At 42.1% G+C, this 72,089-nt stretch overlaps 1 protein-coding gene and 1 long non-coding RNA gene across 8 annotated transcripts; one reads left to right on the plus strand and one right to left on the minus strand.

Annotated features, from left to right (window-relative positions):
* Nucleotides 1-5,974: 5,974 nt before the first annotated feature.
* On the plus strand, nt 5,975-23,012 carry LOC123367331. 2 transcript variants are annotated; one of them, XR_006578413.1, is made up of 3 exons: nt 5,975-6,055; nt 9,899-10,024; nt 21,289-23,012. It is a non-coding gene; the product is annotated as an uncharacterized LOC123367331 (long non-coding RNA). The 2 variants fall into 2 exon arrangements; XR_006578412.1 differs by lacking the exon at nt 21,289-23,012 and adding an exon at nt 14,363-15,571.
* Nucleotides 14,026-41,198, minus strand: ASRGL1 (asparaginase and isoaspartyl peptidase 1). 6 transcript variants are annotated; one of them, XM_045011508.1, is made up of 7 exons: nt 41,150-41,198; nt 36,859-37,056; nt 31,437-31,579; nt 25,044-25,198; nt 22,506-22,624; nt 17,705-17,815; nt 14,026-14,389 (listed from the first exon to the last, which is right to left on the minus strand). In XM_045011508.1, exons 2-7 carry the CDS (start codon nt 37,043-37,045, stop codon nt 14,166-14,168), a joined length of 939 nt encoding a protein of 312 aa, XP_044867443.1. In that variant the 5' UTR covers nt 37,046-37,056; nt 41,150-41,198; the 3' UTR covers nt 14,026-14,165. The 6 variants fall into 6 exon arrangements, with proteins under 6 accessions (XP_044867443.1, XP_044867441.1, XP_044867446.1 ...); XM_045011506.1 differs by lacking the exon at nt 41,150-41,198 and adding an exon at nt 40,298-40,459; XM_045011511.1 differs by lacking the exon at nt 41,150-41,198 and adding an exon at nt 40,117-40,219.
* Nucleotides 41,199-72,089: the final 30,891 nt, after the last annotated feature.

The raw sequence follows: 72,089 nt of genomic DNA on the forward strand, positions 1-72,089 counted from the left end.
GGTCAATTAAGTGCCAAACTGGTACTTAATTGGGTCAAATTGGGTCAATGATATGATATTCTTAACCTCTTTCAGAGGGTATGGCTGGAGAGTCTTGCCCGCATGCTCGGGGTTCAGCTGACCGCCATATTTGGGGTCGGGAAGGAATTTTCCTCCAGGGCAGATTGGCAGTGTCCCTGGAGGTTTTTCGCCTTCCTCCGAAGCATGGGGCAGGGGTCGCTTGCTAAAAGAGTGGGTAGATCGGCTAATGTGGCCTGCATCTTGCAGGAGGTCAGACTAGATGATCATAATGGTCCCTTCTGATCTTGAATTCTATGATTCTATGATAAGGCAGGACATCAGGAAGGAAGGAAACAGTGCATTGCTAGTTTGCTCCCATCCATCCAATCCCATCTCCTCCATCCATATGTGCAATGTTTCCTGGCTGTACCCAAGATTGTGCGGCACCTTTCAACCACCTGCCCTTAGCAGGAGGAAGCGTTGTCTGTGCCTGCCGGGATGGGGGTGGTCAACTCTCCAATTTCACCAGCCAGAGGCAACACAGACACTGTCCACTAGGCCTTGCAGACTGTCCAATCTCTCTATAGTAGGGGTGGCCAACCTGAGCCTGAGAAGGAGACAGAATTTACCAATATAGTAATACATCAGCAGCCCCTCATCAGCTACCCCCTTCTCCCAGCGCCTCCCACCCACCAGCAGCCCCACCAATCAGCGCCCCCCCTTCCCTCCCCATCAGCTGTTTCATGGCGTGCAGAAGGCTCTGGGGGGAAGAGGGGGAGGAACGAGCGCACGGCAGGCTCAGGGGAGGGGGCAGGAAGGGATGGAGTGGGGGCAGGGTCTGTGGCAAAGCCAGGGGTTGAGCAGTGAGCACCCCTCAGCACATTGGAAAGTTGGCGCCTGCTGCTCCAGCCTTGGAGTTGGTGCCTAAACAAGGAGCCACATATTAACTTCTGAAGAGTCGCATGTGGCTCCGGAGCCACAGGTTGGTCACCCCTGGTATAGGTTAGCGATTGGTAGCTTTGAGCCCTTCAAGCGTCTCCCTGGAGTGTCCAGCCCCATGTCCAGTGGACGCTCGCACTATTCACAGATTCATTGTTTCCAAAGCAACTGTGCACCCAGCTTACCAGTTCCACCTTAGATCACCAATCTGCTTCACACACAGCACTTAGATATGTTTATTGTGAAATCCAGTATGTTTATTTAACAAAGCATAGAGCTTCAAGTAGTAGCAAGAAGAAAATTGGAAACAAGCATTACATATAAAATAAAATCATAACATGCATTCTAGAGCTTAGACTTAATTAACAAGCTACTCTCATGTCTAAGGAAGTATTGCTCACCCGAAAACCTTGCAGTGCTTTACAGTCAGATTTGGCTGTGACCAACATTTCATGAGACAGACACACTGTCCTCTTGCCTCCCTTGTGTTTTCTTGCACCCCCAAGATATACCAGAACAATCCTTTGTCTTTATTCATAAGCAGGAAATTCCCCCTCCCCCCAACTGTTTGTTTCATCTTGTAGATTTCCTTTCTTGTAGATTTCTTATTTGCCTGTGGCTCAGTATGCAAGCAGGCATACACTGTGAGTTATGTAATACACAATGACCAGAGCGGGAGCTAGGGGTCTGTTCCCTCCTGCTGGAAAGGAACATTTCTGAGGTATGTCACTTCCTGGTGACCTGCCTTAGACCCAAGACCTTAAGAACATAATTTTTAGTATAGAGCTATAACTCCTTACATATCTGTACATGCATTTTTCAATTACAACGACAACCATTTGGCTATTCTCTATTAGTAGACACCCATGCGCCACCCTTCTATGAACTGTTATGCAGATATCTATGCCAGGGGATCCCTGTGCACCGCATGTGCCCTCTGCCAAGGGGTCCTTGGGTCACAGTATGGATGATACCTAATCCTCTCTTCCATGAGGAGAACCCTCTATGAATGGATCAAGGGGTTGCACACTCTCTTCCTTCCTAACTTGTAGGAAAAATAGCTTGGTTTATGAGGACTTTTATTGTAATTATTCCAAAACTCTCGGTGTGTGCACATATGCATGTTCTTCAGACATTCTGATCACTTCAGGAATGAGTTCCATAAGCTGGGATCAGTGCCTGTAAAAGCTCTGTCTCCATCATCCAGCAAGGTCTCTTGCTGGTCAACAATGTAATGGTTCCAGTGTAACATAGCTGTTATAGTAGGTCATGGCTGGAGGATTAGGTAGCTAGGACCAATCCCATGAATGGCTTTGAATATCAGGACAGGGACCTTTAATTGATCTCTGTGTTCAGAGAGGTTGCACAGGGGTGATGTGTTCATGATGATCTGTGTTGCAAAGCAGACACGGTGTTTGTTGCTAAGCAGACATAACAGGACATGGCCACTATGTCTGGCACAGACACGTTTTTAATGAGCTACATGCTACCATGCATTGCATGGTTTAAGTTGTAGTAAAGCACGAGCAAAAAAGGGTCAAACGTATAGAGCTCACGAGCTAGCATGCAGCCTGACACATTAGACTATTATAATGTTCTCAGCAGAAAAGTAGCTACTCAGGGACTGTTAGAAACCCGGAAGCCCTGAAAACAGGGAGAATTTTGATTGGCAAAGAGCAGGAATGTTACCCTGTGAAACTGGTGAAAAGTAAGTCAAGGCCAGCACTAGCTCTAGCAAGCTAATTTACATAAGTGCTGGGTGTTTGCATGTCCCCAGTAGGCTGGTGGATGAGACTACTGAGTGCAGTGGGAAGGAAAATGTGATACTCCTCCCCCTTACTTTGCGTGTCTACACTGTTATGCACACTGTGAGAGGCAGGACTCTGCCTGGTGTGAGTATATGTCTGTATTACAGGCGAAGATGTGACTGTAGCAGGGGTGGATGTACCCACACTAGCTTTAGCTAGCACAGGTAACAAAATTAGCCTAGACATGGCAGGCTGGGCTTTAGCACAAGTGAAGCTCCCAGGTACAAGTCCACAAGGGATCCTGGCAACATACTCAGTTTGCTTGCCTGTGTCACCACATCTACACTGCTATCATTATGCAGGCTATCTATATTAAAGTTTGCACAGTAGACCTATCTAAGCTGTAGTCACACCTTCACTGGCAAGGTAGACATACCCTGAGCAAGCCCTAATACGTCTGCAATCTTGGTGCCAGGCTGATGTAGCCTGCCTCTTTGCTCATCCACATATCCTTGATCCTGCTTTTTTTGTGAGGTCCGCTGCCATCTATTTCCCTTCCCTTTTATGGATTTACTCATTTCCTAGTGTATTAGCTATTCTTCTGGGTCTCTGTGACAATGCTTGTGATTACACAATTTGCTGTTTTCCACATATCTGTGGGTAGAGTGGGCTTAATTTAGCAGTCTTTTCTTACAGCACACTTTCCCACCTACCTATCTTATATCTCACAGCAATATGGGGTAGAACAATTCTTCTGAAGAGCCTGACCTTGAGCATGTGGGCCCAACTCTGATTTTACTTCTATTGGTGTGACTATTAGACTTCAGTGGCAGTACTGTTGATTTATCCTGGTGCAACCAAGATTTGAAATTTCACTGACAGCAAGTATTTATTATAGAAGAATATCAGGGGAGAAGCAAGCAAAATAGCCAGCGCCATTGAGCTTGTGCCAAGATTTATTTCAATGTCATTTGGAAATCACATCCGGGAGAGTGAAATTTACACGCATGATCTCTTTTACAGGGACCTTTAATTGATCTCTGTGTTCAGAGAGGTTGCACAGGGGTGATGTGTTCATGATGATCTGTGTTGCAAAGCAGACACAGTGTTTGTTGCTAAGCAGACATAACAGGACATGGCCACTATGTCTGGCACAGACACGTTTTTGGAGAGTTAAACTCTCCTCAAAGGAGAGTTAACTTATGAGTAAATAAAAAAATCAAACCCCAAACTCAACAAATTAGAAAAATTACCAATGGACATAACAAAACACATTCTCTCTCATCGGTCTTTTGCGCTGCTTTTTTGTTACCTCCTATGATCTTTTATTTCTACATTGTTTATTTAGAATGGAACCTCTTTTGGGCAGGAAACCTGTGACTATGAAGACTCTTAATCATCAAAGACCAGATTATGTCTACAAGCACAGCCCTGAACAAAGGATGGTGTACCTCTGGAAGCTAAGGAGGAGATGTGAGCAGGCAATGCAGTTGTATGTCCAGACTCAATAAGCAGGCAGCACACTGCTGAGCCCACACTCCACATTGCCAGCAGCACTGCTGTCAGATGACTAGGCCTGCATCCCCACAAATGCTCGATGACTAGGGGGTGGGAAGAGTGGAGGTGTTGGCCTCTCCATCCCCAGAGCCCTGATTTGCTAGAGAGCTAACAGGAAGCCCCACTCCTGACTTCCTGCTGCCAGCCCCCTTCCCATTAGAAGAGGGGAATGTTGCTTCAGAGAGGAGTGTAGCTCTGCTCTAGTGGAGATAGGTGATTAGTTATGGGACACCTGGTCAGATCCAGACCAATTGGCTGGCTTGAAGAAAGCCTCGGGGCCTGGGCTGTAGAGACGTGCATGTGCTAGTGCTGCTGGTGGTTCAAGAGGCCACATAGGGTAGGTCTACACTGCATTGTAAACCCAGATCTGCAGGACCCAGGCTTGTGGATTCAAGTGTTTCCAAGCCCATGCTGCATTGTAAACTTGGGCTTACCATTGCTGGAGCTGGGTGTCTCAGCCTTCTTACGTGTCCATACTGCATTAGACAGACCTTCTGACTGAGGTCTGAGCTGTGTTTGCACTGCAAAATGACAGGGCTTTAGCCTGAGTCACAATGAGACTAGACACTGACTCACCCCCTTCCCCAGCAGGATCCTAGGACCCGGGTCCTGAGTGCTTGCTGCCCCAAGTCACACTGGTTTGTATGGGGGCTCAAACCAGAGCCAAAGCCTGGGCTTAATACACCGTGTCAACATACCCACACAAACGTGACGTGTAAGCTGGGAGATCAGCCCAGGAAGCAGTCTGGGTGTCCAGCTACAACCAGCTTGGTGGCGCAATCCAGCTCCAGTGGAGAAGCCTGGATCAGCACACCAGCCACAAAGATGAATGCTAGGAGATGCAGCAGAGACTGTGGGGAAGAGATTGGGGTTGGAGGGAAACTGGAAATGCTTGGCTACTAAAAATTGCCTAAGTTGAGCCTAATTGCCTAAAGCTCCAGGATGAGGACTGTGGTCAACAACTGTACTCATCAGCACAATGGAGCTTCCAACCACAAGTGTGAACCTTGTCTGTGTAGGAGAAAGAGCTTTCTCCACGGTCAGTCTTGAATAGTGTGGAGTTTGTTCCTCAGTCTAAGGATCATCCCAAGCTTCACCCTCTTCCATTCCAAATGCAAGCTACACTTCTTCAACCTTGCCTTCTGTAATATAAACACACAGCATATTTTAAAAACCATACAAAATGCTTCCCTGCACATACATTTCCCTACTAGGAGAGGAATGAGGGAGAATAAATTACACATGACACATATTCATTACATTGCAGGCATTTGAAATGACCTGTGTTCTCTGGAGATCCCTACACTGTCCTGAACACCACAGTATCTGACCACCTTCCAGTTGTGCATTAAGCAAGTTTTTGCATTGTGTTTTAGGTGTACAATTGCTGTGAGACATTCACCATGTGTCAGCCATTTTCTGTTCCTTTTAATGACACTACAATTCTACCCATGCCACTATATTGGCAGATAATGGTGTTAATCTGTATCTGTGGCTACATCTACACTACAAGCTACAGGTGAGATTCAAACTCACCTGAAACTGATAGGAATGTACTCAGTTTAGCTAAGTGTTGCCCTCCATTGGTTCTGTGGCTACACTGCTGTTTATACTCATGCAAGCTGAGTGGGCCATGAGCAGGGGAATCACACCATTAGGCTAAGTCTACACTACAAGCTGTGTGTTGTAGTGATTCTGGGATAAATGCCTGCCTCTCCAATGTAGAAGGGTTCTTCACCCCAAGGCCTGGAAAGTTGGGAAGGCCTCTCTAAGCTGGCCGCTCTGATCAAAATGTAACCTTGGCATGTGAGGTAAGGCTGAGTTGTTATCCCTCTCTACTCCCATGCACTGGCATGTTGCCCAAGTCACAACCTAGCCCTAACTGCTCCACAAAATCGTTTCTTCTTAATTACAAATCCTGACATGAAGAAGTACAGTCGAGGTGGCGGTGGTGTGTTGCTGAATCTAGCAACGCTCCTCCTAAATCTGTAGAGCTCCACAGAGCTTCCACAGGGTTAGACTCAGACTTTAAAATCAGAAGAGACCATCATGCTCATCTAGTCTGACCTCCTGCACATTGCAGGGCACAGAACCTCACCCCTCCTGTAATAGACCTCTGGCTGAGTTACTGAAGCCCCTAAATTATGGTTTAAAGGTTTCAAGTTACAGAGAATTCATACTAATTTAAACTTGCAAGTGACCCTGTGCCCAATGCTGCAGAGGAAGTGAGGTGCATTCAGCAGGGCCGCTACTGTTTTCTTCCACAAGGGCAGAGGACAACCTGGCCCTATACTCACATTGTCACTTTAAGATTTTTGCTTTTATCCTATGGGTTTTTAATGACATTCAAATGCACCATGGCTCCTTTTCTGATTAAAAGTTAAAAATTTATATTCCTTATGTTTGTACAACAGTTTAACAGAGTCATCTTAAACTCCTTTGTAATTGCACAAGCAGCTGATAATGACTAGGAATATTCCATACTCTCCCACAAGCAATGAAGTATATCAGTGCTCCAAGATTACATCTACTCTTGGCCCATAATTGTCCACATGCCACTAGATGCCACTCATCTGTAACTCTCCTATTGAGATGTGGGTTAAAGTGCCAAGGATACTAAATACTATTGGCAACCTTACCATTTTGTATAAGCCACTTCAGCATCATGGCCTGCTTACTGTAGATAGGATATAGACATAGAGAATTTAAAAACAGCATAGGATGTGTTATTTTTATTGTGGTTATTTCACATGGGAACATGTAGTTTGCTACCATACTATTAGTTGATCTCATTTCACAAAAAGTACAGGTCATAGCCATGGCTAAAAAGGTACTGGTTATTAAATTACACAGTAATAATACACAATAGGTGTGGCTAATAACAAACCTTTATACATTTTTCTGTGAAAGACTCTTGCTAAAGGATTATTTTCCTTCACAAATACACTGTCAAACAGATTAACATGGTAAAATTATGTAGGAAAAAGTAAAGATAAAGCTGTGGTCTAAAGCCCTTCACAAACTTAACCAAGTGCTTTAGACACAGTACAAATAAGCATGATTTTGTTAACAGAAACAACTGCATTTGTGGTGGCACAATCTGCTTTTATGACTTCACTGCTTCAGAGAACTACTTTCCAGCTAATCAGCATGAATTTCTCATCTATGTATTGATAAGGGTGCCTATCACCTTCTTATCTAGGCAGTGAAGATCGCATGCTGTTATGTTTACTATTAATGAGGCTTGGTTTTCATCTTTATCATATTACTGCAGAAATGTTATTCCCCCAGTTTAAACTACAAGTATAATGTTTTAAATTTTTTTATTATTTTTTTTTAAATCCAGGTTTACCATGTGTGAATTAAGTAAATTAAAGCTTCTTATTGTTAGCTTTCCCCCAAACCAGGGAACTACAGTTCCTTTGCATCCTCCTCTTTCTCTTTCCCCCTCCTTCAAAGCGTCTGGGGACTGGTGCCTAATAAGGTAGTCTTTTACCTTTATATTGTATTTAGAATCTCTGTTGGCAGTAACCAACAGTTGTTACCTATATGATGGGTGTTCAAAGGTGGTCAAAGCTCAGTTTTTAGTGGTTAGGTCTTCACCTCATCATCAATGGAACTGGCTGTCTCCGAGATTAGTTTATCTCCATGCCCACTCTCTTGTCCTGACACATGGCCTCTTTTAGCACAGCACTGAAGCATGCTAAGTAGGAGTCTGGGGAAACTTACACATAGCTACTGGCCTGTGATGGAATATATATCCCCTCCTGTCTCTGAAAGGGTTAATGTGGGCCTGAGAGACCACTCAACCCACCTGGTTGTACCTGAAAGGTAGGTAAGGCTAAATTAAAGTTGAAGCCCAGCTGGGAAAGGAACTGGTTGGTGATTATATATGCAGGAAGTCTGGAGCAGAAAAATAAAATATTCTATGTAGAAGCTACTAGAACACATTCAGCGCGGAATGTGGAGGAGGAGGAAAATGCCAGTGAGGGAAGAAAGCTATTTGTACAACAGCACATTACACCAGGGCAGAAAGATAATATAAGGGGGACAGATGAAGATGTACTACTTGTAGGCAATGAGAAATTTATAGCATTTGTGACAGAAGTGAATAACTGCACTTTACAGACAGGGAAGAAGATTGAAAGAACAACAAAAGCAGTAGAAAAGTATTTACATATGGGCCATCTCTCAGTAGACCACATTGATGCAAGTTTAAATGAATGTAGCAGTTTAAGCAATGTTTCTAATGTTTTTGTTTTTTGTCTAGAACATAGTTTAACACCACATGGTCAGGTATTAAAGGAAACTTTAAAATGGGTGTGGGGAGGACCTTGATGCGATACATGTACAAGAAACATGGTTAGTGAGAACTTATATTTAGACTTCCAGGATATGATGTAATCCGACATGACAGAGAAATAACTACAAATATAAAGACACTTCCTGCTCTAAAGGAAGGTCTTAGTTACATTGACATAGCTGTACAGAACGTAAGTTTGCTGTTGAGATTCCTCTGCAGAATAGCACTGCCTTTACACAAATGAGTAAGGTTTACAACCCATCTAAAAAAACAACAAGTAGACAATCTAGAATTGGAAGAGTTAGTTAAGGGTATCAAAGGCCTGGATATTATTTGTGGAGATTTTAATAGCCATCATGAATTATGATGAAGGAGGAAAACTGATTATAATGACAAATGCCTGGAACAGTTCATTGAACTGCACAACCTGGTATTGCTCAACACTGGAGCACCTACTAGATTTAATTCTGTGAATAGAACCTTTTTATGTTTAGATCTGATAATTGCAAAATGCAATATAGAATGTAAATGCAGCTGGGAAATCTAGAGAGAGGCCAAGGTAATGTTGAAAACAATTAAGAAATTCCTACCTCGAACCTTAGAAAGGCAAACTGGGGACTCTAGCAGTAAGTATGCTGAATATCTAATATCCAATTGTATAAGTGATAATCTAGAGGAATTTCATGATAATACAATAAAGGGAGTTGTAACAGCAGCCCACCTAGCTATATGTAAAACACCAAACTGCCACAAACTCAGAAATCCAATTCCCTAGTGGAATGAAGATTGTATATATTTCTTTAATTGCTGCTAGACAAACAAGCAAACAAATATATAAAAAGCAAACAATACAATGAATAGCAAGGACTTAAAGCAAGGACTTAAAGCAGTGGCGCAAAGAATTATTAAAAATGCAAAGAGTTGGGGAGAGTATTGTGAGAAAAAGAACAAAGATTCCAAGGTTTCAGAGACAAACAAGTTAAAAGACTCAGAGAGGTAGCTGTGTTAGTCTGTATACACAAAAACAATGAGGAGTCCAGTGGCACCTGAAAGACTAAACAGATTTATTTGGGCGTAAGCTTTTGTGGGTAAAAAAAACACTTCTGTAGTGAGCCAGCCACTCCCAGTCCCTATTCAAGCGCAAATGAATGGTGTTAAGTTTGCAAATGAATTATAGCTCTGCAGTTTCTCTTCAAAGTCTGTTTTTGAATTTTTTTGTTGAAGGATGGCTACTTTTAAACCTGTTATTGAATGTCCAGGAAGACTGAAGTGTTCTCCTACTGGCTTTTGTATGTTACTATTCCTGACGTCTGATTTGTGTCCATTTATTCTTATTATGTCTTTTAAATAGGGACTGGCTCACTACAAAAGCAATTGTCCCTCTCTTGGTATTGACACCTCCTCACCAATTATTTGGAGTGGACCACACCCACCCTGACTGAATTGGCCTTGTCATCACTGATTCTCCACTTGTAAGGTAACTCCCTTCTCTTTATGTGCCAGTATATTTATGCTTGTATCTGTAATTTTCACTCCATGCATCTGAAGAAGTGGTTTTTGACCCATGAAAGCTTATGCCGAAATAAATCTGTTAGTCTTTAAGTTAAAAGACTGAATGGGATTGGAGTAAAAACAAATGTATACATGGTTTTATAGTAAATGCTAATGTTGACATTTCTAACTTAGGAAAAATGAATATTTTAGTAAAAGTTCCAAAAAGTAAGTAGTGATACAAAACAAAGAAAGGAGTTTGATGAACAAAAAATTTTTGCTCAAGAAAATTGTGAGCAATCACATGACAGGGTAGAATATAAAGATGATGTACTGAATGAAAATTTCAGCATAGAAGAACTAAAAAATGCTACAGACAAAAGTAAAAATGCAGTATCCCAAGTAAGGCTAGCATATGTAATGCAATGCTAAGCACCTACCAGAAGAGAGTTTGTTTTATTGAAATTATGGTATATACGGGGGAAAGGAATACTAGCAGGAGAATTGAATCAAGCGGTGGTTATACTGATAGGAAAACCTGGCAAACTATACAGAGACGTGATGCATATAGATCTATCACATCCCGTGTGGGCAACATTATGAAAAGACTGATAAATGAGAGATTAGTAGCATACTTGGAAAAAATGAAATTATAAACTGTGTACAAAGTGGTTTCAGGAAAGGAAGATGCATAGTTGAATATATTGTAAGATTAGAAACAAATACAAAACAGATTTTGATAGCTGTCTTTTTGGACACTGAAAAACATATGACATGCTACAGAGGGAAGCTTGATGTATAAAGTAGCCACAGTTGGAGTAAGAGGAAAAATGTTTTGGTGGATAAGAGACTGCTTAAGTGGTAGAACCATACAAGTCAGGTGGGGGCAGGTTTGTCAAATATTTATAAATTAACTAATGGCATTTCACAGGGGAGTGTTATCAGGCAAACCCTGCTTAACATTATTATTAATGATCTCCCAGAGAGTATACAGGCAGGAATAGGTATTAGTCTATTTGCAGATTACTGTGATATATGGGCCAAATATAAAAGACTTAAGATAGCTGTGGAGAGAACCAATGAAGCACTCAGGAATTTCAGAATGGGGAGATACTTGGGGATTTAGGTTTTCACTTGCCCAAACAAAGGGAATGATCTTCACCAAAAAGGAAGACTGGGGAAGAACGGAACCTCTCTCTATATAGAAAAAAATCAGTTCAAAATTTTACAGTCTTGAGTTATGTTCAATAAACTAACTTGGAAGGGTTATAGATAAAAATCAGAATTAACTGTAAAGATAGGATGAATTTGCTTAAAAGTATTGCTGGGAACAACTGGGGGTGCAGATAAGAACAAACTGTTGATGCTGTAAAGGGCATTAATAACACCAGTTATAGATTATGGATACCAAGACTTTAATTCAACTTCTAAAATCAACACTAAAAAGAAAAAAAATTCAGATCTGATCCAAGCCCAAGCTTTGTGAATAACATGTTGTGCGAGTATTAAGACTCTGGACTCTCATGTGTGCTGCAGGTAGCAACCTGAGAAATGCCTATAAATTTAAGGTAGAAATTGTTAGATTTAACCTTTTGAGCTAAGGTTAATGGAAATAGCAAAGATAAGAGTACTAAACAAATATACGAGGACAGTTGGGAATTAAGTAGAGACAAACTCCCACCTGCAAACAGGGCCAAAAGGTGGGTTAAAAAGGAAGGTCTGGAAGAAATTAAAATCCTTAGTCATGGGAAATCAAACTATAGCAGGATGGTCGTCTCCCCAGTTGTGGATTTGAAATTATATGATACAACAAAGCTAAGAGCAGAACCATCAAATACGACGGCTATAATTTACGAGTTTATACATGGCAAATGGGGTCATCATTGCCAAACCTATACTGACTGCTCTAGAGATGAGAATACAGTTTGGGAAAGGCCTTTTGTATCCCTGAATCTGAAATTAAGAGACATATGAGACTATCCAATTTTGTGGCCATTATGACAGGTATGATGATGATTAGAAAAGGAAGCCTCGGAAAGCAGGACTGGTTCAATAAATTATTCTTAACTAAAGAGAGTACAATTGGGTATACCTATCATAATAGCATGGATTCCGGTGCATGCTGGGATACTGGGCAACAAAATGGCAGATAAAGCAGTGAAAAATGCCTTAAAATGAGGAGATTGACATAAAGAGCCCTCTGAGTATACAGGACTTCAAAAGTTTGGTTAAGAGAGAACTTAAGAGGGAATGTCAAGAACTATGGACTAAAGAGAAAAAAAGGACAAAGGTCCTATGAAATATGTCCTAAACTTGAGGATAATGGTATACTTAATAGCTATGATAGAAGAAGTGAAGTAGCTATACATTTAGAGGGCTAACAGGTCACTGTGACCTGAATGGTAATTTATATTTACTAAACAAGCACAAAAATGGGTTATGGACACCTGCAAAGTCCAAGAAACAGTTAAGCACCTGCTGTGGCAATGCAGGGGCAGTTACATAGAAAGAAAAATTCTTTATGAAGAACTGAGATGCACCCAAGGTGAAAGAATATAGTCTGAAAGGATTGGTGAGTATTGGGAAAGTGGGGTAGTATTAAAAAAAAGTTTGATTTTTTTTAAAGATACAGAACTGGGTGAGAGGATATAGATTTTGCTTATGCAAAAACTGCTGTAGTTGGCAGTCATAGCCTCATAGGCTGAGGCTGCTTTACCATAAAACAGGAAGCAGATAGAAAAAAGAAAGAAGGTGGTTTCAGGGAGAGAGAAAAGAATTTTGCATTCACTCCTCAGGTATGAGAGAGTAGCAAGACCCTGAGGGTCGAGGAGGAAGTCTAGGAAGAAGGTTGTCCTTGGAACCCTCCTATGGGTAGAGAAGTCTAGCAAGAGGCCAGGTGAGAGACACTAGGACTGAAAAAGCTTCAGTGTGGTGAGCTCTGATAAAAGGGCAAGATCTGGACTTTCAGAAAGAGAGCTCTGGCAGGTGGTTAACTGAGGGACTATGTAAGGGAAACTTAGGAAGGATGAAAAGTGAAGATGGGTTAAATTGTACACTTGGTGGTATGAGATTTACTGGCAGATTCCAGGGGAAGATCTGGCCCTGAAAGGAGGGTGAATTTAGAGAGGTTGTGAGAGAGGCCTGCTGGCAGACTTGGTAGGAAGAAGTCCAGAGAGGCAGCAGTAAGAAGTCTGACATGGTAGACTTTGGCTGCTGGTTGAAGGGTCCTTGGACTGGAACCTAGTGTAGTGGGAGGACCTGGGTTCCCCTGCCAGCCACCAGGGAAGATGGCATGAAACCCCTGATATAAGTGGAAACGGACTTAACAGCCCTGAGATAAGCAGCTTTAAGGACCACAGTAGGCCAGAATCGGGGCTGAAGACCTTTTGTAAGGACATTGGATTATCTGTTGGACTTCACTACCCTAAAAGGGGTGGGACCTGGCTGGAGAGGCTGGAGTCACAAGAAGAGGCAGATCACTACAGGGCTTAAGCAACTGTTTGCAGAGGGTGCTAGAAGAGAGCTAGCTGTGCCAGGCCCAGACATGAGGGGATGCCCTTCTACACGCCTATACGCCATCTGGTTTTTGAAAAGAGGACACCAGCCCTGGTGCTTTCTAGACATTTAATTGATCACTATATCCACATCCATCATCTTTAAGCCCAGTGCTTCTGGGTTTCAGTTTGCTTGTAAAATGTGGTGAATTCTGGGCAGGGGCGGCTCTAGCAATTTCGCCGCCCCAAGCAAGGCGGCACGCCACGGGAGGCGCTCTGGCGGTCGCCGGTCCCACGGCTCCGGTGGACCTCCTGCAGATGTGCCTGCGGAGGGTCCGCTGGTCCCGCGGCTACGGTGGAGCATCCGCAGGCATGCCTGCGGGAGGTCCACCCAAGCCGCAGGACCAGCGGACCCTCCGCAGGCATGCCTGCGGGAGGTCCACCGCAGCTGTCTGCCGCCCTCCCGGTGGCATGCCGCCCCAAGCGTGCGCTTGGGTCTAGAGCCGGCCCTGATTCTGGGAATATTTAATAGAAGGTAAATCTTTTCAGAAAGATAACATCAATTTTCACTGCTCCCCATGAAGACTGAGATTTTTCTCCTGCTGTACTATCCACTTTTCTTCATCCTCAGAATTACTTGGATTCAAGTGCTTCTGCAACAGAGCTCGTATGTATCTCCCCTGTGTAAATGCCATACTGCAACTGGTCATCCTTCACTGTAGCCCAAGACATCTGCTTGGTGGAGAACCTTGCTGCCCAATCCCCTGAATTGCTGACAACTATGACACCTCCTAATCCACCCACTCTTGTTTTCATATAATTCAATGCAGTGTCAGCAGCCTCCACCGGTGACATTCCTGAAAAGAAGAACACAGAAGAGTGATGATCATGTAGTATCTGCTTCTGGTCCTATTGCAGTCAATGACAAAGTTCTCTTCAGACATCACTCTGTGCAGAAACAAGCCCTCTATATTTCCTTTACTGAATGCCCAAGAAGTTACAAGTGCAATGGCTGGAAAATGCTTTGTTTATGGAAGGAATGTGAACACCTGCAAATAGCTTCTATGCTGTAGTAATATTGCAAAGACAGGGTTTATGAAGCTTTCCATTATTCTGAGGTTTTAGTCTTTTTGACCTAGCATATCTGGTGAACTTTGTAGTTCAGTGACACATAATGGGACACTTTTGAAGGGTGGTGGTGGTCACTGTTGGCAATCTGCAAACGTGCCACTAGCAGCACCCTGCCAGGGAATTTCTGTCTAATACACTTATGACTTGAACACTCACAATAATTCCAGGAGGGACCATCAGATCATCTAGTCTGACCTCCTGTATATGACAGGCCACCAACCTCCCTAGTACCCACTCAAAACCCAACAACCGAAAGTAGACCAAAGTATCACAGCCCTCAGGAGATTAGACTATTACAAGCCACAGGCAAAGAATAGGAGGGACTGAAGTGCACCATGCCTGAGTCCCCCGACAATGGCAGGGAAATGATTGAGATATACCCAGATAATCCTGGCAAGTGACCCACATCCAGAGGCTGCAGCGGAAGGCAACCCCACCTCCCAAAGGTCACTGCCTATTTGACTTGGGTGAAAATTCCTTCCCAACCCCATATATGGCAATCAGTTAGACGTTGAGCATGTGAGGAAGAACCAGCCGGCCAAGACCCTAAGAGAGAATGCACGGAGAATTGAACTGAAACCCCTACAAAGTTAGACCAATGAACCCTGAGGAGCTCAGAGTGTGAATTCTGTTTGTGATGAATTTTGGTAATGTGGACGCTGATGCTACTGTGGATGCAGCCACTGTTGGGTAGGATCTGCTTATCAGCCTTCATATTGTTACCGGACTATGCACTGATGACACCAACAGCCAAGATCCTTTACCACACTCAATCCCTACTAATGAGAGCTCTTTATAAACAAATTGAAGAACACTTTGTCCTACGCAGAAGTCTGTTAATAGTTATGTCCTTGTTCACAAGCTGTAACCCTTCATTTGTCTCCAGAAATGCCGTAGTGCTTGGTCTTAATACTGTGAACTAAAGCAGCTGTGATGTTAAATTGTGTGTGTGTGTTTTATAAACTGACTATATGCATTAGCCCTCCTTCAAACTTTCTGTGGAAAAAAAAAACATAATAGAAACTATTCACAATCTTTGCCACTGCAAGATGGGAATCCATTCTCTAACACTGTGGCAAAATCTTGACTACTGAAGTCAATGGGAGTTTTGCCACTGACTTCAACAGGATCAGGATTTCACCCCGTGACTTTTCACCAAGGCAACAGCTGCCACCATAAGGCAGAAATTCCAATAGCTGTTAAAAGATTTTTTCCAAACAAGTCACAGATTATACATGACAAGAAGAACTTACATGAACTTGCAATACTTGGCACCCAGCAAAATGGAGGAAACTAATTAAACACACTGCTCAAAACATTCCTTCAAATATTGAGGAAACAGAAATAAGACTCTCCCCAAATGAAAGATGTTAAGGGAGAGCCAGCCATTCTTAACACTTCATGGATGCATTATATGCAACACTGGTATTCTAAGACACTTGTTTCCTATTTTTAGTAGTCTAAATCCTATTTTCAAAAATTAAGCGTTTAGGAGCCTATATCACACTGACTTTCAATGACATATAGGCTCTTAAGTCACATAGAAAATTTTTCCCTAAGTGTGTGCACAGGCTTATTTTACGGTTTTAAATATTCTGCTTCTGTTGGCAGCTCAAGTGCTCAAAGTAGAAATAACGATAGGAGTGAGTTTTGGCCCTTTCTTGAAATGCTGAGGAATTGCTAATTTGCTGGGGTCTTTGCCTGGAAGCTGGGTTGCTCCTCAACATTTCAGGGAAGACTGAATAGTGGCAAACTAACAATGAGAGGATTTCTACATGCTAAGAAATTTAGAAATATGTTTAAAAAGGGGTTTAGTGTGATTCTCCTCTCAGGCTGGTGTAAATCAGGTGTAACTCCATTGTTTTCAATGGAGTTACTCCAATGTAAAACCAGGGCATGTGAGAAAAGAACCTGGCTCAATTCTTTATGGAAGATTTAAGATTGGGAGGCCATTTATGAAAGGAATGAACTCCAGTGAAATAGGACTGAGGTGGGGCTGTGGCATGTCAGGGCTTTGGGGAATAATCTGTATGGAGTATTATATTTTATACTGATATTTTCTCTTGGCTCTGCTAAGAATGAACCATGACTAGCATATGTTGGGACCACAAAACATGTAGCAGTTACAGAAATCTTCTCAGCTGCTACTTGCCTTCTTGTTTCACATTTCTCTTATGATTAGGAATGTAAATGAAAAATGGTTTACTGTAGTTCCTATTCTGGTAAGAGTATCAAAAGTTACTGCTCATTAATACTTGCAAACCATAGCTTTCTAAAATTAGCGGTGATGTCTACATTAATGGTTCTGTAACTGCGTGCAGTACAAGTATGTTGTCTGACTGTTTACAGGCTGTAATATAATCAAGGGTTTGGATGACATCCTAACTGATGAAGGTAAAGCTTAAAGAGTCATCCACAGTTAGATTGTGTTACAGTCAGATGAGACGCCCCATGCCAGCTGTTTACCACATAAGCACCTGGTCTACTTAACATACAGTTTAGTACACTTTCCAAAACAAAAGTGAAATGCAGTCCTATGAATTCCTTTTTGAATGGAGAGGAAAACGGTTGTAAAATTTCTGTTGCTACAAGCAATTCAGCCCTATGAATTGTTATAGCCTGTGGAGTCTCTAAGCTTCTTGTTATACTTTCCTTTATTTGTACTCTTTGTTTTTACTAATATTAGCTTGCATTTGCGTTTTTCCAATTCTCTGCTTATGAAATTACTTACAATTGTAAAAAATCTTCAGTTAAACTTAAAATAATTTATATGAATGATATTTTATGATGCTGTATCTAAAACATAATGGAACAAAAATATCCACACTACTTGATATTCAAAGAACACAGTTGGAATTTATTTGTTTTGCACTTTTAGTCCTGCTATTTTGTGTGTCTTTTGAGATAATCCAGCCAAAAATGGCCAGGAAACAGTTTTTTTGGGGGGACGACAGGAACTGCATTGCTAAGAGTATAATTTACATAAACCAGTTAGTTCCAGTATTACTTTCCTTCATCTTACTGGAAAGTTTAGATTGTACCTTGTTCCATGTGATAGAGAATAAGTCGGGCTAGGACCACTTTCATCATGCTTTCTCCATGTCCTGTGGTAGAGATGGCACCAACATGGTTATCAGCATAGCCTCCACTTCCTGCGCAAAGAAAAAGTATGACACTAAAGCTTTAGAGCAAAAAGATTTACAAGCAATGCATGATTTCAAATCACAGGCCAATTTCTAAAGTTCTGGAGGTCCTGTTGCTTCTAGGGACAAAAAGCTGAAAGTTCATGTGTGACATCTTTGTTTCTGATTTCTTCCTCAAAGTTTCAACAGCAGTGTGAGAAGTCAGTCACAGCTGGAAGAAGTTGGTTGCCAAGTTATAGGGCTGGAAAGATAATGGCATAATGGTGAATCTGATGTTGGAATAGGAAGGACTGAGCATTAATAGTAGCCAGATCAAAAGTAGGTAGGTAGAGGAGAGGCATGCAGGAAAGACAAAGGTGGAAAGGCAGGCAGGGTGATGGTGGGGAAAATAGGAAGCCAGAAGTGGAGGATGTGAGGCAGCTAGACCTGCATTGATGACTGACTGGCTAGGGAGGTGCACTGCAGGAATGTGCTGACCAATGGGCAGCAGAGAGGTGGTAAGAGCCAGCCAGGTAGCAGCACTAAGATTCCACTGTGACAGAACATGGGAGAAAAGCCCAAACAGGAGAGCTGCTTCCAAGTTAGCTTTGTAAATTCAAAAGGCTGCACTGACCCAGAAGTACAGCAAACCTGCTGATGTCAGAGGACCTCCAGGTGCCATCATTTAAGCAACAAGTGTTTGTGCCTCTCCGTGGGTCACTAGAATCAGCACCAAAGTTAAGGTCCTACAACCACCTGATATCCCAACTCTCACCTAAAACAACCACTCACTGAACTGTTTTTTTTTTTAAGTCAATCTAGTGCTCATGAATGGTGCAATTAATAGTTACAATGTCAGGAGCCATGGAAAACAAAGTCAAATTATTATTTGCTTATACTTTTTTAAATTCAAAGAATTTTAAACAAAAGTAGAAAATCTTGCTGTGACAGTGTACCCCATAAAGCCTTATGGGGTGGAGGTGCTCATAAATAAATGTATGTATGATATAACTGGAATAGGGTTTTGCTACATGTAAAGGTTATGATCTACTGGTTATGTTCATCCTAGTTGTAAGCAGGCACCATTTGTGTGTTCAAATGTTTTAACTAAGGCTACTTAGAAATCAAGCAATTATACAGCCAACATTCATCACTTTGATCACTTCTTGGGAAAGGAATGTGCAAATTAAGTGCTCAATCCAGAAGCACTTAACAGACAAAAGAGCTTGGAAGGCTCCAATCCACATAAGAAGTCTTCCTGGAGACATACAAGATACCATGTGTAAATTGGCTTCTGCCTGTAAAGCCAGTCATGCATGGACATGTGACTTGCCCAGGTGACTCCAGAACTCCATCTTGGAGCTGGACTTTGCATAGGAGTGAGGAAAGGGGTCTCCACCCACAAGAGAGAGTCTATTTAAACCCGTGAGAGATCCCTCCATTTTGTCTTCAGCTGGCTAAAGGAGGAGCCTCTCCACCACTCCTGGATACATAAAGGAAACTGGAACAAAGGACAGTAACTACAGAGGGTGTGAGTGATTGCTGGACCCAGGCTAAAAGGAGATTAGCCTGTAAAAGGGAGCATTCTGGAACTGGTGAGGAGCCTATCTGTATTTAGTTTGACTAGACATAGGTTTGCACATTTTATTTTATTTTGCTTGGTAACTTACTTTGTTCTGTCTGTTACTACTTGGAACCACTTAGATCCTATTTTTTGTATTTATTAAAATCACTTTTTACTTATTAATTAACTCAGAGTATGTATTAATACCTGGGGGAGCAAACAACTGTGCATCTCTCTCTATCAGTGTTATAGAGGGCGAACAATTTATGAGTTTGCCCTGCATAAGCTTTATACAGGGTAAAATGGATTTATTTGGGTTTAGACCCCATTGGGAGTTGGGCATCTGGGTGCTAAAGGCAAGCACACTTCTGTGAGCTGTTTTCAGGTAAACCTGCAGCTTTGGGGCAGATAATTCAGACTCTGGGCCTTTGCTGATGTAGACAAGAGTGTCTGGCTCAGCAAGACAGGGTGCTGAAGTCCTGAGCTGGCAGGGAAAACAGAGATAGAAGTAGTCTTGGCACATCGGTTGGCAGCTCCCAGGGGAGTTTCTGTGATCCAACCTGTCACACTTGCATTCAGAAGAGACACGGTTTCAAGCATGCTCCTTTTTATGAATGTTGTGCCTCCCCCGAAAAATGAACCTTAAAAAAGCTAAACACCGATGATGCTCTTGAAGAGAAAAAAAGTCCTGGCAGATAATATTTTAAACGGGAAACACCTATAGGCCCCTTGAAGGCCATACATTTGGTGCCTTATTCCTGCAGACCACAGGGGAGACACAGAAGAATGACTCCATGTGGGTAAGTACATCACCCTTGCCAAGCATTAGGAGACTGGTTAGCGGCCTTAACATGTTGTTCAGGGTCAACCAAAATCTCTCCCCCTTCCTGCAATCCTATTTAGGCTAATATCTGCCAAGCCTAATAAGGCTCTTTGAGTGCAGATGTGTTTTGAGGGATTCCACTGAGACAATTAAGGCAGATCAATCCCCAGCTAGTGTCCAAAGACTTGTGGGGGGTGGGCCTTGATGCACCTCCTGTATAGCACAGAGTGATGAAACTGAGGTCCTCAGGAGAAGCAGAATGCTCTCAGGCTGCTGACCCCGCTTTCCCATCATACCACTACTTCATTCCATGCCCCCTTATCCACTGGCTCCCTTCCCTACCATTCTCTACGGTGGTCATCTCCATTGTATCTGCTGAGGCAGTTATTTGCCATGGGCCTTTGGAGGGGCATAGGATAGGATTACTACAGTTAGTATGGAGTTTAGGATGGGGAGCAGCAGAGTGTGAAAGGTTTTCCTCCTTCCCACCCAAAAAGGGATACTCAAGTTCCCTCCCTTGATTAAATCTGGACCTCCCAGAAGATCCAATATGCATTGAAAATGTTGCCATAGTCTATTCTGCAACTCCTTCCCCCCCAAGAACCCTGCATGCATAATAGGAGTGCTGGATGGTTACAGAGTTTTGTTCTTTGGGGTATCTGAGAAGTGACTATTTTGTCGATTACTAGGAAGAAACATGCTAGTTACTATTGCACCAAATGGTTCTCAGCTTCATTCTTTTTCTTTTAATACTAGCTCCAAAATGCAGAAGCCAGGAACATCTATCTGATGGGGCAGAGAAGCTCCACACCAGCATGGTTAAGGACAGCCACTTTGCTATAACTGCAGCCAATACCAAGCCTGGAGGGGGAATTATAGGAGAGCCTGGCTCAGCTGAGTCGTGGCCAGTCAGGAAGGAGGACAGTTCTCTCCCTGAAGGGAGCTCTGTTTGCAGAGTTACAGAAGGAAGGATGGGCCTGCTAGCTGGAAGAGCAGTTAGATCCCAGGAGTGAGTAAGAGATTGTGGTGGGAGACAAGCCCAAAGGGAAGGACTAGGGTGTCCGAAGGGAAGACGGGGACAGCCAACGATTGAGTTGGGTTTGCTTTTTGTTTCAGAACTTTTTGGGGCTGAGCCCCTCCACCCAACCCAGAGGGGGATAATACTGAAGGTACAACTAGCTGGTAGGTCAGAGGTAGACAGCCTTCTTTCCTGCCTCTCACCCCAACCCCCAGAAGACCTGCAGCTGCATTGAGATGTCTGAAAGGTGCACCAGGAGGCACTGCTCTTGCCATGCTGCTACAATTTTGATGAGACAAAGCTTAAGGAAAAGGCAATTTAGGGTGAGCAGAGGACCATGCTGGTTCAGTGTATGCTCAAGTTGCAAACCATGCTGAAAATAGTCAGTGGACACCATAATTGCCTGCAAGCTCTGCAATTCTGGCTGTAAAGCAATGTTGGCTCTGAATCTACTAATCAGTTGCTGCCAGCAGGAGTGCTGTTCAAGTTTGGAGCATGTTTTACTAAAACTATTTTTTCCAGTTTCTGGATCCATGGAAGAACTATGTAGCAATCACCAAATACAAGCCTGTCCCGTTAGAGGAATTCACTGGAGAATGGATTAAGAGTCTCTTTACCTACAGATGAGAGAACACCTATAACATTTCCTCTATTCTGCTTCCCACCATCATGCTTTCCATGGCTCTTTATAAACAGGAACTGATGGAGAGAGTCAAAGCTTTAAATAAGAGTGGCTTAAGTTGCCAGTCATGTTAGAGACTTCTAGTCAAATTCTCATTGCTCTAATGAAACTCCAATGACTGCAATTGGAGTTGCACCTGATATACAATGGTATAAAGGAGAGAAGAATCTGGTGCATTTGGTTAATTTTTCACATTAGTTTTGACCTTTTTGTTTGGGAGACACCTGGATTAAACACCATCTGAGCAACTAATAGAGCCTTAGAGGGGAACAGGTTGCAATTTTGTCCATGTTGCAAGGGAACATAGCAGATGAGTTCTTGGTTTTTGCATAAGAGTATCACAGTATAAAGGGAAGGGACATGATAGGGAAACCCCAGACCATACTGTTTCCAGAAAAAAGGGGGAGTGTCTCCTATTTCTGTTTGTTCAGACCTACCAGAAATCTTGGCAGTAAGTACAAAACCTCTACCCGACCTGCAGCCTTCTGGTTCTGTGGAAGGAGCAGTTGTTAAAACGATAAACTGACACATTTTAGTATGCTTTAATTTAAGCCTCAATTCTAGATCAGCTAGTGTCAATATTTCATTTCAATCATAGAAAATGTGAGTGTTAACTGATTTCATTTACCGTACCTATGCACGCTGAATCACCGACTCGGCCAACCAGTTTATTAGCGAGTCCCCCAGTGGATGTTGCACAAGCTACGTTTCCTTCATTGTCTATAGCAACGGCACCAACTGTTCCAGGGTCTCTGCCAAGAATAATATTTCACAGAATTAGGCAGGGTTAAGAATACTTGCCAAAGCATGTTGTGTCCATTCTGCAGGTAGTTTTTACAAATGTGAGATTACAACAGTAGTCTACAATTGAATGCCATTAACTTTAATCTATCCTCATGTGACAATCACTTCATTTTCATGTAATTGTGTTTTTTTTAATGTAGGGAGTTTCATTATGAAATCCACTATCCATTTCAGATAACAAGCAATATGTAACAATTCTGATATAGTATCAACCTTATAATTGATAGCACAGATGTCAAACTCTTGGCCTGTTTGATCTATTTATCTGATCTCCCCACGATACATTTTTATGATCCAGTATGAAAGCTTTCATTTGGAAAGAATAAAAAAAATTCCTAGCCCTCCTGACTGTGAAGATAATTTTTAAAATGGGACACACTGAAGCTCTGAATTAGCCTGAAACAGAAACTCAGACATGGGAACTGCCTCCACTGTTCCAATTGGATGAGAGCTCTAAAGCCTAGTGATGATACATGCAAAAAGATAAATGAATAAAGAAATAGCAGTGGTCTTAAAAATGCCATGCATCACTCCCCCACATAGATTAACCAGCCCGCGCCGCTTCCCACAGCTCCCATTGGCCGGGAACGGCGAACCACGGCCACTGGGAGCTGCGAGTGGCTGTGCCTGCGGACGGTCAACGGATTACCCTGATGGGCTGTGTACGGCCTGCGGACCACAGGCTGCCCACCACTGCTCTAAAGCCTAAAATGTAAGAGTCAGCGTGAAGTGAGAGAAACAGCTACAAGCAGGGCTGAGAACACTTTATTCAGAATATCACCATGTTGAATCATCACTGAGTTTTGCAGTCTGTTGCCATCCTGTTTTTATGTTCTCAGCCCTTTAGACTTTACAAATTACACCCAGGTGGTGTACAGCCTACAGTAAGACATGTATCTATGCTATGCCAAGAGTCCTAGACCACTGTGAGGTAACAACCATTTAACCACCCTTACTCTACAGCTAATTTACATGCAACAGCTGCATTGGTTGTATGAGGGAGATGGCACAGATGGCAGATTACTTGGCCCAGCTGCCACAGTCTTTCCAAACCACCCACCCAACACAACCAGCACACACAATCCTAAATACACACACAGCCCCTTACTGCAGTGCACATCCCTCACTTGCCAACCCACAAATCAACGCATCTCCCAGCACAACCCCCGTACACAGTGACCACATACACCACTCTGAAGTCTGTGTCAGTGCTAAGTGAGTAAAACAGCTACATGAATGGTTGAGAGGTCTTTAAATTTAGAAGATCACCAGGTTCAAGCCTCACTGGAATTCGTGGTCTGTTACCCCTTAACTAGTAGCTGAAAGTCCATGCTGTTGCATGGTTGTAATTTGTTAAGAATATATCCTCACCCCGTCTACAGCATGAGCTTGGCTGACCTCTGAGATGTACTTTGTGTCATACTACTTAATAAAATAGCTAAGTAACAATACATAATACGTTGTCTTTCTATTAAAGAGTCTTTTTCCCCTTCCACTGTCACAAGACTGAAGCTCAAACAGTTAGTATTATTAAACCCCACTACCCACTGAAAAGGTCATTTTGATAGTTGGTTATTCTCCCTACTGTTTTCCCCTCCCCCCATTTTATTATAAAAAGTTTCTTTCATTCTGCTGCTGTCTCCTACCCTCTCGTTCTGCTAATGGCTTTGTTTTTCTCCCTCATCCCCCCCCAGAACTGGTTTTTAGGCTATTTTAGCAGTGCATTTTTAACCACCATACTTTCTGGTCTGCTTGTTTTCTCAGTGACCAAGTACCACTGCCAACCCCAAAATTTTGTAGATTATAAATTAATTGTTTGATCCAGTTTAAAACAAATCCCAGTCTATCTTGGTTATGCAGACTTATGGATAAATATGTATGTTCTGCCAGGGTCTGGCTGTTGGTTTAGCAGTGGAGACAGTGCCTCATTTAAACCACAGCTCTCCTTTGAAGAGTGACCCTATATAGATGGCACTTCCTTGGCTCACCAGATCTGCTCAGTGTTTTTGTTCAGGACTATCTGCTAACGTCAGTTGAAATATTTTTTCCCCACCTGCTAATGGTGGAGGGCCCCTGCTGCTAAGTGAGCATGAGCTGGATTCTCTTCCTTCTTCAGCATCAACAGGATTCTTTCCCAAATTTCATCAGTTACACTTGAGCAAGCCTACTGAAGGTTGCCCACATATCATGGAGGGCATAATTTAAAAACCACGTGGAAGCACATGTGTATGTCATGGCAGAATTAAGCCTACAGAACTACTTTCAGATCCCACAGCAAGTCTGCATGGTTGCTAGTTAGAGAAAGCACTTACTGATACCACAAACATGAGAGACATTAGAGTGTAACATATTTTGTGCAGTACCTACTTTTTAAACTCCTGAGGGTTAGAATCTGGCTCAAGGTTCTTGTTCCATCTCTCTCTGGATCTTTGTGTTATAAGTTTCTCCCCTGGAATCTCAGGAACACCCATGGCTTTGGCAAAAAGGTTTGCCCCATGGTCAGTCAGCAACATGTGCTCTGTCTGATAGGGACAGAAAAAAAACCAACAACACACCTCTTGACACTAATTGGAGTTCAGTACTGATCTGTATAGTCTTATATAAACACTTCATTGTTTTTAAAAATGTATTCAAAGAAATGTTTTTGTTTTAAACTTCTTGGAAACCAATAAAAGGCACAATTGTGACCCCCCAATCCTGCTCCCATTGACTTAAGTAGGAGTATGTTTGGATTCCTATGTGCTTTTTTGGTGTTACAGGAGGATTTTGGATTCAGTAATGCAAAAAACCCCAAAACAAAATAATTAGGATTAACAGAATATAATTGCCTTCAAATATTCAATACTCATTAGATGAGAAAAATAGAATTCACTCATACCAATTTTTTTTCTGAAACTAGATAGGATACTGCTATTGCGATCCTTTATAGAACTGGTTTTGCAATCTCTTTCAATCAATCATTGGTATTTTGCTTATCTACATGATTGGTTTGACCAGGTCACTGAATGACCTAAAGAACTATTTTTATTCTAAGAGAAATATGCTCAGTGGTGACCTGCAGAAAAAAAATCCTTTGTTCAAACGTTGCTATTCCTTGTAAATAGTAAAATAATAATCCTAAACTTATCACACACTAACATACATTTTTCTTAATGTCTAAAATGACTAAATTGAAGTTAACCCACCTCCAAAATATTTACTGATCTATTTAGGTCCAGCTCCTGTCCTTATGTATGCAAATACCATTCCCATACAGTACCTAAATCAGTTGTCACATGAAGTCAATCAGTTTGGTGACGGTCCACTTCTTACTGTAGTAAGGCCCTGATTCAGCAAAGCACTTAAGCACAAATTTAGGTCATACTGAAGTCAATGGGACTTAAGTACATATTCTTAAAGTTAAGTACATGCTTAAGAGCTCTGCTGAATCAAGGCCTGAAGGAATGTTCTCAAACTTCTGAGCCCCTTCCTATTCCCCAGAAAACATGCCTATGAATTTACTCAGTGTAGCACTTCTGTTATTCTGCTTTACTAGGAGCGTTATAACTTTCTGACAGAATGAGGAAAGAAAATTTTAAAACAAGAAAAGCATTTAAAAACGTTAAGGTCCAAATCCTTTAACTAGTGCCTATCCTGAGCAGCTTGGCTGGGTCCAGGCAGTGTTGTAGAAGGGAGAATTTGACGCTAAGAGTCTGATCCTACGAGATGCTGAGTGCCATCAACTCCCACTGACTTTTAAGGTTGTGACATAACAAAACAAAAACAAAAAAACCCACCTCCACCCTGACACAGATACCAGGACACAGTGTTTCACTGTTACTAAGCAGCAAACTAGAGACATAAGAACATACAGGCAACCTGACTTTAAATTGCCTGGGGTCTATCACAGGGTGTATTACAATCTTAGTTTTAAATGTTGCAAACATTTACGCATGAGTACTTTTACTCCCGTGATTAGCCCCACTGAATGCATTGCTTGCGTGCATAGGCATTTGCAAGATCATGATCTTAAGATACATCTGCACTGGAATAAAAGACCTGCAGCATGACTGCCGCTGGCCCGTGTCAGCTGACTCTGGCTCACAGGACTCAGGACTGTAAAATGGCTGTGTAGACATTCACAGTCGGGCTGGAGCCCAGGCTCCGTGAGAAGGGAGAGTTAGAGAACCCAGGCTCCAGCCTGATCCTGAATGTTGACACAGCAATTTTGAAGCCCCACATACTGAACCTCACGAGCCTGAGTCAGCTGACCGAGGCCAGCCACAGGTATTTAATTGCCAGGTAAACACACTCACTGTCAAACACTTTTTACATTTTTTTTATTGTCAGACTAAGTCCTTATTCATGAGAACACAGACATGGAACAATTCACTGTAGAAGTGGAAGCATGAGACAGGAGTCTTCTGTGTCTTCATAACAATGGACAACACAGTTTTATATACTGAGTGATGTTACCAAACAATAGAAGACATACCTGTACTGTGAGCCTATTAATATTTGTCAGGGAGAAGAATAAAGACAGTGTATTCAGACAAAGCTGAAATGATCTTGTACTTTGCTGAACAAAACTTCCTTTGTGCAATACTGCCCCCTATGCCTTTGTAACTAATCCACTAGCAACCTGTGATTCAAAACCTCTGAGAATTAAAGTGGGAAGAGACACTTAAATACATACATTTCAAAGAACACTTTAAGAAGTCTACCTCCAACACCTGCTCTCTTCTTCCTCCCCCCCAACCAAAGGCAGATGGGCAATGGAAACCTGTTCATTGTATTTATTTTAAAAGTCAATATAAATTCTCTTTTAAAATCAATCACTCGAAGCCATTTCATGTCTAAACAAACAACTTTTCATTTTATATGCCCTATTAGGTCATTTAATTTTTAAAAGTTTGTTGAGCAAAGCAGCTCTCAGGTGTTCCCAGCATGCACTGCTCTAGTGATGCCTTCACACCTTAGAATAGGTTCTGAACAGGGAATCTTTGTCAACAGAGGGCGAGTGTCACAGAGAGCCCATTCCTTTAAGATAACTCTTACTAGGAAGGAACATAGGATGATTTATTCTATAGCACTTTTCTAAAAGGTTTGTTTATTTAACAATCTTATTGCATAGCCTACAGCAGAAAAAACATCTGGAATATTGAAAAATGGACTTCCCCTCCCCCTAGCGGGGTAGATACGATACTCGCTTCTTCCCCCACCTATTTTTTCCATGGCCTCTTGAATATGTTTATTAAATTAACAATATTGCAGATATTGGCAATTAGTGGAATATAAATCATATATAGCCAAACAGGAGTTTCCAAAGTGAACAAGAAAGGTCTCAGGGTTAGGGTGGCAAACAACAAATGGTCATGGGTGCCAGTTTAAAAGACTTTGGCAGCCAGCCTTGAATTCAGACTAAGATTGCCATGTGTTTATTCAAGACCCAGGCACAATACAGAACACAGCAAACATACTACCTCCTGCATTAAGGAGCTTATATTCTGTATTAAAATCTTTGGGGTCTAATTTAGGGAACTAGGCTGTACTGTAGTTGAAATTTATTCACACAACTCATTCATTGCACAGAAAAACCAAGTAAACCAGTGTTCTGATCATCATACAATCTGTGCTTATTTGAGTTCTTTTCTCCTGAAAATGCCTAATAATTCTTTCATTTTTGGATGGCTATTTTCACACACATATTTCCTATACATCAGTTTTCTATTTCTGTTCATTTCAAACAGGAACTGCCTACGAAGGGATTTGTTGGCTCAGTACATTAACCTACTAAGCCTTTCACCTCTAGACACTTCTCAATTCTGTCTTACGGTAAATCATCAGTTAAAGTTATTCTGGTACTCTCATTTTCGTTTGGCTAAGTTTGACCCAACTGAGAGCTTGAGTTACAGAAAACTAGGATACCCATGGGTGTTGCAGGATTTAAAGAGGTTGTTTTGGCCACCAGATGGAGCCCATATTGTTCCACAAGCAGAACTGAAACACTGATAATTACGAAACAGCTTTTATAATTATTATGGCCGTTTTTCAAAGGAATCTAAGGGAGTTAAGCACCTGATTTCCATTGAAACCCAAGGGGATCTGGGCACCTAATACTCTTAGGATCCTTTAAAAAAATCCCAGCCTTCATCTTCAATGTATTATGGAGTTCAAAAGTGTTCCCAGTGCATACAAAAAAAAGCTTTATAATATGCAAATATTAGACCTCCGTTCAATTTATTAGCAACTACATTTTTTCTTCTTACCTTCCATTAACAGGGTACTCTTTAAAATGATGTGCATGATGTTAAGAGTAGCTAGGGCTGTACAAAGACAAAGTCACACTTGGGTGCAGAGGACTGCTACAAGGCCTAGCTCAGCCATTTTGTAAGGTTGTGCAGGAGGGGAACTGTGGTTGGAGCAGCCAAGCTGGAGGCCTCTGCACCTTCTGTGCACCGCAGAGATGAGGTCTGCACATATGCTGCTGGCCCAAAATTTCTGTCTACAGCAAGCAGAAGGGCAACAGCTGGTTAACTGACTAGAATTCTAGTCAGTGGATGGGAAAAGGTGAATTCCCCTGCTGGCTGAGAATATATCAATTACATCCCCACCACCCACTTGGACTTCTCGGTGTGAAGCCTGGTTACTAGAGCTTTGAGGAAAGAATTTAAATTTTACCAGAAAATAAAATCTTTGTTTTGTCAGATTAATACAAGCAATCTGTTCCTGTAAAGTAGCATTCTATTACTTGACTTAAAAATCTAGCCTCAATATTTTTGACTACCAAAAAATTTTACCCACCACTGTACAAAGACTTCACCATGATTGTAGGGAAAGAGAAAGGCAAGTAAATAATAATATCATACAGCTCTTGAAAAGCACTTTTCATCAGTAGCTCTCAAAACACTTTACAAAGAGGGGTCAGTATCATTATCCCCATTTTAAAGATGGGGAAACTGAGGCACAGAGTAGGGAAGTGATCTGTCCAATGTCACCTGATAGGTCAGTGGCAGAGCTGGAACCAGAACGTGGGTCTCCAGAGTCCTAGTTCTGTCACCTGAGATGGCTTTTTCAAGAGTGCTTACTGTTAGCCTAACCCTGCTCCCACTCAAGTCAAAAGGTGATTTTACCATTCAAAGACAATAGCCAAATCAAAACTTTTATCCTTTGAAACATGAATTGCCAAAGGTTATTAAAGGTGACCAGTTTTTAAAAAAAAAATACAACGTGTGTCTTTTAGAATTTTGAGAAAGACCTGGAAATATTCCTCTCAGGCTTATTTTTACATTAGAAATGTTAGGCCTTATCTACCCTGGTTTTGCCTGGATGACTCTATGAACATCTGTAGAATTAATGTGAGAAACATCACAGGTGAATGAAACCTTAGTAACTGAGTGAAAAAGGGATTTTTTGTCAGAATCCTTAAAGAAAACCAATCTAGAATTTTTATTTCTTTTTACATTTGTTTAACCCAGTGTTTTGATGACAAACATTTTGGTGGAAAGCTCTCTTTGTTAGAGATTCAAACACCCTATTCTTCTATTAAGGGCTAAGATTGCTCCAACTCCAGTTCTTCAGTCCTTCAAGAAGCCTTTCAGGACAAGTCTTAATATTCTTGATCATACTAGGTTACAAGAAGAGAAACAAATACCTTTAAAATCCCACATATTCAGGCTTTTATAAATCATGAAGGGGGGGCGGGGAAATGTTTGTACTCCTCCTTTGTAAATCACCTTTAAAGTAGCCAGGAGACTGAGGTAGAAGAAGCATGAAAAATAAACCCATTTATTAAGGCCTTGTCTACATGAAAATATTTCTTACCCTTGTTCAGCTATGGAAGAGTTGCACTGCTACTATCAATAGTGTAAGTTCTAGTTTAGACAGGGTTGCAAACACTTTTAATCACCATGTCCTATAATCCTAACTGTGGGAAAAAACAGTGACACCCAGTGTACTCTAGAGCTTTCCCATTGGTTGCAACACTCTGGCTACGCCATTGCTGAAAAACAGGCAAGTAATTTCCTCCTGTAGATACCCATTAAGAAGCACTTATTACTGAAGAAAAATGACATAACAGTTAACATGTACTCAAGTCCAGATGCTCATGATTTCATTTGCCACGTATTCTGATAAATTATTTGTGTTCAAACAAGTTCAGTTACCACAAGTTGTATCTTTTACTTCTATCTGCTCCTAGTGCAAAGTTGCAGTGCTTGTCTGTGACATCACTAGTCTTTCCAGATTAATCATCTGATTAGTTCACAAAATCTTAAAGTAGAAGTGGACACGTCATCTAGTGTAAGCTATTAAACCATCTAATAGAGTCACTATTGTGTCATTTACTTCTATCGCCTGACTTTGCATGATTGTCCCCTACAGACAATCTCCAGTACATTGTCCTGCAGGATCAGGCAGGAGGGCTGTGAGAGACACTGCTCTTATTAAAAAAAAGTATCTACAGTATTAGCTCAGAAAAAAGTGAAAACAACTGGCAAAGTAAATTTGTATATCAATTTCTCCTCAAGTTTGCAAGTATATGCAACACCCTTTTAAGTGTTGAATAAAAATTAGCACTTCAACTAATTTGAAAATCTTAAAATAAAAATAGTCTTGCCTCTTTGTATTCATGCCTATGGTCTCTACCAGTACCACTGATTTCTTCTTCCTTCCCTGATTTAAAATACTACACAAACATCATAGTCAGTGAGGTGTATCAATACATGCAATGAAATCCTAAAATAAAAGAATGTTTCTTATTCAAGTGCACATTCAGCATACCTTTTCCATGACAAGACGAGCAAGCTTTATTGGGTTAGCTATACATTTAACTGCAGATACTGCTCCTGAGGCTAGATTTTTTCCATCCATGATAATGGCATCCATTTCTACTTCACCCTTCTCATTTAAAACAGATCCACAGCCTAAAGACCAAAAGGGTGGGGGAGAAAAGACATTAAGATCTAAACATGGGGTGATTCAGTTATATTAGCTTTTATTAGGCAAACCTTTTTTCCAGTTTGTGTATCGGCTTGTTTTAATTCTCCTAAATGCTAAACAGGGTTTTGAAAAGAGAAACATTCCTTTTCAAACGGAAATAATTAACAGGACGGTATATGGAACTTAATATAATTGAATTTTAATGGTACCTAAGTCACATTAGGTGTGAAGGGCAGAGTTATAAACAACTATAAATGAGACTTTTTCTACCCCAATACCACTTTTTACACACAAAACTATTTTACCTCCACATTCCTCCAACAATAGATGTAATGCAACCTAACTGAATACCCTAGTCTAATCCTTTGAGCTGCTGAGATCAGAGATATAGGCCCACGGTATCTTGCCAGGCCAAACAACAAGATTTCAACCTCTGTTGGATCTGATGCAATAGCACAAATGCAAAATTCTAGCCAGAGTGAAAAAATATGTTTTCCATTCACCAAAAGTCTGAAATATGGTAAAATATTTATTATTAGCAAAAATAAATGAAGGAGTTAAGTAAAACACTAAGATAAAATGCTGTGAAAATCTAAGCAGTTATTGGAATAGCTTTTGTAACTATTTATGTCAATTCTGTAGCAAAACCTTCCTTTAACAATGAGATGTACTGTGTGATATGCAGGGTAGTGCTGCAAAAAACTCTCTAGTAATTGGAATATTTTATTATGGGTGCTGGTTAGTAATCGATCATCACTGAAATCAACACAAATGTATAAGTCTTGCACACAGTGGGGAGAAAAGTACAACTCCATTTGAAGTCAAGCTCCTATTAGGAACACTTTCAGTATGTTGTTAACAGGATTGGTGCTTTAGCTGTGCTTAAGAAAATACCTTTTCACAGTTTGTCAGTAAACACCAGTTTCCATCCTTCTTTAATATTGGTTTAAAAATCTCTGACATTAGACTCTTAGGTCAAAATATTATAGACCTGGTGACACTGATTTCTGAGAGATTATTCACCGGAGTAAAATTATATATGTGCTGATGTACAGGGGATGAAGTATCGGTGAGCTCAACTCCTCACTTTCTACTAAAAGCACAGAGCTCTCCTTTCCCCCATAGTTTGAATTCATCCACAATTTAGGATTGCCAACTCTCCAGATTGGCCTGGAGTCTTCTGGAATCAGCACCGATCTCCTGGTGACTATTGAAAGCCATCTGGGAGATTTTAATAGGATATTTTAAGAAAATTACATTACATCATGTTGGGGGGGGAAAAAATCTCCTGGAATAGCTTCAGTCAGAGTTGGCAACCCTACAGCTGCTCCTGCACTATTCAGGTCAGTAAGTTAGCAGTCTGTGACTACCACTGGCTGCCATCTCCCTGCTGGGTCACATATCTGTTCCTACCTCACATGCCCAGGAAGACAAGTTCATGCAGGTGTTTCAAACCCGGGGTGTTCAAACATGACAGCTGCTGTGCATTGAGATGGGCATAACTAATCACAAGCCACTACATTTGCAGCAGCACTTCACAAAAATATGGGTAATTTAGCTCAGCTTTGAATCAAAGGCAGGAAGCAAGAGCCAAGGAAAACCCAAGGGCCAGCAAGCAGTGGGTCTGACCTCTTCCAAATTGTAGTAGGGGTTGTAGGGCATTGCACTTATCTAGCAGATGTGAGGGAGTCTGTGTGTGCCTTTGTCTGCTCTCACTGGAGCCTGTTTCTCCGCCCTCCCTAATATCTATGGACCATAGTGTAGCTGGGCCTGCAAGGGAGAAGAGAGCATAAAGAGCCTTATACTCCTTGCACAGGATCTGTAGTCCTTGTACACGGTAGGTTCAGGGTTGCTACTAGCAGGTCAGGCTTCTGTATGAGATATGGATGGGCTGCAGAGCTATTCCAGAGAGATACACCAGAGATGTAAGACACTTTAATAAACTGCCAGGAATAGCTGGTGTGAACTGGTTATGTTACACAGAGCACCACCTTGTGGCTGCACAATGTAATACAGATTAGTTTACACTCCATATGGAATGGAATTCTAGCACTGTTAGCCCCCACAGAGAGGGTGGGAAGGAGATGTGACCATACCCCTTTTCACCTCAGCCAGTGGAGCTAACCAGCTTTTAAAGGGAGTACATGCTGCACGCTCTGTGCATGCACTTAGATCTGGAAGACATTGTGACTCTTGAACGCCTGCAAGGGCTGGGAGACTCACATCATTCACAACACAGCCCAACTGAACCCTGTTATCTGAGAAGAGACCTGCATCACTTGGTCCTTACCCCTATTTCCTCTTCACCACCCTACTTGTCTCTTAGCAATGCTGGTGTTTTCCAGAAAACATTACACAATAAAACTGCTTTCTCCTTTATGGAGATAAACACCACATGGTGGGTTTTAAACAGCCACTCCAATCAGGCCTCTCTTCACATAGCTTTCAGCTCATTTTCTCCTGCTCATTAAATACAGCTGTTCTCAATGAGCTTTAACACATGTAGCTGTATATGTAAGTGATTACAACTACTTACCATGTGCATTAGGGAAGCCAAACTTTAACAAATGGGCTGCAAAACTGTTTCAGCTGAAAGCTCAGGCCCACAACCTTAGCAATTTTTTGTTAAAAGTCAGTTGTCATTTAATGTGTGAAGTACATTATAAACAGACAATGAAATACAGTTATCTGAGCAAAGAGTAAATTTGAGTAAACATCATTAAGCAAAACAATCTATTTCAGGCTTAAAATATCCTGATTTGCTCATTTATAACAAAAGGTGACCACAAGACTCAGTCCAGGAAAAGGGAAGCCATATACATGTACTTTGCTTTACATGCTAGTTAAATGTTAAAACTGTTGACTGATATCTTTTTGGTGGAGGATAATCTGAAGTTTTATCAGCCATTTGTGATAGTTTGATAAATTCGAGCAGTTGCTCGCAGTCACTAGATCAGCAGAAACAACAGTTTAAACACATGGAGCTAAATTCCCCTCTCAGTTACACTGGTCCACTGAAGCCAAAGGGTTCAATGCAGTGAAGCTAATGAAGTAACACCAGGGAAAGAGAGAAAATTTCACCAACAGATTCTTTGTCATGTGGTACAGCCACTCCATTTTAGTTGGCTGACATTGGGGTAGTAAAATTCAGAAAGGACATGACTAACAACCTCAAGTCTTGTATTCTAGAAAACAGGGCAAAACTTCCCATTGAGGGCAGTGTTTTGCAGATGATCACTATTCCTGCCCTAGAGAGAAATACGTAACTTTAAAATATCGGTTACTATGTGTCTGAGCTTGATGTCTACAAGATCGACAACTTGGACAAGGACTAATGATGAAGTGAAGGGGAATGAAAATATCCCCAGATGGAAAAGCTAGGTACATATGTGGTGGTGGCAAAAGAATGGTATACCTACCCTTCTCGAGCCAACTTATTTTTTCTACTCCCTCCCCCTTCATCCCAGTAGGACTCAAGAATAGTAATCCCAGGAGTCACAAGATACTGTATAAAAGGGATATGGAGAGCCTTGGGTCAGCTTTTGGGTATTACAAATTATTTCAGCAAAGAGTCCTGTGGCACCTTATAGACTAACAGACGAATTGGAGCATGAGCTTTCGTGGGTGAATACCCACTTCGTCGGATGCATGTCATATTATTTCAGTGGTCATTGTAGTCAGCCAAGTTTTCAGCCTTTTAAATATATTAAAAAAAATCTCAATAATGGCACCCAGATATACTACGAAAAACATCACACACAAGTAAACTTTACTCATCCAAGAAGCTCCATTGGCTTCAAATAGATGCTTTGTCTGAATAAAGATTAAAAAAATACATGTTCACATGTGTATTTGTAGAACCATCTATACTTGTGCACAACAAACCAAGAGACCACATGATCTTTTGGTTGTAATTCTTCCCTTTCCCCCATCCTCTGTTTTTCATCATCACACATAGTGTTAAGTTTAAATGTAGGCCCAGACCTTGTGACTGGCTCCCTGCAGGCAGATGAAGACCTAAGATCAAGTGGACCTGCAATAAAGTAGGCAGGACTCCTCAAGGGATCAGGGATTTGCCTGTGCAGACCTAGCTGATGTCTTATATGTAAAAAAGGCAATGTCTGGCCAGAGGAGTGCTTGTCTGACACATACAAGGTAAAGCTTTACAGTACTGAAGCATTAAAATAAATAAAACGCTGAAAACAAAGTTCACATACTGATCCATTAACATGAGCAAATCAAATCTCCAAAGGTTGAGGGAAGAGAATAAAGATGGCTCTCATGGACAGACAAAGAAAAGTGCGAGCTCAAGTAGAGAACAAATCTAGGGTTGGTTATATAACAATCCCACCTTGCGTACCATGTTTGCCCCATGTTTCCGTTTCCATTTTGCTAACTCGGAAAAGCTTGTCACCAGCAGCGTTTTCTACCCAAGTCAGTCACAGAACAATATAATTCTAACAAAAAGTGAAATGGCTTTTCAGGGCGGGGAAGGCCATATGATATTCTCTGAACTAGGTGGCCATGCTGAAAAACAAGTGCTTCTACATAAAGCACTAAACAAATGCGGGCCTTTTTTCTTCAGCTCCATTCCTGACATATTGAGTGGGAGCACAAAAGGAGCACTATTTTCTACTCACTTTAAGCAAGATGATAAAATGGGGTTGGTGGGAAGGGGAAAATATTAGACAGCATCACTGAAGATAGGGGCTCATCACTGGTATTCTTAGCAATGAGCGTACTCGTAAGCATTCACAAATTGTCTACTGTCTTAACAGCACTGGTATTCTGAAGAGAACAATCCCACTCAGGCACTAGATATAGGCCAAGCACTGACAAAAAGATTGAGGTCCAAGTTTTGCCCATAGTTGCATTCAGGTGATCTAAATGAAATGCCAGGGTTATAATGAAGGTATAATTCACTCTTGAGGGTGTGGGTCTCTTATTAAACTCATAGTACAAAAATGAAGGAACTTCTGCAGAAGAACAACATTGCTGCCCAAGAACAAAGCTGCAGGTTTAAAAAAACCTGAGACCAAAAATAGAAACTCTTCTCCTTTTGTGAATCTACATGCTCTTTACTTACAAGAGAAATAAGACATCTTGAGAGGCCAGCATCCAAACTAGTGCAGTCTGTGCTCAACTAAATGCATCATATTGAAAAATCCCCCCCCCCAACAACCAACAGAGCAAAATACACAAGGATAATAATGTGGTCTACATAGACAGATTTCATTCTGTGGTTATATGCTTGAAAAATTACCTGCATTAAAATGTGGATCATCTTCCATTGATGTCACTGCTTCTTCAACTGCATCTAATGCATTGCCTCCTTGTTTAAGGATACTGTAACCTTTCAGTGCTGCTCTGGTAACACCTGAACGAGCTCCTTCTTCCCGATCTTTAAAGATGCGGCCAGCTCCACCATGAACCACAATAACAGGCTTCATGCTGCCAAATCCTTGCCAATTACAGATGTAGAAACATGTTATTCAGAACTTATTTTCCTAAAACACACGCAAGGCAAGCAGCTTTAGCAATTGCTCCTGTTGGTGTTACTAGGCATAACCCTAGGTAACTTGGGGGGGTGGAAGACCACGAGTGTCGATGAAGCCCCCCTGCTTTAGGCCTAAGTAAACCAAGGCCCCCCCATGATGAACTTTAACCAACCTAAGTGGCTGCAAAACAGAATGTGTAACAGTTCAGTTATCAGTTGCAACACAGCTCAAACCCATCTCAAGATAACTGCAGAAGGAAAAATCACTAACGAGCTGCAGCTGCCAAGGTTGATGTAACTGCTACAGGGGGGAGGAAGAAGGGGGGAAATCAGCTTGGGTATTTAAAAAAGGGAAACTGCTTGTATCAGTGTGCTTGATTTGAGACGTGTTAGCCTCCTTGCACCCGCTTTGAGATCTCAAATAAACTTTGTCTGCTTCTCCACCCTGGTGTGTTCATTGGCGTGAAGCACACCGGGCAATGAACCCCGCTGTTGCCCCCTCGGGCCCTCTGTGCCGGTAACACTCCCTTCTTCATGTTCCAGCCCCACAGATTAAATCCACTACGGTGCTCAGTGTAATATTCACTAGATTTATTTTTCAGGAGACGGAACATTCTCAATACAGGCTTCCTGATTCTGTAATTCACCTCAAGTGCTGACAGGGCATAAGTATGTTGAACTTCACTGCATATTGCAAAGACCATCTATTTACTCAGCCTTTTCCTGAGGGATGGGTTGAGGAAGGAGGGTTTTAAAAGGTCCATTCGTACTACCACTATAGTTAATGGAAGTTCTGCATGTGACTTTAGTAGATGCAGGACTGACCCTTCATACCTCCTGGGGAAAGAGAATTTGGTTTGAATAATTATTTCATGTGTATTTTCAATTATATTATTCATATAGCTTGAGATACTGTGATAGGCACAGATTTTATACTCTGAGAAAATAAATAAGAGCTCGACAAATGAGAAGTAGAATTATACTGAAGAAAGGCAAAAGAGAAAAACACCTCTTGGGAGAAATGTTATACTTAAATACTTTTGTCTGTATAGTCTCTTTCTGCATTATGACTATATATTTAGTAAGTAACTAGAGCCCAGAAATAGCAGCTGCAACTGATTGAATCATATGGTTAGGTGAAAAAGAAGAAGGAAAAAAATGAGGTCATGACAATTCTGCACCTGAAATGGTTTTGGTTTCAAGTTGCTCTTTTTATTCACTGATGGCAGAATTTGGTCTTAAGATATATGCAGGTGACCTTAATTCACTTCAGTGGGGGCTGTAATTTTTTTAAAGTGAATCCTAACTTTGACAAGCTTTTAAAAATAAGTTTACACACTATATATCTACATCTACAAGATATTGCACTTGTCTCCCTCAACCTGTTTTAAGAAGTTTCACTTACATGGGGAGAAATAATTCTTCTATAACAAATGAGGCAATTAAAATTTGAGGCTTGTTCCTGCTAATCCTTCCTTCATGTCAGGTGAATAATCCTTATCCTCCACTTTAATCAACATGTTTGCATAAGTAAGTTAAAGCTACTCACCTGACATATGTTAAGCAAGATCTGGCCTCAGTTTAAAACTTAACTAATGGTTTTGCTTGGATTTCACACCTTTGACCACTTGCAAAGTAAGAGCAAACTTTGTACTCTGTGAAACAAGATGCTAAAAGCTGGTAGTGAACAGTTTAATTTTTATCTTTAACTGTATAGAAAGGAACATTAATTGGTTTGCCTCTCTGTAAAGAATGAGAAATAAGGCATCTTGAGAGGCCAGCATCCAAACAAGTACAGTTTTCATTCACCTAAACGTATCACATTAAAACATTTACACACACACCCCCAACTCTGGTGAGAACAAAGGTTTCTTTGTCTTTATGGTCATTTCTCCTTTGCTTATCGCCATTTCAATCTTATTTCTAGGACTCAGGAGGCATTTCACTGAATGAAACTAGTATATCAGAACTCACTACTATTATTAAGAAGACACATGCCAAGGGGAGGAATAGACTTGGATACAATACATCTTTTCACAGATAGGTGGTAAACTGTGAGCCATGTGATATGGTAAATTACATTTATCACACAATTGTTATAGTCCGGATTCTGCCTCCATTTTTTCCTGTGACTGCTTCTAACATGACAAGCCTCTGAATAGTCGCCTGATGCCAAAAACAAACCCACCTCATTTTATTCTTTACCTTCCCAAATGTTAACTGTGAGGTATATGATTGGCATTATTTAGTCCTGGACACTTGACTGGTTTAGAGGCTCAATCTTTTTAAGCCATAGGGTTTTGGAAAGGGAGCTTTATACCATATTACCACTGTTACTTATAATAGCACACTAAATGTGCTAGGCATTGTACAAATACATAGGGAGGCACCGTCCCTAATGCAAAAGGGTTACAGTCTAAAAATGGGGCACACACTTACTTGATTATAGTTCTGAAAGGTACTAAGGTATTAGACTTTCAAGCCGAGGTATTTATGTAGGGCAGCATTTGTATTGTTAAACAAACAATCCCGGACAAAGAGGAAAGTAGAGTCCCATAGTTCGAAGGGAGTCTGGCTTTACTAGAGGAGGGATACAAAATAGTTTGGGTTTTAAAAAAAAATGCTCTAACACCAGTTTCTGTTAAATGTGACACAAAGATAATATAGATGGTGTCATGTGATAACTTTAATTGGCACTGTTTTACATAACTCATTCATTACTTTGCAACTGGTAAGGAGTTTACCCATCCCCAGCTCTTGCAGATCAAACTTTTCTACCCCCTAATCATGAACCCTCTCAATAGATTAGATTTGTGGTACTGACCACTACCGAGATTAAATAAAGGGGGAAAATACATCTCTTTTAGCATAAAATGATACAGTTTAGAAAGGCAGATTTGTTCCCCTGCCCTTTGGGAGAGGGAACGGATTTCAGAACTCAGTCCTCACACACACTTCTTCTGGGGACAAAGGATTTTGCTACACGATTTTCAATAACGAGAATTTAAATGTCTCCCTACCAACACCTGCAGACAAGCGACAGTTCCCAGAAATTCCTGAGAATCTCCCTGTGGACCAAACCAGCGCGAGCAGCAGAGGAAGCAGAAACAGCAAGAAGCTGCTGCAGCAGCAGCAGCAGGAGGAGGAATGCATTCATTCACGCCGTTGCAGGCTGCGTGTTTTGTTACAGGGTAGCGTTACTCACAAATGGTTGTTCTTGCAGGCTTCACTAATGAGTAGAAAATCTTAAGGGGGGGGGGACACAGGAACAGGAGCCACCGATCTGCAAATGTTCAGTCCTACTTCCGCATGAGACGGTTCTAGTGTAAAAGGCTGGTGATCGCTTGAGCAGCAGTTATCAGGCATGTTTGCCCTTAGTAAAAAGAGTAGAGAGCTGCTCTCTTCCAGTCTTTGAATGGATTTGAAGGCGGAAGGCTCCCTTAGTTAAAATGGCTACCAGTTCCTGGGTCTAGTAAAGGCTGCCATCTATTACTGTTAATAGGTTTGAAGCTAAGATGTCCCCTGTTAAGATTTCTACCCCCCCCCCTTATTCTCTAGTAGTGTTTTTTTTCCTGCCTTTTGTTCTTCCTGAGGCTCTTGTGAGGTGAGGAGGGAAAAGGGCTCAAGAAGCTGAAGGAAGGCACAGGCTAGGAAAGGAAAAGGGAGAGCTGCTCCCTTCTCCCGGCTGGAGTAGAACTGCCAAATCCCCAACCTGGCTAGTTGCCTTGGGCTGTGTGAGTTGCAGGCAGGAGTGAAAGTAACTTCCAGGACTTACCAGCAGGGGGCGGCTCCAGGCCCCAGCATGCCAAGCGCGTGCTTGGGGCGGCATGCCACGGGGGGCGCTCTGTCGGTCGCCAGGAGGGCGGCAGGCAGCTCCAGTGGACCTCCCGCAGGCGTGCCTGCGGAGGGTCCGCTGGTCCCACAGCTCCGGTGGAGCATCCGCAGGCACACCTGCGGGAGGTCCACCGGAGCCGCGGGACCAGCGACCGTCAGAGTGCCCCCCACGGCGTGCCGCCGTGTTTGGGGCAGCAAAATGGCTAGAGCTGCCCCTGCTTACCAGTACTGCTGGAGTCCTGAAGGGGGTGTGGCCTCTCAAGATTTAAAGGCCCTGGGGAACCAGCTGTGGCAGGGAGACCCAGGGTCTTTAAATCAACCAGGGGCTTCCAGCTGCAGTCAGTCCCTCCCTCAGTCAGTCTCCTTTTCTTACCAGTCCTCCGTACCAGCGTGTACCAGCTTGCTTTCACCTCTGGTTGCAGGTTAGATGTGCAATGGAAAATGCACACACACGTTTGTGAAGAGGCTTCTAATTAAAGATCAGCAGCATAAAGCACACAGAAACCTAATCTGATGTGCTGGTTTTAATCTCAGGAGTCTAAATTAGTGAAGTTGAATGCAGGTGAAATTGAACAAGTGGAACTTTATTAAACCCGGTGGACTGCTCTAGCCACTTGGCTGAGTTGCTTCCTGCCTAACTCCCTATGTTCCCCTCACCAGGGCTGTGCCATCTATAAGAGTCTCTCTGGGAACATGGTCCCTCTGGCAATGATACAGCATTCAGGTTTTTGAATTCATGAGCCCATGTGCTGCCCCCCTTCTGTAGGTTATGCTGCTGGCTCGTTAGGCACAAGAGCCCAGATCCTCAAAGGTATTTATGTAACCCTTCTGCCCCTCTGAGCTGGCAGCAACAAGGGCCAGGTTCAGTATCCAGGGGTTCTGTTTCAATAACACAATGCAAAACCGGCTCGAGCCCCCACCCAGTGACCTGGGGCAATTACATACCACCCCCCCCCGGGCGCCTCTAGGAGGCAATACTTCCCCACTTGCAAGCACAGAGTCCGAGTGTAGCGAAATCCTTTTAATAAAGGAGGGAAACAATGCAGCATTGTTGGAGACACACCACAAACAGGGTTATACACAAACCATAAGCAAAAAACTCACCTCCAAATACATTTGGCAATGTCCTTTCCCCCTTAGGGTCTTAAGTCCAATCACTCCAAAGTCCAACAACCCAAAAGTCTCTGTCTCTGGTCAGTGCCACCCCAGAGTTCAAAAGTTTATCTGCAGAGTTTTACCCCCCCCAGCCTGTGTGGAAATGGGGAGGGGGGGCACACACAGGATGTTAAGGGGCACCTTACGTGGGCCAGGGCCAACTGCTCTGCCTCTCCATGGAGTTCTGCTGCAGCCTTCACCATGACTGGCTCCACTCCACCAGCTGTGCCGCTCCTCCAGCTGACCTGTGAACCACTTCAGCCATCCCTGCAAACCACTCCGCGGGCTGCTCAAACATGCTGCAACTGCTCCACTATGCCAGCCACTTAGCAATAGATTTTCAGGCTCCCCCACTAGTTAACACCACACTCAGTGATCTCAACTCAGTAAGCTTAGCTCTTTTAGTGATTTCAGCTTGTAGTAGAGGAGCCCCAGTGCTGATGCACTATTGGCCCAATGTAAATTCAGGTCAGCAGCCTCTAGATGGACTCCTAAAAGATTCAAAATTAGCTCTGCTTTTCAACAGTGGAGAAGGATGTGCAATTGGTGTTCCAGGCCCTCAAAAGGGGCCCATACTATCAGATACACACACCAATCCCCAACCTTTCTCAATTCACTGGGTTTTGGCACCCATGTCCCTTGTCTAGCGAGTGCTATTTACTTGATGGTGAGATTCTCTGTCATAAGGCAGTTTCATAGTTCCTCATTCACATAATCAGGGTGACAACACTTTATTCCTCCTGCCCCAATAACAAAGAAATTGGGGATCCCACAGCTATGAAAATAACCATCCCAGGCTGCTGTGTGCTATGCTAAGTGGAGTGGTTTTGCTAATGCAAATACAAATGCCTGAAATTCCTTTCCCCACTCCAATGCAAATGCCTGAAATTCCTTTCCCCACTCCTCATAATTTACCACCAGATGTCAGGGTAGAGCTCATCCTGACTTTGCTTACATTTAGATACAGATAAATATCTTCAAGGGTCTGGGCCAAAGCCTATAGCCACATCTGTGCCCCCAGATGGACGTTGGAAGTGATTTCATTATTGCAAATGCACATGTTTACAAGCAACTCTGCCCAAGGAAGATCATCCCCAAACTAGACCTTTCGTTCGTGCTTATAATGTTCCTGTTTTGCCACAGCAGCAACCTAGACTGCAGGCAATATTATGCAATGCTGTAGCCTCAGGAGCATTGTGGACAAGGACATGCACCTATTCAGTGAGCCAACCCCAGGCAAAGCCACCTGTATGAACCACTCCCTAAGTCACTTTGTAAATACCTAATGAAATTGATACATTTTAAACATGCAGACAAGGCATGTGCAATCAAGGATCTGAACTCCTGAGGTAGGCTATTTCCTTGATGGGATAGAAACAAATGGACACAAATGCAGGTTGTCACCTACTTAGTATAATTTATTATGAGTGTGCATACTCTCAAACAGATATGTTGATGCAATGTAAATTGAAGTTTATTGTATTAATATGTAGCACTACTTTCAGAACTTCTGCCGAACAGCTGTGTACAGATTTGTAGCCAGACAGCAGCTTAGCCCCAGATGCTGCCTTCAGTTCACTTTATCGCTCTGTCTTAGCTCCTCTCAAACACACTAGATTCATTTTATGCTGAAGTATTCCAAATGATTTTGCTACTAACATCCAGAACACCTCCAAACCAGCACCAATACATCTGAGGTGTCTAGGTCTGTCAGCAGGGAACCACTTATGATTTCTACCTGTGAGACAATGGGTGCAATAGGTACCCATAAAATAGTAACATCTGTCCAAGAATTCATCACTTACATGTCTCAGCCCTAAACTATGAACCCATCCTATTAGTTCTCTGGGAGTCCAACAATGCCTTTTAACAGTTTGTGTAGAGATGATGGATCTCAAAAAATGATCTAATTAACATTCCTTTCATATTTTTGTCATTCTTTTTACAAATGAAACCTGTTGCATACAGAAGAGTTGAGTCAAGGCACAGAAATAAAAAACACAGAAACGTTCTATAGAACTAGATGGAAATCAATTCAATAGGATTCTGTAGACATTACTATAAAAACCTATAGAATTTAGTGAAGAAAGTTATTCTTTCTGTAGGTTTATTAAAGCCAGAGACTTTAGTTAGACCAAAGTATTTCAGTCCTCAGGAGATTAAACTATGTACCCGTGCTCAATGTCCCTGTAATGGCAGGAAATTGACTAGGTAACATATACCTAGATGATCTCAACAGGTGAACCATGTCCCATGCTGGAGAGGAAGGCAAAAAAGCCACTTATTATATATTGGGGATTTATTTTTAAATTATTATTACTGTAGATATTTAGAGAAACTTCTGTAGAATCCTATTTACTTCATCCATGTTAAATTCCAAAAAGAAAGACCTTGTATGTTATAATTACCAGGGAAAAAGCTTTCAAAAAGTTTATAATATAAATGTTTTATTGAATGGTGCAGCTTTGCAAAGAGCAGCTTTCTTACATGTTGGACTGAATATAAAATGTATGAAAGAAGTGGGAACAGTGTTTTGATAGCTGAGTAAGGGCTAGGATGATGTTGAATGATTTCATCACATGTGACTAGAGGATGTTTGTGTGAAAACTGCTAAATAGAGTATCATGTTCTCTGCATCTTGGATACCTCGAATATCACAGAAATCATGCCTTTTATTTTCCTGCCAAAACTGCTCCTAGAGAAATTAGTCCCCAAGAAATGCATCATTACATGTGGTTTGTTTCATTTGTTTTCTTAAATTATTTTTAAAATATCTCAGTGAAGATGTTCAAGGGGAAAAAAGCACTATCCCTTAAGGAACAATGTCATATACTCCTTGTAAACGGTAGGTTGCAGGGCTGCTACTAGCAGATCAGGCTTCTGTAGAGATTTGGACTGGGTTATAGAGCTTCTATCAGGGAGAGAGATACAACAGATGTTCTCTTTAAGACACTTCAATGCACTGCTAGAAATGGCTGTCACCAGCTCAGGTAAGAGTATTTCATTACAATGTCTTTTAGTGGCTGAGTATAATACAGTTTTAGCATTCCTTCACAGAGAGGCAGCAGCCTACAGCCTGGGGATAGTCAACAAGGCCCAGCCCTGCCCTAGGGGCTGAGTAATATAAACAGGGTACAAAGAAGGGCCACTAGAATGATCCGAGGAATGGAAGGCCTGTCGTAAGAAAGGAGACTTGAGGAGCTCGGTTTGTTTTCCTTAACCAAAAGAAGGATAAGGGGAGATATGATTGCACTCTTTAAATATATCAGAGGGATAAATACCAGGGAAGGAGAGGAATTATTTCAGCTCAGTGCTAATGTAGACACGAGGACAAACGGATATAAATTGTCAGTCAGGAAATTTAGGCTTGAAATTAGACGAAGGTTTCTAACCATCAGGGGAGTGCAATACTGGAACAGCCTACCGAGGGAAACAGTAGGGGCGAAGGACCTCCATGACTTTAAGATTAAGCTAGATAAGTTTATGGAGGAGATGGTATAATAGGATAACGGGCTTAGTCAATAGGTCAATTAGGTGCCACACTGGTAAATAGTACAATGGGTCAATGATATGATATTCTTAACCTTTTTCCAGAGGGTATGGCTGGAGAGTCTTGCCCGCATGCTCGGGGTTCAGCTGACCGCCATATTTGGGGTCAGGAAGGAATTTTCCTCCAGGGCAGATTGGCAGTGGCCCTGGAGGTTTTTCGCCTTCCTCCGAAGCATGGGGCAGGGGTCGCTTGCTAAAGGAGTGGGTAGATCGGCTTATGTGGCCTGCATCTTGCAGGAGGTCAGACTAGATGATCATAGTGGTCCCTTCTGATCTTGAATTCTATGATTCTATGATTCTATGACTATTGAACCCAGGCAAGCTGCAGGGGGTGGGAGTTGTTCCTTGAGGCACCTGAAGCCAAGCCTAACCTGTTTCAGGGACTTGGCTGTGGGCTATAAGTTTGGGAGTCCTGAATAATTGTTTGGTGTAATGTTTCCTGGGCTGAACTCCCTTTTCCCTTATATTTTCTTCCCATGGGACCTTAGCTACCAGTTCAGAGTTTGTTAAAGTCTGCTTTTTTGGAGTCCATTGTCCTTATTCCACAGCTCTCATTCCTTCCTTTCCTTAGAATCACATAGCCTATCATTTTATGATCATTTTCATCCAAATTGCCTTCCACTTTTAGACTGGCTACCAATTCCTCCCTGATAATCAAAGGAAGTATAAAATGGCAGCCTCCCTGGTTTGCTTCCTCAACTCTCTGAAACAAGAAGTTGCCTCCAACATATTTCAAGAACTTACTGGAAATGTTTATGTTGTACCATATTACTTTTCAAACAGATACCTGGGTAGCTGAAAGTCCTCCATTACTACTAGGTCTTGTACGTTGGATATTTTTGGTTTTTGTTCTAGAAAAGCCTCATCCGCCTCTGTCTCCTGATTTTGGTGTTCTATAATAGACTCCAACCATGATGTTGCCCCTTTTTCTTTCCCCTTTTATTTTCACCCAGACACTTTCAACTGGTTTGCCTCTCACCTCCTTTTGGACCTCAGAACGTTCTTGATGTACAGTGAAACACCTCCTCCCTTTTTTTTCCCCTGCTTGTCCTTCTTTAGGAAGTTATAGCCCTCTATACCAATATGCTACTCGTGAAATTATCCCATAGAGTCTGAGGCCAATTAAGTCATACACAAGCTGAATTAAGATTTCCAGTTCTTCTTCTTTATTCCCTATGTTCCTTGTATTTGTGTATACGCATTTAAGATGTTGAGCAGATTCCCTCATTGTTGCTCCTATGACTGCCCATTGTAATTTTATATCCCCCTAACATCCAAGCCTCTGTCGTAGTTACTTTTTTATACCTTCCTTTGAGCTTTTGTGATATTTCCCCCTTTTAATCTAGTATAAAGCCCTCCTCCCTAGCTTGCATAATACAACTGCACTGTGAATGAGACTTATGTTCCTAATCACTTGTGCTTTTTGGACTCCCACCCATTCTTGTTAAACTGTAGCTTGCTCCTTCCTCAAAGTACTTTAACTCTGACCTGGATAATACCAAGTCTTTCTCCTTCCATAAATCACTTGCAGTTATCTCTTACTAAAACAGTCTTCATTCTAGGCTTATCATTCATTGTTGAATAGTAACTTCTGTCATTCCAATCTTGTCAATTTTTATTACACACACACACAAATCTAATTATACATGCTACAATAAAAAAAACCCACACTTTCCAGTGACAGCAGTAATGATCACAAACAAATGGTAGAGCAAGGTTTTTTCTTTTAAAAAGATATTATGAAAGAATCAATTGACAGCTGGCAAAGATCTCAAAATGCTGGTAATCTGAATACTCAATAATGGTTAGATATGAGTAAGGCAGCATTATTCAAATTTTAAAATTTCCACAACGTGCTACTTTGGGATTTTTGTGTGTGTGTTTTAATGAGTTTCACCCGCTCAAATTTAAAAAATAACTGATTGCATGTCGAGTTACACAACTAAGTGGACACGTTTTATTTTTATTTCACAAATACAAATCTGAAATTGCCACATTTTTCCAAATTTTGATTTTTTCTGGATTAGCTTTAGTAAGAGTTAATTTTGAAATGCATACTTTAAATACTGCAGTTACACTAGGTAAGGATTAAAAGTAAATTTTTATTTTTTCAATTTAAATGTTATGAGCCATTCTCTGGGGAAACATTGCCATATGGGAAATCAGAGTTCAGATCCTAACCTGAATTGGGAACAACTAAGTCTATGGGCTGAAGGAAGGCAGCCCATTCAGAACTGGAAAAAGCAGTGGCTATTCTGGGCCAGTTCACAGTGTTTTGGTGAACAGGGCTGGCTCCAGCTTTTTTGCTGCCCCAAGTGGCGAAGCAAAAAACAAAACAAAACAAAAAAAGAAAGCCACTATTGGTGGGACTTCGGCAGCAGATCTAACACGCTACTTCATTCTTTGGCAGCAATTTGGTGGCGGTTCCTTCCCTCCAAGAGGGAGTGAGGGACTCACCGCCAAATTGCCACCGAAGACCCCGGACGTGCCGTCCTTTTCCACTGGCTGCCCCAAGCACCTGCTTCCCTTGAAGCAGCCGGCCCTGTTGGTGAACTTCAGATTCTAATCTAAAAAAGCCACAACTCCCTTACTGACACTGCTATTCTGTCATAAGTGTTTCAGTGCAGACCAGGAACTGTCTCAGTTCCTCCAGAAACATGAAAATGCTTTGTGGCTGCATCTTTGTTACCCGGGGTTCTTTCAACCCAAAGCTCTTGGTAACTTTACTCTGTGCGAGGAGGAGTCAGGAAATAAATCAGGGGAGACATGGCCGTCCGACCAAGAGATGGCTGGCACAAACAGGACAACACAAGAGTGCTTTCACTTAAAGCTAAACTTTACTTAGTCTCAAGCACTTACACACATCCGTAAAACAACCCCAACCCTTGATAATTACCAAAACTGAGTGTGGCTTTTGAGTGATACAGCGGCAGCCCGTCTGCTGCTGGGGAACAGAAGATGCATCCAGAGGGAGAGGCCAGTCCCGAAACCACCTGTCTCAAGCTTTCCCCCCTTATTTATACATTAGTAATTAAAGAAACCTTGTTAATTAAGCAGTTTCAAGCAAGAGGTTCCTTTTGATTATTGATTAACCAGGTGTGGGTTTTTCCAGAACTTGCAGCCTTGAGACCTCAATAGACATTCCTGGGGCATATCCTACTCCTTCAAAACGCATGTATCAGCAACTTCAACCCAATTCTTATCAGGAAGGACGCGGGGTCAAGCTGCCCTTTCAGTGACACCCTAAATCCCCCCATCCCTCCTGCCTTGGTCAAGCTGAGACTTGCTTTTAACAGCTTGCTGACTAGGCTATCTTTAACAATAAGCTATAGTGGTTTCAGGCACTTTACTGGTTTGGCAAAGTCTCCCCGTACATCTTCACTAGAAGGGAAAAAAGGGCCATGTGGTTACCATAAGTTAGCTAACATGGTCACTAAGACAGGGTAACATCCTAGTGAAGACAAGGTAGTTTATAACTTTTACATATTAACGGGTCAAGTTACAGACTATGAACAAGCTGAGGGTTTACCTCAGTTTACAACCTGCCTTGTCCTAACTAGCTCAAGGTACATTCCTAGTGAACTAGAGTTGCTATCTTGAATTAATACATCTTGTATCCTAGTGAAGACATAGCCTTTATGCTTTAATTCCCCTGGTCAGGTTGCCAACTTTCTAATAGCACAAAACCGATCACCCTTGCCCTGCCGCTTCTCCAAGGCCCTGCCCTGCTCACTCCATCCCCCTCCCTCCGTTGCTCACTCTCCCTCACTCACTCGCTCATTTTCACTGGGCTGGGGAGGGTCCCTTTTCAACTGGTGTTCCAGGTGAAAATCGTACACCTGTCAACCCCTGTGAAATGAGGTTAGTAATACTCCCTTACCTCACAGGTCTGCTCTGAGGCGAATCTCTAAGTGCTGGCAGGCTGCTGCTCAGATGCTAGAGTGCTGGGGTCCAATATTAATACCTAGCACAGTTTAGTCCTTTTATCTGTTTCCTCATTTCTCTTTAGGAGCATGTTTCCTTCTAGACTGCTCAGGATACTCAACAATTACACACATTAAAAATGAAGTAACTGGAAGATAGTTCTTCTTTTTACTTGCCTTCCACAATTGTGTTTCCACTATAAATATTGGGGACATTAGAGTAGACGCAGTTTTCTTAATTCTTCAGGTGTTAGTGATGTCTTCAGCGGCTGCAGAAGCAACAGAGTTAACATGCTTAACTGTGGAGTTAAAGCAGTTGGGCTCTCTCCACCCAGGCTGTAACTTAACCAGCTTAGCTCATGTTATAGGCAGAGTGCTTTTACACAAGACTTCTAAAATGTTAGCTAAAACTACAGCTGGTCAGGAATTCCCCACCCCCTTTTTTGCAGGGGGTGGAAGGTCAGAAAGTGCCAATTAGTTGAAACCAAAACTTTTTGCAGAACTACTGAGCTTTGGACTAGACTGGCATGGGTGTCTTTTCACTTAATTTTTTTTTGACAGATCTAGTATTTGTTTCAATGTGGAACAAAAACAAATGTCAAAACCTCAGAAGTTTTGGTCAAACTAAGTTCTTGCTTTTTGGCCAGCCCTAGTTAGAACATGTGTTAGTGAAACACATGCTTACAACGCAGTTTTAAATCCTACTCTAAACAGCACCTCAGGCACAGGATCTAAAACTTCTGAATATCTCAGGAGTTACTAAATCACATAAAATCCCTTGGCATTACAAGGGGCCAAATCATGATGTTCTTTCTCTTGCGTGTAATCTCATTGGAGACAATGGAACTGCATATAGTAGTGAGGGTTTCAGGCTCAACTCCCAAGTTTGGAGACCTGTCACTAAATAGGACTCCAGAAAGAGAAAAGACAATCACAGGCCTGGTCTACACTACGTGTTTATACTGAATTTAGCAGCGTTAAACCGATTTAACCCTGCACCCGTCCACACAACGAAGCCCTTTATAGCGATATAAAGGGCTCTTAAAACTGATTTCTTTACTCCTCCCCGACGAGGGGAGTAGCGCTGAAATCGGTATTACCATATTGGATTAGGGTTAGTGTGGCCGCAAATCAATGGTATTGGCCTCCGGGCGGTATCCCACAGTGCACCATTGTGACCGCTCTGGAAAGCAATCTGAACTCGGATGCACTGGCCAGGTAGACAGGAAAAGCCCCGCGAACTTTTGAATTTCATTTCCTGTTTGCCCAGCGTGGAGCGCTGATCAGCATGGGTGGCCATGCAGTCCCAAATCCAAAAAGAGCTCCAGCATGGACCGTACAGGAGATAATGGATCTGATTGCTGTATGGGGAGACAAATCTGTTCTATCAGAGTTCCGTTACAGAAGACGAAATGCCAAAGCATTTGAAAAAATCTCCAGGCTATGATAGGCAGAGGCCACAGCAGGGACTCAACACAGTGCTGTGTGACAAGCCTAATGGAAAGCCAAAGAATCAAATGGACGCTCATGGAGGGAGGGAGGGGGGACTGAGGACTCGAGCTATCCCACAGTTCCTGCAGTCTCCGAAAAGCATTTGCATTCTTGGCTGAGCTCCCAATGCCTGAAGGGTCAAAAACATTGTCGGCAATGGTTCAGGGAATATGTCATCAATTTACCCCTTCTTCCCCCCCTCAAAGAAAAGGGAAAAAAATCGTTTCTCACCTTTTTTCAATGTCATCGTATGTCTACTGGATGCTGCTGGTAGACGGGGTGCTGTAGCGCTAAACAGCAGCATCCTCTCCCCTCCCTGGTGGCAGATGGTACGGTACAATATGACTGATAGCCGTCCTCGTCATCATCCTGTGAGTGCTCCTGGCTGGCCTCGGTGAGGTCGGCTGGGGGCGCCTGGGCAAAAATGGGAATGACTCCTGGTCATTCCCTTCTTTAAGCTTTGTGTCCTGGAGATTCAGTCCTGGCAGATGGTGCAATAGGGCTGGTAACCGTCCTCATCATAGCAGCTGGAGGCTAAGCTCCTCTCCCCCTGCCATTTCATGTCTAATGGAGATTCTGGACTATCATAGCAGCGGGAGGCTGTGCTCCTCTTCCCCCCCACCCTTTAATGAGTAATGGAGATGTCCTGCCTGGAATATCATAGCAGCTGGAGGTTGCCTCCACCTCATTTTATCTCACTAAAAAGTCAGTGTTTCTTATTCCTGCATTCTTTATTACTTCATCACACAAATGGGGGGATAACTGCCACGGTAGCCCAGGAGGGGTGTGAGAGGAGGGAAGCAATGGGTGGGGTTGTTGCAGGGGCACCCCCTAGAATGGCATGCAGCTCATCATTTCTGCGGGATGTCTGGGGCTCTGACCCGGAGCGGCTGTGCTCTCTGGTTCTCTAGTAGACTTGTCCCATATTCTAGGCAGGACTGACTCTATTTTTAGACAAAACATAAAGAAGGGAATGACCTGGGAAGTCATTCCCATTTTTGTCCATGCGCCCCCAGCCAACCTCAGTGAGGCCAGCCAGGTGCACCCATGATAGCAGCAGACGGTACAATAGGGCTGGTAACCATCTCTGCTACCTTGCAAAGGCAAATGAATGCTGCTGTGTAGCACTGCAGTACCGCGTCTGTCAGCAGCATCCAGTACACATACGGTGACAGTGAAAAAAGGCTAAACGGGCTCCATGGTTACCATGCTATGGCATCTGCCAGGGCAATCCAGAGAAAAAGGGCGTGAAATGATTGTCTGCCGTTGCTTTCACGAAGGAAGGATTGAGTGACATTTACCCAGAATCACCCGCAACACTATTTTTGCTCCATCATGCATTGTGATCTCAACCCAGAATTCCAATGCGCGGGGGAGACTGCGGGAACTATGGGATAGCTATGGGATAGCTACCCACAGTGCAACGCTCCGGAAATCGACGCTAGCCTCGGTACATGGATGCACACCACCGAATTAATGTGCTTAGTGTGGCCGCGTGCACTCGACTTTATACAATCTGTTTTAAAAAACCGGTTTCTGTAAAATTGGAATAATCCTGTAGTGTAGACATACCCACAGTTTCTCAAAGTTAAAGTTTTTCTTGTCTCCCGGGATGAGGGGAGAGGGGAAAAAAAAAAGACCTAAAGTCAAATGAAGAAAATTCACTAAAGAGCGTTTCTCTCTTCATTACTCTCCCTCCCTTCCCCCCACAAAATACAGATTCCTTGTAGCTCTAAAGGGGTGAGTCACAGGACACAACGTGAAGGGGCACCAATATGGCAGATATATGCTGTGTGTCATGACACTTTATGGAACAAAATGAAGCTGAGAGTTAAAGGACATTGTCATGGAGTTAACAGAGTGATCGCTCTTGAGTGACTTGAAGGCTTGACAAAGCTACAAAGTAAAGTGGCAACAGAGAGAACCCTGGAGCTCCTGAACTGGATCTAAGAGTTCATCTCAAGATTTGAAATCAGAAGGCAACGTTGCTGTGTGTATACCCTCTAGTGACCTTGTAATTTAAAGAAAGAATCTTAAAAATATAAAATTAAGTAAAACTTCATGGGATTTAACTAAGAATGACATAGTAATGATTGGCCATTGCTTAATCTGGTATGCAAAATAACGATACAGGGAAAATAACTAGATGGTAGTAAAACAAAAATAAAAGGCCAAGATTTCTAAAAAGTCGGTGCCTAAATTATTTTCCTAAATTGAAATTTAGGTATCTAAATAAGAGGCCTGTTTTACAGAGGTCTGAGGGCCTGGACACATCCATGGATTTCAATCAATAAATACGGATTTAGGAGCCTAATTTAGGAATCTATTTTTGAAAACTTGACCAAGAGTTTTATGGAATTTAAATAATATCAAGCTAGGCAGTGCACAGCATCACTTACAGAAAGCTGTAATGTATCAATTAAAACTGTTCCATCATAAGGCCAATAGCAGTGAGAGAGAGAAATTAAGTGTCCTGATGAAAGGTACATTTTAAGATGAGAATTGAAGTGAGGTGGAGACACAGTGGAGTTCTGTTTCAGATACCAGCAGCTGTAGAGAAATCTGTCAGACGCAGAGTAGTGAAATTGTGACAGGGATTAGAGTGGGGCCTGTTGCAAGATAAATAGAAGGAGTAGACATAGTGTAAAGGGAGACCAGCTCTATGAGGAAGGCTGGCATAAGCCCAAAGAGAATTTTGGAAACAGTATTTTAACTTAATCCTGATATGAATGTAGAGCTATATAAGATGAGTGATGTGATTACATTATTGTCAAATGTGGGAAGGATAGGGCAGCCTCCCCCAGGACACTTGTCAGCATCAGGATAGTGACCTGCCTCATTTAGGGTTCCCCAGAAATAGCCCTCAAGGCTTTCCAAGTATATGCAGCTCTTGCAGGGTTAATTTATTAAGAGTCCAATGCACATGAATCATAACAAGAGTCCCACAGCCAGAATTCCCCAGCATAGTCCAGATGGTACATGCCCTGGCATCTCTCACCAAATCCAGCCCTGGCATCTCTCTCTGTGTTCATTCAGGCTCTCCAGTACAGCTCTGGCATCTCATCTCACACCCAGTCCTCAGCCCTCCCTGGCCCTACAGCTTCTGCTCTCTGGTTCAGAGAGCCATCAGGTATCTTCCTCTGCTGCTTTCAGCCTTCACTGGCTGGCACTCTGGCCCTCCATGGGCTTCCCAGCAAATCCACCCTCTTTCCAGGGATAGTCTGCTGAGAGATTTCTTCAGCTTTCCCCAGATTGCTCTTCTGGTCTCCTGACCCCTAGCAGCTCTCACCTATCCTTTTCCTGAGTCATCAGCTCTTTCTATCTCCTCAGGCCTAGGTGTTCTCTTTTAAGCCTAACTGGGAGGCAGCTGAGGAGTCACAGGTGCACTTGACTCTGCCCCTTGGTAAAGGGCCAGTGCTACCCTGTGACAGAAATCAACAACTTTCTGCCTATACTGGAGGAGGAGGAGGTAGTTGTGGAGGGGAAGGAAATTTTGGGAGTTTTTGGACAAGAAGGGTCAAAGTGAGAGGATGTGAGGGGATGGGGACAGATTTCAGCAGAGGTACAGATTCAGTAGTGAGTTAGAGTTAGTTCTATTGCTGGATCCTTGGCTGTTAATCTTTAAAAGTGGGCACAAAACAATATATTGAACCTGACTTTTGATATGCAAAAATCTGACTTGCAGGTGCACATAGAGGCAGAAATCTCAAAATTAGGGGAGTCAAAATTACATGTGTACTCTTGAAGATTTCGAGTACACAAGATATCTATGTAGAAGGACAGCTTAAGCATGATGCTAAAGGTACATATTGAGGGAGTGATGATTTGGTGGCTCTGTACCACTTCTGAACAGTTCATGATTTTATGAATTTGTATTGTGAAATCATGTCATGGAAAGACTATATGTATGTGGATCCACCATGAGTTAACAGTGTCATGTCTCTGCCAGGCCAGAAACAAGGGTGAGCAATCAGCACTCAATGATAGTTTACTCAAACACCTGGAACAATGGGTTTGCACTGACTGGGAGAAGACACTCCCTCCTCTTGTCTGAAGGGAGGGGGGCTTGAGAGTCATGGAAAATTACCAGGAGCAGAACATAAAGAAGTGGGCAACCCCAACAGGAGTCTATGCATGGAATCAAAAGGGAGAGCTGGAAAGAGAGCCATTTTGCACCAGATTAAGATGGGAGAGGCTGCTGCAGCATCAGGTTAGGCAAGGGGGTAGAGGTCAGTGCCGTCCGGCCTGATGGAACACAAATTATCCCCCAGGGAAGGGTGAGTTAGTGAGGGACATTGCATTTAGGATATTTTAATTGTTTTGTGTGATCTGTACTCTGCATGTGATCTATATAATCAGTCAAGGCCAACAAACACCTCTCACATTTTTGAATATCAAATTCTCACAGTGCTTTTGCAGAGAAAGCAATGTTCTGGAACAATTACCATACATACTACAGTAAACCTAGCTATCAAATTCATTATGTGGTCAGGGCCAACTTCTAGATGCTAGTGTTGTGCAAAGTCCCATACTCTTAGTTGTTCAAATCAGCCTGTTATGTAAAATGGTATATAAAAGTCAGACAAAGCTAAAGACAGACTGAATTAGTCCAAACAAAAAGGTCTACTGATGCCACACAAGGACTGCTTTAAGATCATGACTGGTACACAAAGGAGAATGGAATTGGAAATTAATGAACCAAAGTTGATGTGTCAGAAATTATGCCTAACTGGTGGACAAAATAATGAGGTAACGGGGTATTCCATTCATCACCTGTTTTGAGGTCCTTCAAAAGAGACTTTGGAGGGGATTTATGATGCCAGGTTGGAGTGGTGAACTATCACCCCACCCTTCCATCCTGGCTGTCACCCCCACTTTGTGTCCAGGTTCACTGTGATACCATTGTCTTCACTGTCCTGATCCTGAGGGATCTTATGACCAGACTGGACCAGAGAAAGGGAACCAGATTACATAGCCAAATCTGGTGGAGGTGGCAAAGTCCTAAACAACACCTGAGATGTGAGACTTCCCCCACCTTATTTCTTCTCTTTCTCTTTCTGCCTTCTGTTTAATAAGAATCAGGCTGACCTGGCCAAGAGTCTCCCCTTTGCAACACTGCTGGAAGCCTGTGACCAGTTAGGCAGCTAAAAGCAATGCTTTAAACAGCCCAACACTTGGCCAAGTCTCAGAATAGCTGATAAAACCATGTGCTGTGCTCAGTTTCTCCAGCAGTTAGGCTGCATGTGAGCAGAAGCTGAATTTTCTGTATTTTTTCTTCGTTACCCTCCTCTTTTGTGTGCATTTATCTTGTTTTGTCTTAAAGAAAGCAGAATCAGACTTTAACAACAAGAGCAACAACAGCAGCTCAAGCCATCGCAACTAACTTCATATCTTTCCCCCCCAAAAGGGCAATTCCCATCATTAATACCATCTAAAAGACTACCAAACAGGGAGGGGAGGGGGTTCCCTATAAAAAACTCTCTGCAGCTAAAGGGCAAGCAAATAAAGGATATTGTTAAAATAAAAGCCTTACTTAATATTTTATATTTCAAATGCTTTAACTGTTTTTCTTTTTTCTGTAAAAGCAGCAAAGAGTCTTGTGGCACCTTATAGACTAACAGACGTTTTCCAGGGGCAGGTATATATAAGCAAGCAAGAAGCAGGCTGGAGATAACGAGGTTAGTTCAATCAGGGTGGATGAGGCCCTCTTCTAGGGTACAGAATACAGAGTACAGAGACCTTGGCCTGCTTAGTCCCATGGCAACAACCACCAAGCAGATTGTGAATGGCTTGCCAACTACAAAACCAGTTTCTCCTCTCTTGGTTTTCACACCTCAGCTGCTGGAACAGGGCCTCATCCTCCCTGATTGAACTAACCTTGTTATCTCCAGCTTGCTTCTTGCTTGCTTATATATACCTGCCCCTGGAAATTTCCACTACGTGCATCCGACGAAGTGGGTATTCACCCACGAAAGCTCATGCTCCAAAACGTCTGTTAGTCTATAAGGTGCCACAAGACTCTTTGCTGCTTTTACAGATCCAGACTAACACGGCTACCCCTCTGATAATTTTTTTTTCTGTATCTCTTATTAAAAGGTCCTAAAGTTTTTTAATGGTGGTTGTTGCCATGGGACTAAGCAGGCCAAGGTCTCTGTACTCAAAACCCCAAGACTTGCTTAACAATTCAATGTTGCACAGTGACAGGGTAATATTAACATGTTTGACTCTCTGGACCCATTTATTCTATCAAAATTAACACAATCTTGGACTGGGTGTAAATTTAGCACTTCACAGCATTCTCAGTCCAGAGCGATAGAATGCCCAGATATGCCAGTGTGAGGTTTGCACAAAACCACAGGTAAAATACGGTCTTTATGTAATAACTGAACTTTTAGTTATTTTTTCAATACCCAACAGTTGCACACTGCATCAGCCAGTGTGAAATATGCTCAACGTTAGGACCTTTGCTATTTCTGCCCTTTGTTTCTCTTTCGTCCTCATCCTCCTTTTATCATTCCTGTCCTTATTTCCTGTCTTTCTCTCTCACACATCCCTCCTTCCCTCTGAATTTCTTTCCCTCAGCAACAACAAATTCCCTGTAAGGTTCTTCCCCATTCTATCTTCTAAAATTGTCAGCAGTTAAACAGCTAATGCTGACAAAAGTGTCATCATTAGGTTTTAGAGTTAATGCTCCACGTGAGATTCCTGGGGGAGACGACAACTCAGAATTATTTTTTCAGGCTGTCTACAGATTCAGGAAGATGGCATGGCATCATTCACATTCAGAAAGTTATCTTTGCAAAAGAGTTCCTCAAGCAATAGCAACACTTATGGTAGAGTCCGGAGTAATGGACAGAGAGTAATTAATGTTCTGGACACTTGTACCCCTGTGTCTGTGGTGGTAGATGGTTAAATTTGTTTTGTATTGTTTGAACGTGCTTGTTTCTTTTTGTCCTTGCCTTTCAGGGGGAAAACAGTTATATATATTATATACACACAATATATATATTCATAATGCATTATAACTGATTATATTATCAGCTCCTTTTTTTAAAAAAAGAAGGGGTTTTATGATATTGTGGATAAATGATGTGTAAAAACAATAGAAATGCTTTAAAGCAGGTTGAAAGAAGGAAACTGCAGGCTTTCTGGAATTCTTTCTTTCCGAATGCGAGATAGGGGAACATCAAACTTGTTTTAACAATGGCAACTTTTTTTGTCATGTATAAAAATAGATCACAGTGCAGTGACCCAGAGAGAGAGAGACTGTAAAGAAGCCTGTGTTCCTGTAAGACTCCTGACTATATTGTTACAATCTGTGTCAAAGAATGAGAAATCAGAATTTCATTGCTTCCTGTATTCTTTGGATTAGAATTTGAATTGTGCTATGCTGTTTTGACATCTTCAGTATTTTTTAATTTAATTAAGGCTCGTGTTTCTCTATCTAGTCCCGGTAGAAGGGCACTGAAGAAATATCCATTTACCACTGTAATAGCACTTCACTCTTTTCCATTTCAACTGATATATTTTGAATGTAATTTATGCTACTGCATTCTTTAGCAAACTGGCTGATTATGAGTTTTAAATGAGAAAAGAATAGAAATGGAGCAAAGTTAACCTGTGTTCATTAGAGAGTGCCCAGGCTGGCTAGAAAAACTTTAGCTATTTCTCAGTCAGCAATTTGGAGTCCTGCAGATGACTGGAATGTTTTCCCACTCATAACTGTCTTATCAAGTTGTTAAAACTTGAACTGCATAGCTCAGGTAATTGGCAGTGCATTATGGAGCCTTTCACCTCGAGGTCATTGGTCTGAATCAAGGTAAGATTATAATGATTGAAGGTTAGTATGAGATGATAGCTCTTCAGTGGCCTATTTAAAATGAACTTATCTCATTGTTGTTCCTAGTTCACAGTTATATGCATTAAAAAACAACAAAACATCCTAATTGACATAGTCCTTGACAATCTCAGGAAGGAGACCAACCTATGTTTCTTATATTAGTCCTTCCAAGTGTAACCTTTGATTTAAATATTTACAAATACTACTTTAAATGTAAATAATAATACCAGTGACCAAATTACATTCTTTAGGTTCAAGGCTAAAGATGAATTTAATTTAGTGGAGGATTATGAATGACACAATGAGTGATAGAATTAAAGATTTTATTTAAAATAAAATATTTATAGTAGTTAAGGCAAACAGGAATTACAGAATAACCATCCACTGCATTTTATACTCACATTCCATGAAGAAATGGTGCATCCAGGCGTGATCAGTCCCTGAAAGAAAAGAATGGGTATATAATCCTTTCTCCTAACAGTACCTTGATGGTAGATGAGCATGCTAATCTAAAATTAGCATGCTACTCTTTTTGTAATCATTTACAATAACAACGCTTAATTAATTAGCATTAAGCTTGCCTTTTACCATATGGATAGTCTGCTACCATAATTAAAATACCATCTATTCCTTCATTGGCTATGTAATATTAAACATTGTCTTAATTAACATCTGCATAAATATCCTTTCAATAACTATCAGTATAGATGGCATTCTTCCAGAACATTCACATTTTGTCTAAAACTATTGTTAAAACATGTTTACAACATGACCAGGGGTTATGTCCTAATTTATCTCTGACTTGCCTCTGAGTTGTTTTATTTCACAGTCCCAACAATTTACCAGGCCTCATTACTGTCAAGCCTAAATTTAGGCCCCCAAACCTGTTCTCTACTCACACTTTATGACATTTCTATTTAACATAAACAAACATCACTTTTATAGGCCACACAAGATGTGGTGGTTGACATACCTAGAAAAGCTACCATGGGAGAGTCTGCATACCCGTTGCTTATGCTTTATATACTGAATGGATAAGGAGAAGATATCAGCCCTGGCTGCTGTCAGTCAGATACCTTTCATAAGCATACTGAGAAAAACATCTAATTAATAGACCCTCCGATTTCTGCCAAGGGGAAAAACAAAGCTGTTCATTAATTATAAAACTCCATCACTGATCCATTACACAAAGTTAAAGAGCAATGATCTTGCACCTGAAACCTGACGAACTTCAACACATATACTCCAGATCTACAACAGTGTAACCGAGAGCAGAATCCATCCCATTTTCTCTCCTGTTTTTGTTACCAGGATGTACTTCAGTATTTCAAGGACTTTGACACTGGATAGAAATGAATATTATACTGACTTAATTATCACCTGAGAAGTAGGGTTGCCAGGTTTCCGGTTTTTGACTGGAACGTCTAATCGAAAAGGGATCCTGGCAGCTGACTGGGCCTCTAAAAGTCTGTTGGCCACATTAGGCTGGGGCCAGGCTCTGTGTGTGTGTGGGCAGGCGGGTGTGTGTGCGGGTGGGGGTGGGCGTGTCGGGAACAGCAGTGAGGCTAAGGTAGGCTCCATGGCCAGCTTCACGCGGCTCCCGGGAAGCAGTGGCATGTCCAGCTTCTAGGTGGAGGGGTGGCCGGGGGGGCTCTGTCTATGGCCCTGCCCACAGGTGCCAGCTCCACAGCTCCCAGTAGGCTGGGAATCCATGGTGGGCACGAATATGAGACGCCGCAGCCACAGCCAGCTTCCTCTGTCCCTGGGAAATGCTGGGGCAGTGCTGGGGCAGCTGCTATTTAAGGGACCACCTGGGGGCAGCACCTCCTAGAGCCCCCATGAACTGCACTAGCCAGAGCCACCTGGAGCCCCCTCCTGGGCCCCAACCCCCTGCCCCAGCTCAGAACCCCCTCCTACACCCAAACTCCATCCCATAGCCCGCACCCCCCATCCCCTCCTACATCCCAGCCTCCTTCCCCAGCCTGGAGCCCCCTCTCATACTCCAAACTCCTGAGCCCCACCCCCCAGCCCACTCCTGAACCCCAAACCCCACATCCCCAGCCCTACCCCAGATCCCACACCCCCAGTTGCAGCCCTCACCCCCCTGCCCCAGCCTGGAGCCCCTTCCCGCACCCTGAACCTCTCATTTCTGGCCCCAGCCCAGAGCCCACACCCCCAGACCAGAGCCCGTACACCCTCCTGCACCCCTAACCCCCTCCGGTATCACCCTCCTGCTCTTCCTAACAGCTGCCCCAGCTAGTTGACCCGGCTCCCCAGAAGTGGTCGGTGACTGCTTGGGGAAGAGAGGTCAGGTGGAGATGCTCCAAATTTGCTGCTCCCCTCCCCAGTAGTCCCTACACAGGAGCCTCCACTTCAGCCCCTCTGAGCTCTCTGGGGTATGTCTACACTCAATTAAATGCCTTGCTGGCCTGGCTCAGCGAACTGGGCTGTAAATTACTGTGTAGACATTTGAGCTCTCTGAGTCCCTTCTCCCTTGGGGTCTCAGAGCTTGGGGTTCAGCTAGCCCAAACACAGCCCCAGAGCGAGCCAAAGTCAGCAGCCACAGGGCAGCCAGCTTTAATTGCTGTGTAGACACACCCACCCATACTCCCTCCCAGGAAGTGGGACACAGCATCTGCTAGCTTAGGTGGCTGTGCAGTGCATGTAGGTTAATGTGGTTTTGGGTGTGTCTCTATCAGTGCATTCAGGGGCAGTGCACTGGGGCTGGTCTGGCCTTCGCCACTGGGGTGGCCACTGCAACCCACCCAGTCAGTGTGGCATATCAGGAACCATGCCAGAAGCCAGACATTGCTGTGCACAAAGCCTGGCACTTTGCACTGGTGGGTGCCCAACGCAGTCTGCAAAAAGTGAGTCATGTGGTCTGATGGTGCCAACACCATGGGCAGCACAAAAGGGGCCTGGCAACAGGGACTGAATAGCTTCACTAGGACTGATGTTCCTGAAACAGAAGAGCTAGTCCCTGGCTATGGTAATCTCCCTCATGCTCTTAGACAGACTCTTTATGTTTCAAATAAAGGACACCTTGGAAATTATAGGACAAAGTTTATTTTTAAGGGCACCTCCCCAATGTTTTATTTGAGACACACGCTTATATACAAATAAGAACATAAGAATGGCCATACTGGGTCAGACCAAAGGTCCATCCAGCCCAGTATCCTGTGTGCCGACAGTGGCCAATGCCTAACAGGTAATGATCAAGTAATCTGTCTCCTGCCATTCATCTGCACCCTCTGACAAACAGAGGCTAGGGACACCATTCCTTACCCATCCTGGCTACTAGCCATTAATGGACTTAAGCTCCATGAATTTATCCAGTTCTCTTTTAAACCCTGTTATAGTCCTAGCCTTCACAACCTCCTCAGGCAAGGAGTTCCACAAGTTGACTGTGCACTGTGTGAAGAACTTCCTTTTATTTGTTTTAAACCTGCTGTCCTTTAATTTCATTTGATGGCCCCTAGTTCTTATATTATGGGAACAAGTAAATAACTTTTCTCTATTTACTTTCTCCATGCCACTCATGATTTTATATACCTCTATCATATCCCCCCTTAGTCTCCTCTTTTCCAAGCTGAAAATCCTAGCTTCTTTAATCTCTCCTCATATGGGACTTGTTCCAACCCCTAATCATTTTAGTTGCCCTTCTCTGAACCTTTTCTAATGCCAGTATATCTTTTTTGAGATGAGGAGACCACATCTGTATGCAGTATTCAAGATGTGGTCATACCACGGATTTATACAAGGGCAATAAGATATTCTCCATCTTATTTTCTATCCCCTTTTTAATGATTCCTAATATCCTGTTTGCTTTTTTGACTGCTGCTGCACACTGTGTGGATGTCTTCAGAGAGCTATCCACGATGACTCCAAGATCTTTTTCCTGATTAGTTGTAGCTAAATTGGCCCCCATCATATTGTATGTATAGTTGGGGTTATTTTTCCCAATGTGCATTACTTTACATTTATCCACATTAAATTTCATTTGCCATTTTGTTGCCCAATCACTTAGTTTTGTGAGATCTTTTTGAAGTTCTTCACAGTCTGCTTTGGTCTTAACTATCTTGAGTAGTTTAGTATCATCTGCAAACTTTGCCACATCACTTTTTACCCCTTCCTCCAGATCATTTATGAATAAGTTGAATAGGATTGGTCCTAGGACTGACCCTTGGGGAACACCACTAGTTACCCCTCTCCATTCTGAAAATTTACCATTTATTCCTACCCTTTGTTCCCTGTCTTTTAACCAGTTCTCAATCCATGAATGGATCTTCCCTCTTATCCCATGACAACTTAATTTACGTAAGAGCCTTTGGTGAGGGATCTTGTCAAAGGCTTTCTGGAAATCTAAGTATACTATGTCCACTGGATCCCCCTTGTCCATATGTTTGTTGACCCCTTCAAAGAACTCTAATAGAGTAGTAAGACATGATTTCCCTTTACAGAAACCATGTCAACTTTTGCCCAATAATTTATGTTCTTCTATGTATCTGATAATTTTATTCTTTACTGTTGTTTCAACTAATTTGTCCAGTACTGACATTAGACTTCCTGGTCTGTAATTGCCGGGATCACCTCTAGAGCCCTTTTAAAATATTAGCGATACATTAGCTATTTTCCAGTCATTGGGTACAGAAGCTGATTTAAAGAACACATTGTATTACAGTGTACAATCTTTTGCATGATTATTGGTGTATACCAGACAAATATTTATTGATTTGATGTGTAATGTGGAACATTGGGCACTGAACAAAGGATAGGTGGTCATGCTGTGACATTGTAACATATTTCCTATCAACCTGCTTTGAGACAAATTTGGGACACAATACAGGTGAAAAAACTTGAACAGTAGAAAATCTATTGGTTAGCAGGATGGTAAAATAGTGAGGGGTTAGTTTCTGCAGCATGAATGATGTTTTATGCAACCTCACCTTAACATTAAAGAGCTATAATAAATTCATAAAATAACATCACTGCAATATTAAAGTTATATATTTAAACGTAAGTGTCAGAAAATGTTAACATTAAGACTCCCATAACATAATTTTGTCCACATTGCATATATTGTCTATTAAAGCATACATTTAAACAATTTAACTAGTCATTAAACATGGAACAGCATCACTTTTTTCCCCTGCTATGCAGTTCATTGTCAGGTAGGGAAGGAATCAGTCAGTGACTACTGGAGCCCTACCAGGACAGTTGGCTCCTGCAATAGCGTCAAGCTCCTGCAATAGTCTCGCTCTTTAATCTCGCTCATTGCGAGTGAGCAGGACTCTTTTGGGGGGCAAATAATTTTACATTTGTGTTTAAAATTTCTCCCTGGTGAGATGAAGAATATTTGAATCTCACATTCTGTCTCTCACATTCAGACTATTGCAGCTCCTGGCCATCTCCTGGTGCCTGCTTGGGCCTTGCAGTGAAAATGAGTGAGTGAGGAGGGGGGAGAGTAAGCAATGGAGATGGGGGGATGGAGTGAGTGGGAACGAGGCCTTGGGGAAGGGGTGGGGCAAGGATGTTCAGTTTTCTGCAATTAGAAAGTTGGCAACCCTACTGAGAAGGTAAACAACTGGCTGCTGCTCCACCTCAGATGCTTAATACTCTAAAGCCCCCTTATAGGAATTACAGATAAAGTTCAAAACTAGAACTATTGGAAATGCTTAATGTTAAATTAAAAACACTCACTCAACCTATTTCGGAATTTGTGGGGTGTCAATGAACATTCAATGTTTCATATGATTATCTTCATGTCTGCAACAAATTGTCAACTAAAGACTCAATATTTCTTGTGCTATTTAAATGTCAATGAAAATTTCAAGGCAACTTTTCATGAGTATATTTTGATTTCCGAATTTCATACTTGGTTCCATGGTGGACCAGTGTTTGAAGTTGAGCATGGCTAGTCAGCAAAAGCTTAGTTGTCTCAGTGGTAGTGCCTTCATTTTCTTTTGCTTGCTGGTTCTGTCATAACACATCTAGTGACTTATTTTTGCAGGGGCCTGAGTGTTGATATGTTGGCTGCCACCTTGCTAGAATTGACTTGCTGTGATCTGAGTCTACTAATCTTAGGTGTGTAAATCACTATGGTAAGTGGAGAACTCACGAGATTATTTTTGGTATGGAATGCCATGTTTGTAGGTAAAGAACAAAATAGGGCAACATGCATGGAGTAAATAGCCTCAGAGAACAAAGAGCTAGTCGATCTTGATTAGCTATAAGGGAAAATATCAAGAGTAAAAAATGGCTGAGATAATTTAGAAAAACAAAAAACCCAAAGGCTTCAGAAAAAGATATACTGCAAAAAGATTAAAAGAAAGTTAATGATGAGATAAACTGGACACTGTGTTTGCAGTGAGAGTTCAGATGACAATCAGGTTTGGGAAGTGGAAAGAGTTTCCACTTTAAATCCTATATTAATCAAAATAAATAGTAAAGATATCCAATGTAGATACATTTCAATCTGATGGATATGTTCAAATCTTACTTTCCATGACTTCAAAAAGAAAGTGAAGGAAGATAATGTCGGAAAGGATGCACTGACATAACCAGGGGAACAGCAACATTATTTATAGTCTCCAGAACTGTCTTATGAAGCTCAGTTGCTACATACCAGATAATATGGCAGAACCAACCTGTCACCTTATTGTTCCATAAAGAAGATTTGTCTATAATAGGAAGCATTAAAACTGAGTAACAAGAAACTACTTGAGAAACTAATGAATTCAATTTTGTTCTAAATATACCCTTATTGGAAGGTAACAGAATTCTGCTATACAGTATGACTTGTTTTGTACCTCAAACTGAATGCATCTGTTAATAAGGAATGTGAGAAGTTCAGCCTTCTTGGAATATTTTACTGGACTTACATGTTGTGAATAAATGTTCTTACCTGGTGCAAAGCTTTAAGCAATACATAATAAAATGAGATCTCAGGTATGGACTCTTGAAATCATTATATGACTCAAACTGCTATTATTTAACAGAGAATTGTGACTGCTTCTCCTGTGAGTGACAGATGTGATTCATTACATTTGGTCTTGTTTTTACCTTGAGAATGCTACTGATGCCAGCTCATAGACTAGCTTTTGGCAAGTCAAAGAGAGCCTGCTAGTTTGGAATATTTCTTTGTCATTTGAAATGCCCAAGCTGTAGCTTTGAACTCCGCAGTAAACACTCCATACTAGCGCCAAAAAAGTTCAAATAATAAACAATAGAAGCCTTTTATCTAATATCGGAAATCCATAGATACAAAGTGAGTATGTGTATATATATATATATACACATTTACTTTAATATTTCAGCTCTTGCTTCCACTTAAGAAGTTTAAAGGTCTTTCACTAAGAGTGGATGCAAGCCAAACTGAATCACTATACTGATCATGAATATTTAACATGAGAAGCTCCTATTAAATATCACACAGTTTCATAAGGAATGCACATGTACTGAAAATATCTAAGTATTGCTAAAATTAGGTTCTTAACCCTCTGGGGAGCTGCACATGAGCTGCTGCAGTGTTTCTGACGTTGTTGATCATGTTGAAAACTGTTCATAACAATTAAAATAAGGTGTTTTTCCTGCTGTTTCCAAATTAAGAATAAAAAGCTATTAGGAATTCTAAACAGCTCTGACAAGAACCACAGAGCAATTAAATAAACAGGGTCAGCTCTGGATTACTTTCACTATAAGGAACCCACAGCAGTTCGTTACTCTTCATTACCACCAGACTCATAAAAATGATATTCAACAAGTAGAGGGAGAAAGAGGCAGAACATGGATGTGCATGTTATGGCCCATTTGCTATAGTCAGAGTTAACTGTGAATCTCAAGTTACTTACATGATGCTAAACACTTTAACTTCTTAATTACCTGCACCCTGTGTCAGCACATAGCGTTCATATCTGGAATCAAAAGTATCCTATGATTGCTTATTAGTATTCCCTGGGGAATATAATTTAAAATACAATAGTACTTTCTATCTCAAAGTGCAAATGTCAAACCTTCCAGGTCTCCATATTTATCTTACCAAAAGGAAGTAAACAATATTCTTGAATGAGTTTATAAAAATTAAAAGAACAATTTAAAACTAAAAACATTGTTTGAGTCCCAGCAAACCAAACATTGGAGGACCCAATCAATGATTTTTAAAGAAGCAGCATCTATGGAAATAGATATATGGCATCATTTAAAGGTGTTGCACAGGATAGACCCTTGTAAGCTCGGTGGCCTGAAGCCTACAGAGTAGGGAGCTTGCTATTGACATCTGTTGGTGAACCAGGCAAAGAATGACTCACATCTGCCTGTGAACCCCAGGTAGACATAAACTACATAGGAGAGGGAGTTCTCTGCTGATATCTGTTGGTAAGCAAGGGGAAACCATGAAATGGCCCAGGCCCCATTTGCATTTCTGTTATATTATAGCTTGGGGCATTTAGGTCAATATTCAGCTAAGTTCTAAGGTTGGGGGTAATAAAATATTATTCCTGCCAAGTAATGAAAGGGCAAGAGAACTGTATCAAATGTGCCTGAGGTGAGGGGTCACTTTAACCAACTTGTAGTTTGATATAGATGGGTAGCAGAGCCTAGCCAAAGCCAGAGAAAGGTTTCTGTCTTTTGGTGGGAATGCATTCCTTAGGGGCTGGAGATGAATCTGCCCAAAATCAGGGCTGTGCAAACCCTAGACAACAAATAGGGAGTGGGGGTGTACTAGAGGAAGGGGAGGAGAAAAATGACTATTGAGGAACACATTACCTTGGTGGACTCTTGCAACTGCAAGTGGAGGATTGAATTCAAGACTATTGTCAAGGGCTCTGAGGGCTGAGAGTCTTAATAGATATATACAGATACTGATGATTATTGCTGGATTTCCCAAGTTTATTTTTATAAAGTTTTCTTTATAGTACAATGGACTCAATGTGTTTGGGGAAATATTGCCTATCAACGATGCTTGAGGGTATTTAGTTTTCCTGGTTTTCTGAGTGGGGGCTTAAGCCATTGTTATTTGTCAACTTTTCAGAAGGAACCCAATGATAATTGCACCAAGCCCTTTTTGCTGAGATGAACCTCCGTAGGGTGACAGTGTCCTTTAAATATACATAGGGTGGTTTGAATTTGGTAACCAGAAGCTGATGCATAGTTGTACTATTTACCGAAGATACATCAGTGCTCAAATTGACAGAGATATGGGTTTAAATAAAGTACAGAATTCTTGATATTCTTGAAACATGTCTGTACAAAAGAGATTCAAGAAAGTATTCAAGAAATGGATAAGCATGCATATAGATGTGCCCTGTACTAAGATTGGGGAATCTTGGGTTACAGCCATGTGCTATAAATGTGAGATACATAAATTAGAATTACTTGGGGATAGACTCACTTGTACAATCCTTTTCTCCAATATTTATCACCTATGAGCGAGTGTGCTTTTCATGAACACTGCCATCTCTTCTAATCATCTCAAGCTGCCCTCCCACTGCAGTTTTCCATGTATCAGATGTGTCGCAAAATGTACACAAGCAATCCATGTATCTCAGTACTGATTTACTGTAGTTTATGTGGAAGGGACACTTCAAGTCTTCTTATGCACTACATAAGACAGAGCTGAAATGGAATATAAGGCATTTAAGAATAGAGCCCTCAAGGAGGGTCTCTGTTCTTCCTCAAAATAAGGCCTATTTCTGCTCTCATTAAAGTCAAAGGCTAACTTCCCATTATCTAGGTTTGATATCCATGTTGGTATTAAAGGGTAGATTCTTCCTCACTATGTCTCATCCATTCCATACACTCCACTATAGTCCTAGGACATTTCTTCTTGGCATTCTAAAGATCTTTTTTTCTCTGTTATACCAAATCCATCACTCTACTCAGTTTTCAGCTGATCCAGGCTGGTGGGGAAAAAGCTTCCTGAAACAGCATTGCCAATATTGCTATGAATATTAGCCAGGAGATAGTGCTTGTAGACTAGCTCTACTGGCTTGAGGATGAAGAATTCCCCAAGACAGCTACATAGGGAGTACGACCAAGTCTACTTGATGACTCTCCCATTTCATTGGAGTTGCCAGGTGTCTGGTTTTTGACTGGAACGCCCAGTTGAAAAGGGACCCTGGCAGCTCCGGTCAGCATGGCTGATGGGGCTGTTAAAAGTCCAGTTGGTGGTGCAAGCAGCTCCCTACCCATTTCCACACAAGTCCCAGGAACCTCCTAGGTGCAGGGATGGCCACCGGGGGGCTCTGTGTGCTGCCCTCCGCCCCCGTGCCAGCTCAGCTGCTCCCATTGGCCAGGAACCATGGCCAATGGCAGTTGAGGGGGCAGTGCCTGCAGGTGCGGGCAGCGAAGAGAGCCACATGATTGTGTCTCTGCTTAGGAGCCTGAGGGAAATGCCAGCAGCTTCCCAAGAGCCACCTTTGGGGAGAGGGATAGGTCGGTGGTTTGAGCATTGGCCTACTAAACCCAGGGTTGTGAGTTCAATCCTTGAGGAGACCATTTAGGGAACTGGGGTAAAATTCTGTTTGGGGATTAGTCCTGCTTTGAGCAGGGGCTTGGACTAGATGATCTCCTGAGGTCCTTTCTGATTCTATGATAAGCACTGCCTGGAGCCTGCACTCACTCCTGCATCCCAGCCCAGAGCCCTCACCATCCCTGCACCCCTACCCTAGCTCAGAGCCACCTCCTGCACCCCAAACCCCTCTTTTATGACCCCATCCCAGAGCCTGTACCCCCCAGCACAGATCCCTCATCCTTTCCCACACAGCAACTCCCTGCCTCAGCCTGGAGCTCTCTCCTGCACCCCAAACCCCTCATCTCTGGCCCCACCCCAGAACCCATACCCACAGCCATCACCCCCACCTCCCACACCCCAACCTCCTGCCCCATCCAGGATCCCCCTCCCATACTCTGAACCCCTAATTTCTGGCCCCATTCTGGAGCCTGCATCCCCAGACCAGAGCCCGTACCCCCTCCCACAACCCAACCCTTGCCCCAGCCTGCAGCCCTCTCCTGCACTCCAAACCCCTCATTTCTGGCCTTACCCAGAGCTGGAGCCCTTACCACCACTCTCCCCTGCACCCTAACCCTCTGCCGTAGCCCGGTGAAAATGAGCAAGTGAGTGGGGCCGGGGGGTAGAGTAAGTGATGGAGAGAGCAGGATGGAGTGAGTGGGGGGTGTGGCCTTGGGAAAGGGGTGGGGCAGGGGGCGGGGCATGGATGTTTGGTTTTCTGCAAATAGAAAGTTGTCAAGCCTATTTAGGTTCCAGGTGTCTCATTCTACTGTCCAGTGCCCTAATCCACTGAATAAAGATGTCTCCAGATTTAAATGAGGTTTTGCACAGCTATGTCTGTTCAAGAAAGTCAAATGTTTTTCAACATTAGTCAAAACTGACACAAGAGGAAAGTTTTCAGTCATTAGCATTGTGAACTGGGTGGAGCAGTTTTTGTATATTGCTAGGAAATAAGCAGTCCTTCCTAAAGATCTACTCTTTTAATAACCTGAATAAATATCAAATGGGATGCTAAATGGGCTGGCAGTGATCTTGCAGTCTTTAGTAAGAAGGGAAATTTACTTACATTGGCACAGCTCAAATGACCCTCTTCTATTTTGTGCAGTATAGAAATTCTTTCTGTTTGCATAGTAGTAGCCAGATGCACCCTGTCACTGAGAGTAAATATTAGAATTAAAGGCTGAAGTATTTGCACTCAGCAATATTTGGGAAGCACTATTGGAAAACCATCATTACTAGGAGTTTTCAAATTTGAGAAATGGAATGGCTTTTCTCAATTTCCTGTGAGGAGAAAGGGGAAAAAAATCTAAAATCTTTCCCTTTAGATGCGAGTGACAGAAGACTCATCTTTTTAAATCATCAATTTCCTCATTAGAAGTTCTAACTTGGGTGTTTACAGAATTTGACAAAAAGGATCATTTATCTTCTGTTGAGCAGCAGATTCCTTGTAATAATTACATACTGCTAGAACAAATTTGCATCTTTCTTACCTAATCTATCAAAAGGCATCTCTTCCATTCTCACTCTTGATTGAATCCCCTTCTTAATTTCCAGAGTAAAAAATTCAGTCCCATGTTAACTTTATGTAGCTGGTTTATAGATGTTGTCTGGTCTCAGACAGTTCTACATATGTCTCTAGGGTTCTTTTACATTACTTTCAGCTTCCTGAGGTGTATTCCAGTTTTATTCTTTGGCCCAGATAGTCACGTATCTACGCTGAATGGCTTTTAAAGAATGCCACATAAATATTACTGTTACATTCAATCAACTTATTTTGAGTTTTAAAATAAACTGAAGTGTTCTGTTTGATTAACTAGCTGTCACTGAAGGGATAATGTGCAGTCATACTAGAACATGGTCTAAGGGAACCATATTTTGTACAGTAGCATCCATGACAACCACTGCAAATGCGTGAGAAATCAAAAACATCGAATCACAACGTTAGAACAAGTATAAGGGAATCTTATGCTAGGAAAAAGGGAAATTGAAGAGATTCTAACTGTAACCTACAATATGTAAACTAATGACAAATTATAGTCTCAAGTCTGCAAAGCCTTACATACCTGAATTCAACTGTATATTTTATTTCAGTGGGCCTGTTCAAATGATTAAAAGTTTGTAAGCAGGACTCTAAGTCACACATAAGAGAGAAAAGTATAAAATAATGTGAATCATCCCTATCAAAGATCATAATAATTAACTATAATCCAATTTTGATCCCCTACCAAACACTTATTTCATTTAGCAAATGTATTTAAAGAGGGAGAGAAACTATAATTCAAATAACATATGGAAGTCTTGTTTGTACAATGCTGACCACAATGGTCTCCTAGGTGCTACAGTAATATTATTTTTTCCTGTGTACTTATTACTTGTATTACTGAATCAATAGTTTGAGGAGCTGGAAACTAACCCCACTTACTGAGGAACTAGTCTACTCCTTGGATGTTAAGGTTGGCAGTTTACAGAATTCAGAATTATATTAGCCTCTCAAATTGTAAGTGGTCTGGAAAGTTTTGCTTAAAATCAGATAGCAGAATGTGGCTCATAGTCGTGTAGTGGGTAAGAACAACACATAACTTTGTTTTAAATGTGGATCCCTGCAGAACAATCTTAGATAAAAAAATGTAAGCGGTCTTGAATAAAAAAATGGAATTGAAGAACTTTTGCAGTTGGTTTATGATGAGGAATTATGGAG

The sequence above is a fragment of the Mauremys mutica genome, chromosome 3 (assembly GCF_020497125.1).
Source record: "Mauremys mutica isolate MM-2020 ecotype Southern chromosome 3, ASM2049712v1, whole genome shotgun sequence".
Lineage (NCBI taxonomy): Eukaryota > Metazoa > Chordata > Testudines > Geoemydidae > Mauremys > Mauremys mutica.

Excerpts from the sequence above, each read along its gene's own strand:
- ASRGL1 (XM_045011508.1), bottom strand. The coding sequence starts at position 37,045 with ATGAAGCCTGTTATTGTGGTTCATGGTGGAGCTGGCCGCATCTTTAAA. Across the intron at positions 17,816-22,505 it reads CGGTGATTCAGCGTGCATAG|GAAGTGGAGGCTATGCTGAT; the intron begins GTACGGTAAATG and ends TTCTTTGCGCAG. Across the intron at positions 14,390-17,704 it reads TCTCTATCACATGGAACAAG|GAATGTCACCGGTGGAGGCT; the intron begins GTACAATCTAAA and ends TCTTCTTTTCAG.